Source organism: Talpa occidentalis, unplaced genomic scaffold (genome assembly GCF_014898055.3).
Source record: "Talpa occidentalis isolate TD23 unplaced genomic scaffold, MPIMG_talOcc4v2.1 talOcc4.14, whole genome shotgun sequence".
Lineage (NCBI taxonomy): Eukaryota > Metazoa > Chordata > Mammalia > Eulipotyphla > Talpidae > Talpa > Talpa occidentalis.
The window spans coordinates 73252267-73323719 of record NW_023601433.1 but is presented as its reverse complement, the minus strand read 5'-3'; the positions used below and the strand labels follow the sequence as shown (position 1 = coordinate 73323719).

The window sequence follows — 71453 nt, the reverse complement described above, 5'->3', positions numbered from 1 at the left end:
AAGAAAGTAAATGTTATAGAGGATGGTTTCACTTACAGGAGGAATGTAGAGGATCCAAATAAGGGATCAGGGAAAGAGAAAAAATGTTATTATAATAAATAAAAATCAAAATCAACAGGCAACTATAAACCAGAGACATTCTGCAGGGGGGAGAAGGGAGTAGGGTCAGAACAGGGGAGGGAGGAGCCCAGGGACTGTGGTGATGGTGCTCGGGTGAATGGGGGGTGGGAATTTCACGGGGACTGTAACCGAGATGAGAAAGCACACATTGTAAAAAAAAAAAAAAGAATGATGTAAAAAATACATAAAATTTTAAAAAGATAATAGAAAGAGAGTACATGTTACAGAAAAGTATATCACATTCACTGTGGGCTTCATGGGGATGAGGACAACGTTGATGGTCTCTTTTGTGCTTCATGCCCAGGGCATGGAAGATGCTCAGTGATTGATTGAATGAGTGTGTGGATGAATGGATGACCCATGCAGAGGGTCTTGAGGTTGAGAGATAGAGTTCATCTAGTAGAATCCTGACTTGCAGCCTGTACGTATGGGGAGACTGATTATTTCTGCTTGTTTGCCTCCAGGGAAGGGAAACTCTTGGCCACATGCCCATATACCCAATTTCACCTTCAAAGAACTCTGTTTGCTAAAGGCTTCCTTCACCCTGCCCCTTCCTCCCTTCCCTCAAGTTCATGGGCTGGACTTCTGTCTACTCTCTGGGGCCACACAAAACAGTGCAAGGCCCAGGAAAGAGATCAATAGGCTTGCTATTTCATAAAATACTTGCTATCCTAGTTCATCAACTGGATGGCAGGATAATATGATGGTGGTTGTAATGTGACCTAGGGACTAGGTCGTTACAGTTCAAACCCAGGCCCTGGCACTTATGAGCTGTGAGACTGGTACTGACTGTGAGACTTCGGTGGGCTATCTGGCCTTTCTGATCCTTAGTCTCATCATTAACTGGGTGGTCAAGGGAGACTCAACCACATACTCCAGCACAACCAAATCCCACAGACTATGGTAAGAGGCTGGTGATGTGCTTCTGTGATAGTAACCTAGAGAGGGGAGCAATCAAATAAGTTGGCCCTGTGTCTCCACTTCTTGTAAATGAAAAGACCAGTCTTCCTGATGTAGGGTGTTCCGAACCCTTCACTCTCCCAGCCACCTGCTCTGCATGCCCTAGTCCTACAAGATTCTAGGAGGAGAGGGTGTCCCCAACAACAATTCCTCTGAACTGAATTCAATAGAAACATATTCCATTTAGTTAAAGTGTTGTTTTATTAGTGGGGAGTGGGCTGCTTCTTGATATGACTCTAGTTTGAGTCATGCTCTTCTCTTGCCTGGACTGTTGCAGTAGCCACTTGCTCCCATGCCACTGCCTGTCCACACAGCAGAGTTACCATGGGCCCTCCACATGCTCCTTCAGTGGTGAATGACCCCTCTAGGGCATTTTAGCCCTCCAGAGTCCTACATTCTTTGGGGCCCCTTAATCTTCACATCCTAGCTCCTTACGTTTTCTCATGGCCAGTGGCCCCCAACTACACTGATGTCTTTCTTGTTTCTAGTTTGTGCCAAGCTCCCACCCTGCGTCAGGACCTTTGCACTTGTGTCCATGCCTGGAACACTCTCTGGAGTTCACCATGTGGTTTGTTTCTTCACTCAGTTCTTGGCTAAAATGTCACACCCCTGAACTCATCCTATCTAAACAATTCCCCCCACACATGTTCTCTCTGGTCTCTTTCTACTTGGTTTTTACTACACAGAACTTTCCACTGCCAGACACTACATCACCTTTTTATTATTCTTGTTTGCCCTCTTGCTCTGATCGACTGTGGTTGCATACATAACCCCTTGGGGGGATCAGGTGTCAGAGAGGGAAGGTGACCTTGTGGGTGTGACCTCTGGCTCTTGTTCTGCTATATCTTCGCTGGGTGTCCCTGGGCAAGCTACCTAGCCTCTCTGAGCTTCAGTTTCCTCATCTGTAAAATGCAGACAGTGCTTATGTCATAGGACTAGATGGAGGTTAGTCTCTAGGATGCATGTGGAGCCCCTGGTATGAAGACTCCATGGAAGTTAGCCACTCTCCTGGCCCTCTGCATGGGTGATAGGGGTGGCAGTCCAGATAGCCCAGGCCGGACATCTAACAAAATCAATGCCCTTCCATAGCACTCCCTTGGCAGCCACTGGCCTGCTCCTCTCCCAGTAGGTGCTCAATGAATATTGTTCCATGAGTGATAGGACTGTTCAGAAGATGGTGGACCTGCTCCTTCTGAGTTTCTCCATCAAACGTGCCCCAAGGAGGATACGGGTTTAGAAAGAGCGACATCAAGGTGAGAATATTTTGGAACTGATTGTCATGGTTACCTACTGACATCATCATTATTTTTTCTAGAGAATTCTCTGTTTCCTTGAAATTGGTAAAGCAGGCATGGCTTTTCTTTGCCTGATAAAGCACTCCATCACCATTGTGGAAGGTTTAATTAATGCAGAGTATGTAACAAAGCAGAAAACAAAAGTATCCTGCCATTTAGGGAAAGCCACAATAAATGCCTTGAGGTAATTTTTTTTTTTTTTTTTATAGAGGCATGTTTTATTTATTTATTTATTCATTTGTTTGTTTTTGTTTATACATGCACTGGGTACAGTCAGAAGCGCGGGAGGGTGAGAGAATTCACCAGAGCCAGAGCGGGGAGCAGAGCAGGCAGAAGGACCGAAGTACACTGCTGAGGGGAGCAGCGGGCGGCAGGAGAGGTCTGCGCGCCATGTGGGACCCTCCTCCGTGGCCGGGGAGCAGCCGGGGATCGAACCGGCGCTGCAGAGGCTGCTGGCAGCTTCGCAACCCAGCGCTCAACCGCTGCGCCACCGGGGAGGCCCCGCCTTGAGGTAATTTTTTAAGTCCATTAAACACACACACACACACACACACACACACACACACACATGCACACACATTGGTGAGTTCACATTGTATACCTACTTTTCATCCTAAATCTTTTCTCATACCATTAGCAATACTTTCTCCCTGTCCTATTCAGAGCTACATAATGTTCCCATGTGGGAACAAGGTTTCCTGGTTTTACCTTTTGGGGGTTGTCCCCTAATCTTTGCCATTATAAATAAAGGCACAATGAGGGCTCTGTGCTGGGACTCACTCTGAATCCCTGGTTATTCTCCAGGCTGAATCTGAACAGGTAAATGATCAGACTAAAAGAATTTCAAAATGCTTAAGATCCATGCTTGACTTTCTTTTCTGTCAACTGTGATAGAGGTACGTGAACTCAGTAGATTCATTTATTTATTCACCCAACATGTAATTAAATACATACTATGCAAAGCAACTCTTACCTGCAAGGCAGAGATTAAAACCTCCATCCATCCCCCGACCCACGGCTCACCTTCCTCTATTTCTCACATACCACTCTTTCAGACGATTCTCTTTTCAATCTATTTCTGTTTTTATCCCATTCTGCACATCTGATACTCTTGGCAAATATTTCCCTCTCCTCTGATCTACCCCTCCCTTCTTTTGATCGCAGATCCTGTCGTTTGTTACAACGCCTGCCTGCAAGCACCTGTCTCCAGGCTTGGCTGTGAGTTCTTGCAGGGAAAAGGCCAGGACTCATTTGACTTTCAGCCCCAACATGAGCACAGGGCCCCTCACACACCAAGTGTCCATAAATATCTATTGAATGAATGTCTGTCCCTTGTCCAGTCGTCCATCCATCCATTTTCTGTCACACAACCTATTTAGGGTAGAATGATTGCACTATAAAACTTAATACAGGAGAGTGTATTCCCAAGTACAAGTCTCATTAGGAGACAATCTAATAGGCACTCACATAGCAGGGACCACCAGCTAGGATCAAGGCTGAGAATATTTCCAGTATCCCAGAAAGCACCCTCCTGCCCCCCAAGTGAATGTCCCCCAGAGCTAACCTCCTTTTGCCCTGCATTGTGTAGCTTGTCTGCGCTGGCTTGAGGCTCGAGCAAATTGAATAGTAGTTTCTCTTCTTTTGTGTCTGGCTTCTTCTGCCAGGAGAAATGTTTGCAACATCCACACATGAATGTAGCAGCGCAAGGTACTTCTTTATTATGTGTGAGATGTCACACCGCTTGTGCGTAGATCAAACTTCCCTCCTTCCCTCCCTTGCTTCTTCTCTCCTCCTCCCTCAGCTCCATGGGTCATCTCTTCCATGTCACACCCGGTGCTCAACCCCAGCCACGCGGAGCTTGGCAAGGCTCGGTCCTTAAGGAGACAGATGGGGACAGGGATCTTTGCTATCTGGGTTAGTGTGTGTGATGATGACGTAGGTGCAATGCAGCCCTGTGGCCCAGAGAGAAAGAGAGAAAGATGGGCCCTGGCCTCATCCTATCCAGATCGCCTGCTCAGGGCTTACTTGGTAATATCTGTCTGTCTGTCCATCCACCCCCAGCCTCATCCCTCATCAATGGCCTTTCCCAAGGTGGATAACCGGGGCCCTCTCTGCCTCCACTTCTCCCTCCAGGCTTCCCTCCCTGCTCCTGCCTATGTGAGCAGCCACTCTCACTCTTAAAAACAGCCAACTGCGCCCCAGCCAGGCGCAGGGAGTCCATGTTGGAGCCGGATTTGCTTTGGGGTAAGAAAAAAAATATGGCCAAATGTTGGGAATCGGGCGCTTGAAGTTCGCACTCCAGGACGCCGAGCTGGGGGAGATCACACCTCCCTTGGCTGGGAGCCCCTCAGTCTGCCCGTCCGGCTGCTGAGCCTGAGAGGCAACTGCGGTGCGACCCTCCCCCTCAGGGCCCCAGCCCCTCCACATCTTGCCTCCCCCAGTTGGAGGATGGGTTTGGCTGAGGCGTCTCAGCTGCCGGAGCTCACACCCCAGGTCTGGAAACCACGTGGGGACCTTCTGTCTGGGGAGTGTGGGCGTCACTCCCACTCCATGTGGGCTGGCTTGCCAGAGGTGCCAGGAGGGGAGGGGAGGGGAGGGCAGAGGTGGAGGAAGCAAGCTGGTCACTGTGTCAGCTCACCTCTGGCCAACATTATTCCCATCGCCCTGAGTAGACAGCCACATGCTGGTGCTCTGTGCCAAGACTCTACATTGTTCTGAGACTCAGTTTCCCATCCTTATGACAAAAATGCCAATCGCATTGCAGGGATAATCACAGGGATTAAGTGAGATGATGTAAGTAGAACCCCTGCAAGTTTCTAGCACATAGTAGGTGCTTGCTCATAAATCTTGATCTCCTCAGAGCCTCTGCCTGCCGATGCTGTTATTCTGAAAACTAGAAGCCTGCTTATTCCTCTGAGTGGACATAGCCCTCTGCAAAAGTGCATGACTGCCACAGAATAGGACCTGGGTTTCAGCCATTGTTCATGTCCTCAGTCAAGAGTTGTTGTGCAGTGCACAACCTGCACAGCTGTCTGCCTCCTCTGCATCCCTAGAGAAGCCTGAGCTCAGGCTTAGATCAAACTCTCTAGGTCAGAGGCCCAGGGTGGTTTTGACTATGATACAAAATTGTGATATAGTCACAATTTCAATCTGGTCACCAAACTACAAGTCTCTGCTCTGACGATGTTCCCATCTCCCCGATATTCCTGTTGTCTTTCCAGTGAAATCCAAATCCCCCTCAGGGTACTTAAACTCCTCTTAGATATTCAGCTTTGCCTCTTGCCCTGCCCTTGATGCCCAGATTTTAATATGACTTTCAGTTCTAGAACCTGCCATGTCTTTCCTGCCTCTAAGCCATTGACTGTTTTTTGGTACTTATCCTTCAAGGCTAAATTTAAATATCACCCCCTCAAGGAAGCCTTCCTGGTGTTCTTCTTATGGTCTCCACACCCTTTTGACTTATCTCTACTGTAACTTATTGGCTTATTTCTTTGAATAATGTTGACTTATTTCTTTGCCTTTTCTCCTCCAAATGTGAGCTCCTTGAAGATACTGTGTTTCCCCACAGTCCACCAGGATTCATGTGTGTACTCAATTAATATTTTGACCCCAGACCAGTACAGAGCACTGTACATACCAAGTGTCCATAAGCAGCCACTGAATGGATGACTCAGTGAAGAGACAGCCATGAGCTAGAGTATTGTTATTATGTTCTAAAGTTCCAGGGACATCATTTTATTTTGTTATTATAACTTTTTTCAGTCTTTCTTAACAGTATCTTCTGTAAAGCAAAATTGTTTAATTTTGATGCAATCCAATATATTGATTTTTTTTTTTTTGCTTTTATAGTCCATGATGTTTTTTTCCCCTTTCATGCCTTATTTAAGAAATCTTTACCAAATTCTAAGTTCACTGAGAATTTTCTTCTATGTTTCCTTCTAGGAATATTGTATTTGTTGAGGTCATGAAATATAAAGCATCTATTACAGTCATTTGTGTGACTCTAGCTCTTGGCATAGTACCTAGCACAAAAGTCTAAATAGATGAGAGGATCACCAGTGAATGAATAATTCACCCTACTCTCTACCAACTAAATCCACAAGCACAGGGTTGCAGAGAGCAAAGAAATGGACAGAAGCAGAAACAAAACTGCTCAACCAATTTGTTCTCCTAGAAGTTTAACTAAGACTCATCTTAAACAAATTCCCCTTTTCCAATTTGATCAAAATTCTGTATTGCACAGAAAAAAGCACTAACTGTTAAAGCCACGATTTGTAAATTGGACTGTATTAAAATTTAAAAATATCTCTTCATCAAAAGACAATAAGAGAAAAAGAGAGTGAAAAGCAAACTGCAGAGGGGGAGAAGACATTTGCAATGCATATGACTGACGAAAATTTGTCTCCAGAGTAGAAAGAGACAAACAGCCCGATGGCAAAACATGTAAACTGACCCTTCACCAAAGAGGATATACAAATGGCCAATGAACATAAAAAAAGCCATTCAACCTCATTGGTTATTAGGAAAATGCAAATAAAGACACACGGAGATCCATCACATATCCACCAAGAGGATGAAAATAAGCAAGGTGGATACTATCAAGTGATGGGGAAGATGTGGAGCCACTGAACTCTTGTGGCCTGCTGGTGGCAATGCCAAATGGTCCATACCTTTGCAGATCTATTTGGCAGGTTCTATCAAAGCTGAGCATGCATGTGCCCTTGTTACATAGAGATTCTACTCCTAGCTACACACCCAAGAGAAAAGTGTATATATGTTCATCAAAAATATGCACAAGAATGTCCACAGCAGCTCTATTTATAAGAGTCCTAAACTGAAAACTACCCAAACATCCACCAATTATAAAATGGATAAATAAATTGTGCTGTACTCACACGGTTGAATATTAACTAGAAAAAAATTAATGCACTGCTTCTCTATGCATAGACATAGATGAATCTCACAAAATAATATCGAGCTAAAGAAACCAGTCTATGTGAATTTAAAAAATAAGCAAAAGTGATCCACGGAGGTGGAAATCAGGATAATGGTTATTTTGGTGGTGCCAGGAGCAGGTAATGCTGGGTAGGGGGTTTGAAAGGGTTTCTGGGGTACTGATCATTTACCAGGGTGCTTAACCTGTGGTGTGTCCACCTTATAGAATGTCATCAAGCTGTCCACTCATGATCTGTTCACTTTTGAGTATACTTGTCACACATCCAAAAATGTTCATTAAAAAAATAGTACTGACCTCAGTCTCAAGTTGAGGACAATTTCACCAGTTCCTCTGCTGGAACTTGGTGCCCGCTGGACCACGGGCTTTGCCTCCACTTGCCATTCCTCAGAGGCTGTACCAGGGAAAAGAAATCTTTCTTTCCCTTCTTATTTTTTCCTCTGCCTGGGCCTGGAGCTATTGTGCATATGCAAATAGAGCGATGTCAGCTATTGAGGCAAGCTCGGCTATTTATAGCTGGAGTCTTGCAATACTTATCACAGCCTTTGCAGACTTTAGAAAGCTGAAACACACACACACACGCACACACGCACGCACGCACATGCACACGCTACATGGAGTATATTTTTTTTTCCCCAGGATATAAATTTCCCATCCCATTGCAGTCTGGGCCGTCGCATGCAACATTGATTGTCTGTTATATTACATTTATTAAGAAGTGATAACTTGTAATAATTGGATGTTAAATTAAAGAACTCTCTCCTAGTTATTGCCGTCTCAATTATAACTGTCGTTGGCTGGCAGTTATAATGATATATGAGGGTTGTATTTTACGCAGCCGACCATGACCTGGTGAGTAATATTCCCCCAGCTATGGGGGCACTCATGCACTCCTTGGCTTCTAATGCCTTGCTTGGGTGCTGATTGGAATATTAAGTTTCTGCAAGACTGCGGCGCCGATATCCACACAGTGAGCCGGGGCTCCGCAGCTGAGAGCCCCCTCCGGCAATTTGCACCCCCCTCCTGCTTCTCCTCGCTGGTACATGTCCAACTCGTTTCGGCTTTGTTTTATGGTTATAGGAATCAGGTTTATTTGGTGAGTTATAAAGTCGTAAAACGTGGGCGAAAGCGTGTTTGTGGTTTCCTTTTAGATGAAGCCGCTGCAATTAGCTCTTGGGTCCAAATGTCAGTGCACTGGGGCAGCTGGAGAGGGGATGCAGGGGGGTGGATCCACTGGATTTATTTGGAAGAATCTTATGGAGAATTTGGCTGTGTTTCTGCTCAGATGTCAGGGAGAAGAAACTGGCTTCTAAGATCCAGAGCAGAGGCTCAAGTGGAGTTTTGAGGGCTCCAAATCATCACTGTGCCTCAGGACGCCTGCCCCCCTGCAATGGGGAGGGGCTGACTTCCAGACCCTTGACCAGACGCCGAGACAGCCCATGCCTGATGGTCAGGATAATGATGGTCAGAGAGGAGGCTCAGCCAGTCACTCAAAGGCACCATCTCTCTCCTCTACTTCTTCTTCTTCTTCTTTTTTAAGATTTGTTTATTTATGCATTGTAAGAGCTGGGTGCAGGCAAAAGATGTTGGGGGGAGGTGAGAGGGTTCACCAGGGACAGAGTGAGGAATAGAACAAGCAGATCTACTGAAGTACACCGGTGAGGGGAGCAGTGGGTGAGACAGGAGAGGTCTGCTGCGCCATGTGGGTTATCTCCCAGGCCAGGGATTGAACTTGCTCACTGCAGTGACTGCGGATAACCCCATAGTGTGGCATCTCAACCCTCTGCACCACCAGGGAGGCCCCTCATCTACTTCTTCAGCGAGGGTCTTTTATGACCAGGGTTCTTGGGAGCCCATGTGTATCACACAGTCCTCAGCAAACAGGGTTCCTCATCCTGCGTGGAGTCGCAGGACTGCCATAAATAACTAGCACAAACTGGGGGACTTAAACAACAGAAATCTATTTGCTTTGCTCTCAGTTCTGCAGACCAATCCCAAATCAAAGTGTCTGTGGGCCCATGCTGCCTCCAGAGCTTCTAGGGGATGATCCCCCTTCCCTCTTCCAGCTTCAGGTTGCCCAGGTGATCCTTGGCGCATGGCAGCACCGCAATCTCTGCTTCTATCTTCCCAAGCCCTCTTTTCTTTGTGTCTGTGTGTTTCTGAGAAATTTTGCTCTTATGATGACATTAGCCATTAGTGTTAGGGCTCACCCTAACAGAGTATGACCTCAGCTTAGATAATTAGATCTGCAAAAGACCTGAATTCCAAATAATACCACATTTCCAGGTGTTAGGACCCCAACATGTCTTTTTGGGGGTGAACACAATTCCAATCATAAATGTTCTGATTTGGGGTGAGAAAACTGAGTATCAGATTCTAGGAGTGAGCTGGCCCAACCAACATGTGGCAGAACTGGGTCTGGTCTGGAGCACGATTCTTTGCCACCTCTTTTCTTCTGGCCATTTTCTAGACTTCTTGGCCAAGGTGTGGGTCTCCAGCTCAAGGGAAGTCCGTCCCCTCATAGGTGGGAGGCTATGATCTCACCAGAAGGTGCCCCTTGATGTCTCTTTCAAAGAGGAAGGTCGAGTGGATTAATTATTGCTTGAGTCACAGATGTGGCTCATCAACAACTATTTACTAAGTCCCTCCTCTCTCCAAACAGACTTCAAGAAGCCAGTCTTCTAGCATAGAGAGGGAAAGAGACAATGAGTAAATGAAAAGATAAAGAATCTAGAAGACCAGAAGGACCCAGTGCCTTAGGAAACATAAGGCAGGAGCTGAGACTAGGGAGTGTTGTCCTGACGTGACAACCAACAGAGCCCTGGAAGAGATGCAGGAGCAGCCATGATGGGATGAGACATTCCAGGCCAAGAAATCTGCAAGTACAAAGGACCTGTGGCCAACCATGCTGGCAAGGCTAGGTGTATGAAGGTGGACAGTGAGCACATCAGCTTTTATTTGAGGGAGCCAGGATGGATTTGGGGGTTCTTGAGCAGAAGAGTTATGTGACCTGACTTGTATTTTAGCTTTTAGAATAAGCTATGGGGAATTATAGAAAAGCATGAAGCCATTTGGAGTTGCTGCAATAATCCTGGTAAGAAACGGTGGTGTGGGTTTTGGGGGTAGCCATGGAAGTTGTGAGATGTGTTTGGATTTCAGATAAAACCACAAAGTTGGAACCACCACCATTACTGTACATGGAGGGTAAGCAACAGAGAGGAGGAAGATGCCAAGGTTGGCACTGTCCTTCACTGAAATGGGCACAACTGTGATCTGGGAACTAGTTGGTGGGTCCTGTGGGGATCAGGGCTTTGGCTTGATCACCTTAAGTTTGGTAGCCATTTAGACATCCACAGTCAAGGTGAAGGTGAGGAGGAGGCAGCTGGAGTTGAGAGGGCAGCCCCAGGCTGGATATAAATGGGCCAGGGCTGCTTAGCATGTAGGAGAACTTGATGAATAACAACTCTGTGAATTGAATGTTTCTTTCCCAAAACAGGGAGCAGAACCCTTCATTTTATAAGGGGGAGGGGGACAAAAACAGGCTCAGAAGAACTCAAGGTGACAGGACAGGGACTACATGCTGGGAGTCTCAACCGCTGCTCCAAGCCCATCCCATCCCCATCTGACAAGTCTTCAAGAAACCAACCCTGGTTTAGGATTTCACTTTTAAATACTTCCCTTATTCGGGTCCTCGTGACAAGCTGGTGAATCTCAGTGAGTCTACTTTCAACTGAGAACCTTGAGGCTTAAAGACCCTAAGTTCTCTACCCAAGGTCACACAGCAAGGAGGTGGTGGGGCAGGAATTTGGACCTGGGTCCATCTGAATACAAAGCCCCTGTGTTTCGCTGTTGGTCTGGCCCACACACATGCTGTTCCTTTTGCCAGGAATGCTCTTCCTGTTTTCACCCTCCATTCACCACCCTGCCTCCTACTCACCTTCAGGGCTCAGTGCCATTGTTATTTCCTGGAAGAACCCTGCCTTTCCCCCAGTTCCAGCTCCATCGGACTTCTGTTACTCATCTGGTAGTCACTGCTTCTTCCTTGGTGCTCCTGCTAGAATTTGTGATGAACTAATCACAGTGTCTGAGTTAGCTCACGTTCTGAAGTCACTCTCTGTCCCTGAAAAACTCAAAGTGCCAGGAAGCAGGGGCCACATCAGATTTCTTCCTGGCTGCAGCCCCACTATGTAGTATTCTGGCACACAGTAGGTGCTCAGAATCTATTTTTTCCAAGAAACTATTCACAGTGTCCTAACTTTTGTTTTAACAATTCTCATAAAATGTCCAAGTCCCCTTATGCAGGGCCAGCTAACCTTCAAGGACAGGGTCAGAGCTTGTGAAATATATTTTTAGGGAAGATAAAAGGCAGGGAGAAAGGTATCGGAATCAATGAAGCAGATTCACTCCACTTGATCTCTGCCTGTCTCCTCCCTGTCACCCCCCTGCCCTCTGCCACCAAAGCTCCCAACACAGCCCACCAGAACATTCCCTATCCTGTTACCTTGTAGTTTTCCTCAAACACTGATAACCACAGGACACTCCTGGATGCTCAATTTGTGCCCCACCCTCAAATCTTCAGCTCTCCATGACCTGACACAGAGAAAATGTCCCATGAATGAATAAGAAACCAGGTCATGCTTGCATACCTACTGTGTGTCAGGTAGCAGGCTAAGTCCTTGAAATGCAATCCTGACAGTCACTCTTGGGGGTTCGTGATTCCATTTTGCAGAAGAGAAAACTGAGGCTCAGAGGCAGTTAATAGGTGACTTCCCTAGAGCTGGGATTCAGTCCCGGCCAGAATGTCCATCTCGCCCACTCTGGCCTCCTCTAGTGGCCACTGCAGAGCTGGGCATGTAATAAATGCGCCACACCACCTTCGGATGACATTTACCACAGACACTGGCGCTTCAACATTTCCCAGTAGTCCATAGGAGACACCACCGTCCTGTGAGGACACCTCTTAGAAAGATCTGTTTTCTTGCTTGCCTCTCTGTAAACAGAGCATCCATTCTCTCCCACTCTCTTGCATTTTTTTTTTTTTAAGAATTAATTGCCCTTTTTATGGCTTTGGTGTGTTTGTACTTGCAAGAACCCTGGCACCCTTAATCACAACAACAACATTCTCTATGAACAGAGAAAATTTGAACAGTCATTAGGCACCAGTGAATGTGGAGCGTATTAATGGGCAAACAGTAAGTCGGGGAAGAGGAAAATGTTTTTCTCTCGCAAAGTACATACGAAAAGTTGATCCAAACCAATGCACTGCCATAAATCTGTTAATTTTGGCAAATTATTGGGAGGTAGCAGGGGCAGCTAGAGAGAGAGCAAGGCGAAGGGTGGTCCAGAAGCTGCCCACCCACTTTAAAAGGGAGGTTTTGCACCCAGCGGGAAGCTGCAGCAGGCTCCGGCCAGGAGACCGGGGAGCAGTGGACTTCCTCTAGTCCCGGAGCTGGTTCAGGTAGCTCGGCATGCAGCGGGGACCATGGCTGGGTAAGATGCTGGCATGAAGGGAGGCCCAGGTTCAGAGGGGGCTGCAGCCCCCAGCAGAGCCCCAAGATTCCTTCCCATTCCAGTTGCTTTTTGGGTCCTCTCCGGGCCCCTGACCTAGCTGCCTCCCCGCTCCTCCCCCACGCCCAGCCCCTGTCTGGTTTTGGCATGTTTCCTTTGGCGAGGACCCCGCATTGCCCTGTCTGTTCTGGGACTGGGGGGGAGGGGATGGGCTTCAGGCTGCGTGTGAGTGTGTGTGTGTGTGTGCTGGCGTGTGTGTGCGTGGGCTGGTGTGGGTGCTGGTGTGATGGAGCAGGGCACGAGGGTCTGCTGGTGTCTCTCAAGGCTTTGGGTAACAAAGGACATTTTCCTTCTCAGTGGAAACAAAACCCAGCCCTGCAGAGGCAGGCTCAAGCCCTCCCGGCACCCCCGCCTCCCCCAGCCCGCCAGCCTCCCCCCCCCTGTCTCCTTCAGAGTGTTTTCTTTCTGCATTGTTCTTTTTTCTCTCATCGGAGATTGTTCTCTCTTCGGGTCTTCAAATCATCCTGTCCATTTTTTTTTCTGCTTCTCATTCATATTTCTGTCTCTCCCTATCACTCTTCTTCCTGCTCCTCTTCCCTCCCCAAGCACACTGTCCTGCCGAGTTCAGAGTTGCCAGGCGTAGATTCGACAAGAGCAGAAAGAAACACAGATGCCTCCTTTCTGCATCCAGACTTAACCCACAGGGTCTGGGGGACACGGGGCAATAGTGGGGTGCACAAGGCCACACCCCCTTCCGGCCGCATCTCCTAGAGCCTGGGGGGCTGAGGCTGTCACAGGACTGCAGGCTCCCCTGTCCTGGGCTCACCTCCTCCCTTTCCGGGCTGGCGGAACCCTCTTCCTCAGTGTCGGCTCTGCCCAGCTCGCTGCTCCGCTGCCTGCAAAGCAGGCCCCAGGCCATGTGCTGCAGCCCGAGTAGGTTAATGTATTTACAGTAAATACGGTCTCGGGGATGCTGGAGGAAGGGGCTGCTTTGGTTATTACAGAGGCGGCTATTTTCAATGTGTTCCACATGATTATTCGGCAAAGCTGCAATTTGGCACTTGTTCTGGGCTTGAAGGAATCGCTTCCCCAGAGGTGACCCTCGGCGGGAGATTGCATGTCACCGCGTGAGGAATGGCCGCGGCGGGCGTGATGGGTAGGCTGTCTGCCTCCCCTGACCTCAATCGCTTTCCCGTGGTGCGGCTGCCAGCGACGGGCTGCGTTTGACACAAAGTGCTTATAATTTCCGTTGGAGGGCGGTGGAATGATAATAGGGTGCTGGGCCCTCCTGGTTGGCCAAGAACCCGGCCTGTGCAGGGTTGCAACTCCTGTCGGGAGTGGCCATCCTAATAGGGATGGGGTGAGACTGTGGTTTAAATGAAGAGATGCCCGGGAGGAAGGGAGGGGCTGTGGACCAGACACCAGCGCCTCAGGAACTGAAAGCACAGGCCAGCCAAGGAGTGAGCGTGTAGGAAGCACCTACTGTGTGCTCAGCACCATGCTAGGCTCTCACACAAATGCTCTGCCATCCCCCTCTGTCATGCTCTGCTGACAGTCCCATTAGAGAGCAGAGGCAGTGCAGCCTTGTGGTTTCAAGCCATCTTGTGCTCACCTTCTAGCGCGGCTGCTCTTAGCCCTGTGGCGTGGCTTGACCACCTGGGTGTCTCAGGTGCCCCATCCAGGATCATGTATGGCCCTGTCATGGGTTACTCTGGCCATCCAGTGAGCTGAGGTCCTGAAGGACTTAGAACAGGATCAGCCATGGAACAAGGCTACAGAAGTGATGTTACTGCCGTTGTGGACGTGGCTGCTCTTGTCCATGGTCAAGAATGCAACGCATCATGGATCAAGCAGACTTCCATGGGACGAATAAGAAAACCAGGCCCAGAAACACTGAGAACTCTGTTGTCAGAAGCAAAGGTCTGGAATTGGTAACCCTCAGAGAAATCACTTTTCTCATGGTAGTTCACCTAGGGGCATGGCCCTTCTGAGCCTCCTCCCTCCCGCCCTCCCTGCCTCCTTTTTTCCCCTTCCTTCTTCCTTTCCATTAGCTGTCAGTTTTTCCTTTCAGATCATGAGACACTCAGGGACTTGGCTGTGTGAAGGGCCCTTGAGAGGAACTTGTTGAGCACTTCGGAGGACACAGCACACGCGTCCCTGTCTCCCCTGACTTCATGACGCGACAGCACGGGAGCTCTGGGGTGGCTGTGAGCTCAGTCGTCTTGTGTCCAGATGTCTCCGTCAGCACATCACTTCCCTCTCTCTGGGCCTCAGTTGCGTGCTCAAAATATGTCAGGCCACGTGCCTGAGCTGGGTCCTCCTGGCCCCAATCCTGCCTCTATTCTGTGATGGCAGCATGACTGTGGCCAAGTCCTGAATCTCAGGGTTTCCATCTGCAGCGCCTCCCTCATGGGGGTTCAGGGAGGAGGGAGTGTTTTCTGGACAGGGGGTGCTAAAGTGTGCTGACCTTGCCCTGGTTTGCGGAGGTGGGCCTGGCTGGATCCAGCACCTGCAAGAATCTGGCTGCTCTAGGCTAAACTCGAGCTTTAAAAAACCATGGGTGCAACTCTGGTTACATGAAGTAGAGAGTTTACAAATATTTGGACTCTGGAGGGGGCACTAGGCAAGGGGCCTGAAAGGAAGGTTACCCTGACTTGCAAGATTTAATCACTGCCATTACTTTGCAAGTCACCTTATGTTAGGACACTTTCCAAACATAACTTGTAGGGTCCTCTTCAGCTATTTTCCCATTGAGGACAAGCGTGAGTGCAAGGACTGGGTGTGCTGTGTGGGCTTCAGTAGGGTTCAGTCTCCCTGCACGTGTTTCTTTATTTGTGTGTGATCTGAAGTTACTTTCATGCTGATCAGGGCTGCGGTCGTGGAATGTTGTTCTTGTTTCCAGGTCTGAAGGATGGGCTGCTTCCTGGCTTTCCCTTCTCAGGGCCCCAGACCTGATCACATCACTGCCCTCCTTGCCAATTGTCTTAGTTTAGATGTCCCCAGAAGCAGACTTGGAGATAAGGATTCCAGGGCAAGTAGTATTTTGGGTAGGGGATCCTAGGGTGCCCCAAGAGGGAGTGGGAGAGTGAGGCAGCCATAATGGGCATGGTAAAACCAGTTATCCTTGAAGATGAGTTGTGCTTAAGCCCACAGAGATTTCTAGAAAAACACCATAAAATACACAAGGTTCAATATCATCCTACCTGCGAAGAGAGGGAGCTGGGGTAATGATACACCGCCTTTGTGAGAGTCATGGGTGTGGCTCTGTTCTGGGGCCAGTGAATTCCCTGGCACTTCTACCCTTTGGTGGATCTTTACAACAGTCCCAGACTCAGACTCCAAGATAGCTGTAGCTAAGCACATACATTGATAGTCTGCAGGATGCAGGCAGGGTCTGGCAGAGATTCCACATAAACCTCCCTCAGTCTGGATCTCCTTTGTTCATGGAAACTACCCTGATTCTCCAGGCTGTGTTTATGCCTCTCCACAAGTTTTAAGCACCCCTGCCCCTGGTCCCACCCTCCTATACTATGTTTAACTGCCTGTTTATTTGCCCACGTGCCCCCAGCCTGTGTTCCAACTGTGCACTCCACGAGACAGGGCTGTCTCGTCCAACTTGCATTCCCAGAATAAATGTTCAATGTCAAAAAAAAAAAAAAAAAGAAAAGAAAGAAGAAAGAAAGAAAGAAATGAATCTGTGGAGATGGGGCAGGCAGAGACCCACAGGAAAGAGCTAATTGTGTAGAGCGGAGTTGCAAGGAGAAATGCCAAAACCCTTGTAGGTAGCAGACACCGCCAGTTGCCAAAATGAGGACACTTTTCTCTGGATTCGCCTCAGTTCTGACCATCAATGTCCCCACCCAGTCCAATTTCAGAAACAGGAGAAGAGGAAAGAGAGCCGCACCCTTATTCAAATCAAGGCCTTTGCTCACTGTGAATGGGAACAGATGAATCTGAGATCATCCTTGGCAAGAAACGCTGAGAAGCAGAATGCTCCTTTTTGGATCTTGATGGCCGAATCTCATCACAGCTTCTGGCTCTGTTTCCATCCTGTTGACACCTGTAATAATTGCAAAAAGTTTGAGCTCATCTGTTGGGCCCTGATGCTCATAGGGGGTCTTGGCCATCAGGTACGAGTCAGTGATGGGTAGCCATGTCCAGCACTCACCTGAGGTAATCGTTTTCAGGTAGAGTACCTTGGCAAAGGTGCCCAGAAGACAAGAGGTGACCACTTCCTGTGAGACAGGAAGTGGAGAGGAATACACAGGAAGTGGGGGGAAGCCATTTTTCAGAGCAGAGTGGCTTTGGATTCATAGAGGTTCTTAATATTTTCCATAATTAGATGTTAAGAAGGCAGGACATATTATCCTTATTAGTTCTCTGTTAAAACAACTTCTCTCCCATTGTTGTTATAACTTTCAGGGCAAAAGAAGGGAAGAAGACAGACTGGCAAGAAGGCAAAAATCAGGGAGTTTGAGAGACTTCCGGATACTTCAGGATGGATGTTTCACAATAATGTTGCCACACGTCTGAGCAAATCTCCCTTCCTGCCACTATCAGAAGCTGGCAACATGCTTACTTCACTTTAAGCAACTTCAACATATGGATATCCAAGTTATTCCCTTTATAAAATGAATTCCCTATGGTAATCATCGAACAAGCAAAGTCCCTTGTACATCTGAAAAGCAATCTGGTTTTAAAGTGGATTGTATTTTGGGGCAACTTTCTCAAAAGCAATGTTTGTGACTTAGCTAACAAAAACTTAATAGTAGCTGTGTGCCAGATATTATTCTAGATACTTTGCCAGCTCTCATTTAATTCTTGTAACAATCCAATGAAACACATATTGTTTCTCCCCCCATTTTACAGATCAAGAAACCGAGACGTACAGCAATAAGGTAACTTGCTCAAAGCCTTCCAGTTAGTCTAAAAGTCAGATGGAAAGCCAGCCTACTGAGGGCAGAGTCTTGACTGACACACTTTTCTGCCTCTTTGAGTGGGAAGGAAACTCAGGGAAGCCCTGAGTCGGACAGGGCTGGGGCAAACCACGCTGCCGTTTTTCATGGAGCAAAATTCCACAAGAACAGTCCACTCGAGACCCTTCTCCCTCATCCTGTTTACCTTTGGAGTTTATCACTTGGGAGATGTAGGCCTTCCTGTATCTCTAGTCTGGAGGCCCATACCCCTTCATTGCTTAATGAAGTATTTACTGAAGGAATTCTAGGTGAGAACGTTGGTAAGAGAAAGCTCACATGGGCTTCTTAGCAGTGATGCTGACTGCTCAAACTGAATGCGCATGAGCAGAGAAAAGAGGAAAACTGAGTAGTTATTGGCAAGCTTAAGTCGAACATTTGTGTAACTTTGATGACATTCACTGTTACCTCTATTAGCTGGGAAAGTGCAGATGTGTAGATGGAGAAATTTCAGATGGCTCCTTGGGAAGAAAATTCACACCTGACTGGGATGTCCAATGTCTGGTACAGAGCTTGGGCCCTAGTAAGGACACTCTTGCTTGCTGAAGACACTGGGAAGATGAATGAGTGAATGAACAAATGAATGAATGAATGAATGACCAAGAGAATGAACATATATTCCCTAGCCTTGTTAGGTCCAGCTTCCAAAGTCATACAGAGACGGGGGTCTCTTGGAGAACAATACAGATTGCTGGAACTGCCCTGGGAGTGTTTGATTCAACTGGTCTGGGGCGGGAGCTAGGTTTTGTTTTTTTAAAAAGGTCCTGAGTGCTGCTGCTACTCCTGCTGCTGCTGCTGTTGCTGCTGCTGCTGCTCTCAGGACCCTACTTTGAGACTCTAGCGCCTTAGTTCACTGGTTCTCAATTGGAATCACCTACAGCCGGAATTTTAAAGAACAGTTTTCCCAAATTCTTCCCCAGAGATGCTGATGTCATGGATCTGGGGTGTGGCTGGTATGGGCATCAGGATTTTTCAAAGCTCCTAGAGGGGTACGCTTCCAAGGCATAGCAAGGTGGGAAAAACAGGGCTAGGGTTTTTCATCTTTTGACTCCTCAGCTTGAAGTTCTTTGTGGTTTCATTATAGCTGGAGGGCTCCCAAGGGGCTTAGTTCACCAGAGGACCCCCATGTCTGTGCCTTGGTGACCCCCACCCCCAAAGCCATCTCCCCTGCTGTGTGTCCTGTGGTTGCTCAGACAGCAGTTTCTTGAGCTGCCACTCGCCTGAATTTGATGTTAGGTCCCTGATGGCAGGTCCCTGTCCCAGTGGCCGCTGGCCCTGTATGCTGCGGTGTCTATTAAGAGCAGATGCTAAACCATTTCCAACAGGCCTTGAAGCTAATGCACTGCAGAATGGATTCGGAAGGGCCTATTTCTTTGCGCGCCGAGAAGGAGAGTGAATTAATGCCCGATGAAAACCTCCAGAGAACCAGAGTCAGGGCTGGGGGGAACTTGGTGGCTAAATCAACAGTTATAAACTAGCCCAGTCATTTTTCATTATTTGGTACATTGGGAAGATATTTTCCTTTTCAAACACGGTTGGAAATCCGTTTGGTCAAAAGTCAGTCGCAAACCTCATCACCATTGCCCCTGAAAACTCGCAGCCTCTGTCAGGGGGTGGAAGAAAAATGTCCAGGTCCCTAGCACAAGTCGAGGCAGTGGGGCTGTGACAGGGCATCCCGGGTGCTGCCCTGGGCAGAGGCTGCACAATTTTTCAAAAATGTTGCCTGGAGGTTCAGGCTTTTACAAGGACCTGGATATATGTTGTTTGGGCTGTGGATTTGGCAAGTGAAGTCATCCTCTGGCTTGTGGAAGAGAACTAATCCAGGTCCCAATGGTCTGACCTAGTCTCTGGGGACTTTTCCTTAGCCCAGGTGTGAGCAGAACACGCTCTAAGTCACGTACTCCAAGAGCAAAGAGAAACAGGGGGTAAGGCCCTACTTTCCTTTCATGGCTAAAGGGGACAGATGGTCCAATGATGCACTGGCGGTGGTGGTGTTTGAATTGACGCTTGGTTCTCTTCCCGACAGCCTTGGTGTGAAGGGAACCCAGACAGAGTCATGGCTCTGCCTGTTTCAGGCTGTGTGACCCCAGGTAAGTCACTGAGCCTCTCTGAGTCTCATTTCTCTCTTTTCTGAAAGGGCAAGAAGTCTTTGGGAAGGTGGGTGTGTGCCTGGCACCCTGGCATCTGCTCCAGTATGGGAGAGGTGTCAGCTGCTCTGTGGGAATCTCCCCAAACCCAATTCAGGGACGTTTATATTGCTTGGGGGCAGGGTCGGAAAGTGGGGAAAGAGAAGGGATGATGTGTGCGAGAGAGAAACAAAGAGAGAGAGGCATGTGCCAGAGACAGTAAGTTGCACAGTTAGAGAGAGGAACTGATGGCTCTCAGGACGGGCACAGCTGTCCGTGGTGAGTCTGAGATGCTCGGGGGCAAAGCTCCAAGTCATCATAAAGCTGGCTTCGGAGGAGAGACCCAAAGTGGTTGCCTCTGCTGTCACTGGGCTGGGGTCGGCTTCCCCATTCTGGGGTGGAGCTACGTGCTAACATCAGTTATGATGGGGAGAAGGGAAACGTCTCAGACCCAGGCTCCAGTGGCACAATTTATCTGTTGTAATCAGTTACCACATTATGCTCAGGAGGCAGACAGGGAATGTGGGGTCTGGCTTCTTCCTGTTAAGGCAGACAGCCCATGCAGCACTGTGGAGAAAGAAAACCTTACTTCTGGTGGAATCTAGCCCTGACCCGGGACCTGTGGCTTTCCCATATCCTTCTGCAGTCCACAACAGGAATAGCTGTGCTTGGCATTCCTTTCCCGCCATCCTTTTATTAAGTGCTATGAAATGGCCCAGAAATAGCATTTTTTTTTCTTTTGTTCTCAGTACAATCCTCTTTAATCCTTTCCCTACATTAATTTGCACAGGTAGCCCTACCTCCAAATTAAACTTGCTGTCACTGTTGAGATGAAGACCCAACTGCTCTCCAGGGGATCCAGTCACACTGGGTTTTTATTGAATTCTCTCTACCCCAGGACCTTTGCATGTGTCACCCCTGCTTCCTAGAGCATTCTTTCCTATAACCCCTAGCCTAATCATACTCCTTTAGGTTTCAGTCCCAGCATCACCCCCTCAGGTTGGCGTTTCCTGTCAAGTCACCATATTCCTATTACTTCACCTCTTATCACAGGTACAATTTAACAACTACCTGGCAATTAACAGAATAGTGTATATCTCCCCACCAGACTATGAACCTCAAGGCAGAGACTATGTCCATTCAGCTCACCTGTATCTAACACAAAACAGTTCAATAAACATTTGTTTAATTAATTTATGGACAAGTTGGTGGCTTTCTGCCATCCTTAATGCATCAAACAAGGTGCTGGGAGTGGCTGACAAATCCCTATTTGGCATCTACTCTCTTTATTTAATCTTTATAATACTAGGATTCATAATTTATGTTCATTACCTTTATACATCAGGACCAGAGAAGGAAGGGGCTTCCCTGAAGTACAGCAGTGGTCAGAAACCGAGCCAGGACTAGAATCCAGTACTTCTTCCATGCTTTACCTGGACTAGCTCCAGCTTGGAGAAAGAGCTCACAGTTCAGCTACTGGAGCCTAGAGACTGCTGGGCGATAGTCTGGGTATGGGATTAGGTACAGAAATCACTACATTGAGCCCTGGGAAGGCCTTGGGGTGACTGATGAAACTGGGCAGCATTGAGAGCAGATTGAAAGGCACAGTGGGGCACTGGGCTGACTCAGGCAGTGTGGTCTCTTACTGAGGAGCTGAGAAAACCTTCGGCAACTCCCTTCACCAATCTGAGCCTCAGCTTCCTCATCTAGAGCATGGGAACTACTGTATGCTCCTTACGGGCTGGAGACTTGGAATCTGTCTTAAGTCAGTTCTAGTTGGGGTGTTTAGGAGCACACGTAAGGTGGAGGGAGAGAGGGGTAATAAAATGGAGAAGTCAGGACACCCGGCCAAGCTGCTAGTGTTCCAGACCCCAGAGAGGAGCTAGATCTCTAAGAAGGACAATACTTATATCAGAGTCACATTAGCAGCTTCCCTTAGCTGTATCACCTTGCTCCATGCTGTGCACTTGATGTGCTCATCTCATTCCCTGCCAAATATTAGGAGATGCAAGCCATTTTACCCATTTTACATATGTATAAACTGAGACTTCAGAACTATGAGTCAACTTGCTGGCCTCAGGCTCAGTAAGCACTTCGAGGCCCTGGGCCCTGTTGTTCTGCAAGAGGAACACCACGGCTCCTGGGTCAAAACCCAAACCCAGCTGCAAGTGAAAACCAGCCCTGCACGAGGCTTGGTCACCTCAGACATGCTGGAGGTGCAGTAGAGCCACAGATGTTTGGCTGTACCCTGACCCAGGAGTTGGGGAGCTTCTCTTTCCTTCCTAGGTGATGCCTTCTGAGCAATGAAGATATGACTAAAGCCCATGTACTCAGCAAGATCTTCCTGAGACTCCAGCCTGGTAGGGCTCTCCTCTAGGCTCCACGGTCCACACACTCACCAGTGAAAGACAGTGAAAGACAGAACATTGCCTGTGAGGCCTGTCATCTTGCCCCATCACCCTAGAACTCTGGCAAGTAGGATAGGCCCCAGCCAGACTGACACCAGATCAGCAAGTTTCCCTGGTGAGCGGTGAAGTTTCTTTGTAAATATCCTACACAGGCTCACCATTGAATATTTGCTTGACAAGTATTAATCATGCACAAGATATGCTATGTCAGGCTGAGTGCTGAGTTCCTGCCCTCAAGGAGCTGGACTTTCTGTTACAGGCTGGGCCTTGGTGCAGTCAACAACCTGAATAGCTGCACTTGGCATCGGCTCCAGACTCTTCCTCCACCCAAATCCCGGACAATGCCAAATCTCAGAAAAGAGCACTTTTATCCTCCCAGGCATTCAGGACCTTTTCTTGACATCATCCTCAACTGGTTCCCTTCTCCAGCAGAGGCGCCTCAATCGCCTCTTTCAGCTTCTGGTGGCCTGGATGCTCCCTGGCATATGGCTGCATCATGCCAGTCTCTGCCTCTGTCTTCGTGCAGGTTTCTACTTCTCTGTGTTGTCTCTTCTTATAAGGCTACCGATCATTGGGTTTAGGGGCCACATGGATCAAGCACGACTTTATCTTAGCTTACTTACAAATGCAAGAAACTATTTTTGGGAAAGACCACATTCTGAGGTTCCAGGTAAACTTGACTTTCAGGGGACACTGTTCAACCCACTAGAGCAGGAGCACCTTTGATGGCTAAGTCAGTTTTCATCTGCTAATGCCCTGGCGTAATAATGACCATAACAATATGGATAAAGCCCCTACTACATTACTACGTGCCAGGTACTGTTTTATATATATAGATATCTTAATTTTTTATTTATTTATGCATACAAGAACTGGGGTGTAGACCAGAGGTGCGGGGAGTGAGAGGATTCGCCAGAGAGTATGGAATAAAACAGGTGGATTGACTGAAATACACTGCTGAGGCGGGCAGCAGGCAAGACAGAAGTTTAGCTCCCTGGGTGGGGATCAAACCCATGCTGTAGTGGCTGGGAATAGCTTGATAGCATTGTGTCTTTAACCCCTATGCCACTGGGGAGGCCCTATCACTTAATTTTTTAAAACCACTCCGCTAGTTGACACATTGACCCCATTTTACAGTCCACAACACTGATAGTGACACAGCAATCCACCTGCCATCACTCAGCTCGTAAGAGCTTCCTAACACAGTGACCCTGACCGTAGGCCCAGTGCTCACGAAAAGTCAGTCTTACAGTGCCAAGTCTGCTGGAGGCGGAGAAGCTGTCCCATGACCCATGGGAACCTGGCACTGTCTTGATAAAGAGAACAGGATCCTGTGTCCTGGGTGCGGGGCCCTGGGGAGGGGCCTCGCCACCCATGGGCTCACTGCCCCGGTCAGGCCACCCTCCCAGGCACACACATCTCTCCTGTCGCTGCTGCCTTGGCCAGGCGTAGGCAGCCCACAAGTAAACAGTGTCTGAAACCTATTCTCATTAGGCTAATTTACGAATAAATTACCATATTCAATGGCCTTATTTTTACTGCTCGTTAACAGGCCCATGATAGGATGATAATTACGGGATTTTAAGTGGCTAATGGCAGCTGGGGCGTCAAAAGCAGTTTTTACGAATCTGTTTATGGCAGCGAAGGTGACAGGAGGGGAGGGACATTGAAATGTTGAAATCACACTTTGGGAAAAAAAGCTTTAATTGTTGAGTATTTATTAGAGAGGAGGGAAGGCTGTAATTTAAAAAATGAAACTCTGAAAAACAAAGGAAATTAATTAGTCTTCCCCCTCACTGTGACCTTCAGGGAGTGGGCCAGGGGCACAGGAGCGCAGGAGGGGGTGCCAAGTTCAGGGGCGAATATGGGCATGTCCTGTCTGCTAGCCTGAGGAGAAGGAATCCCAGGTCCATGAACTTCCTGGGAAGTCTGTCCTCCCTGCCGGGGCTGGGGCCAGGGGGAGACCCCTGGGAGGGTGAGGGGCTGGCATCCTTAAAACAATGACTGTCGGGCTGCACAGGACTCCTGCCTCCAGGTGAGCTCCCATTATCATCAGCTCTCATCTGCTCCAGTTCCTTTGCTGAATTTCACCTCCATCATTTCACACCAATCCTTGCAATAATGTTAAGAGCTAGTGGTTACACCTAACGTATATTGAGCGCTCCCTGTGTGCTTTCTGAATAACCTGCTTAAATGTCACAACAAGCAAGCCTCTGGGACCGGTGCTAGACTATAGAGGAGGAAACTGCGCCACAGACAGGTTAAGGAACATGTGCCAAGTCACACAGCTTCGAATTAGACCTGCCTTTACCTGGTATGCCCAGATCCTGCTATTTTAACGGCTCCCTTTCAAGGGTTCACAGCAAACTGGCGGTGTGGGTTTTAGAGCCCTGTATGACAGAGGTGGGAACAGAATTGCAAACAGAGAAAGCTACCTGTCAGGGGTCACAAGCCCGAGCTTATTCTCTGTGAGTCCAAACTGGCAGCCAACCTGTGCTGGCATGAGATTCCCGAGAGTGGAGATGGAGCAAAGGTGGCGTAGAAAAGGATTCGGGCTTGTTCCTCTGTGTCTAGTAGGGGGCTATTTCGGGGCCATTTCGCAGCTCTGTGGGTGCCTCTCCTGGACCCTTCTTTCTCCTGCCCACCTGTCTGTCTGCCTCCTGACCACCCCTGGCTCCACATCCCCTTGCCACTGGCCAATCCATCTTGTTCCTCTGCTTTAGTATGCAGCCCTCGGAAAACAAACACGCAGCAGCCTGACAGTGGGAATAAATATCGTGGCGATGCTGATTAGCATTTGATCCCAGCTGGGTCTCTGGAAGCTGAAGTACTGGAATGTCTTGGCAGTTTTTTAATGCTGAATAATTTGATTAGATCAGTGACTGAGCCGGCTGCTCCTGGTGAGATAAACCCTCCCCACATTACAGGGAGAAAGGCAGGGGGGCCTGAGGGAGCGCATCTGAGCGCCCCCCCTGCACCTCCCCCAGTCCCCGGGCGTCTTGCTCTGTCTCTCTCCTTGCTGGGCCCCACTCTCTCCAGACCTTCTCCCTCTGCCCTCATCTCTTCTTGAAACGTTCTTTCTCTTCCCACTTCCTTCCTCCTCCTCTTCCTGCTTCTCCTTTGAGATTCCCAGTTCTTGATATTCCCCCTATCTCTTTCTCATTCCCTCGCTTTTCCCTTCTCACCCTCTCCCCATCTCCCCCCTTCACTACCATCCCCACCTCTTCCTTTGACGAAGCCTTAAATACATCGTTTAATCAACTCCACAATTTCAATTTCACACAGTTGTCAGCTCGAATGTCTGATGAGATGGTGAAGACCCCACAGAGCGCGGGCAGGGGCGACAGGGGCACCGGGCCTCCCCTCCCCCCTTGGAGCAGCTCCCAGCCCCGCCTGAGCCCCACCTCCACCTCCTGGCCCCTCCCCCCAGGCAACCTGGGAGGGATTCCGGAGGCTTCTGTTTTCTCCTGGCAACTGTCAGTCAGTCAGGTAGCTGCTTCTCCTGTCATCAGTGTGAAATTACCAGCGTGGCCTCATTATCTGCTTACTTCAAATTTGGAGGCAATATTTCTGTTTGAAGGATAATAATCTCCATTTAAAACAAAAATAACATCTCAGGTAGAGGGTTCGGGGGAAAGGAAGATGACAGTTGGGTACAGCCCAAGATGAAATGAATAATCTGGGTTTTTCGACAGAGACGCACATGCAAAGTCCTTTGCTGACCTGGCAGAGACAGCGCCTGCCTTTCCTGAAAACTATTGAATGTTTTTTCCACTGGGGAGCTAGATCTCAGGAGGGAGGCTCCGCGTGACTTTAAAATATGCGTCTCTTCCATTCCCATCATCTTCATCTTATGGGAGCCACACCAGAGGCCCGGGCTGCTGGGACAAAACAGTAATCAGGTCAGATGGACAGGAAGGATGGCCAAGGTTCAGGTTCTTATGCAGATTCAATTACCAGCACTTCCCCCGCTGGCGTGGGGGTACTGAAGGCGCCCCATTAGCATTGGGGAATGTTGTCTGTTCTCACCAGTGGCATTGCCGAGCTATCTGACCTCCCTCTCCATCTGCCCCTGTCATCTCATCACCAGAGAGTCAGGCTCAGCTTTATTTATTTTTCTCAAATGGATCCAGAAAGGGCTAGGGGAGGTGCTTCCCAATAATTGAGTGCTGGCTTTGTCGGGAAAAGCCACACTCAGGATTCCAAGTGTCCTCAGGCTGCTGTGGGTGGAATGAGGCCCAGCTGAGAGAAAGTGCGCTTGCACGTGTGTATGTGTGTGTGTACACGCGCACACAGGCCCACCAGAGAAAGGGAGAGATTAGTTTCCTTACGGCTGTGTGACCTTAACTAAATCTATAGCTTCTCTGAGCCTAGATCTCCTCCATTTACAAAATAGGAATAGTAAGAAAACCTACTCCATCCTTCTTCTGGGGACTGTATTATTACATCCTTACAAGTAAAATGAGAGGAAGCTGGGGACCTCCACAGTATCCCCCTACCCTGCTGTGAGATGAATGTGATATTGTAGTCCTGGGACTTTTGACCCCACGGGACCCATGGCCCTCCTCCCTGTGTGTGAGCTTGGCCCAGTCTCTGCATTTCTCTGAGCCTGTTCTCACATCAGCAAATGCTGCAAAATGGGGACAGCCATGCATTCGTACAGGACCCTGGTAGGGACCGAGTGAAAATTGTCTGGAACTCCTGACTCTGCTCCCCCCCACCCCTGTCTCCAATTTTTATCTATATGCTTTGAAGTCTTCCCTTTGGATGGTCTTCTCTGATTTAGCTTTCCACTTGCTAAAAATCCACAAGCTGAAGTGTGATCTCTCTGAAGCCAGCTTCGTTGAAACTTGCAAATGTGTCCTTGGCCAGCATAATGCCAGGAACATTGAAGGAAGTCAGTGAATGAATGAATGAATGAATGAAGACAGTTCCTGGCACTGGGTGAATGTTCCTTGCCTGCTGTGGGAATGAATGAATGAGTGAATGAATGAAAACCCCCTCATCGGCAAGCCAGTGCCTCTCTCTTGTCTTCCCTAGGGCCCAGCCTTGCCTTCCCCGCTGTGGCATTCTTAAGTTCCAGAACACAGGAACCGACAAGAAACTGGGAATAAAGGGGTTTGATCTGCACACTGCAAACACCTCTTGCAAAAAGAAGAATGAAAAAAAAAATGCCAGCTCCTTCTATGGGGGAAGAGAAGGCGTCAAGACATGTTAAATGGTTAGGAGGAAGGCGGCTGCTTGTTTTCCTTCTGCCTTTTGCAGGCTGGAGGGAGGTGCGGGGGGAGGTTCATTATTTTTCGGCGCTCTGAAGGCAGGTGAACGGGGAAAGGCAAACTGCAGCCTGGCACCACGTTCAGCGGCTTTGAAAAATGTAGAGCTCTCAAGGCAAGGGAAGGGTTTGATGCAATTTAAAAAAAGACAGACTCCCACACCTCTCAGATCCATATGTTTCCATTCAGATCCGGTTCCCCTCCGAGGCGGCGCTACTGCGGACTCTGCAGCGTAGCCCGGCTGTTCTGCTGACGCTGAGGACCCGCAGCTCAGGAGGAGGCAGACGGGCTGAGAGCAAACGCTCTGGTGGGTTTGAGGTGCCAATGGCAGACTCTGGGCCAGGCTGGGGTGCAGAACGGTGACAGGGCCCCGTGAGGTGTCCCGCGCGAATGTGCAATCAGGGTGTCAACCTCTAGGGGCAGGTAAGAAGCTGAAAAAATAAAAACAAGGAAATGAATAAATGGACCAGAGCTAAAGCTGGGGGGGTGGGGGGTGGGCTGTGGCTGCCTGTCCCCCTGCAAACACCTCCCTTTGGAACAGGACCAGTCCTCCACGGTTTGCTCATCTTCCCCAACTTGCACTCCTTGTGTTAAAACAGCTCTGTGAGGCAAAGGAAAAAAAAAAGTTATGTGACCAAGTGAGTTTGAGAATACTCAGTTCCTCTGATCTCCCTCCTTGCATGGCTCCCTCCTCCCTCCTTTCTTTCCCACCCCCTCCATTTCTTCATTCAGCAAATAATTGGTAAGAGCCAGAAATCACGCAGTGGGCAGGTAGTCCATGTCCCCTGTCTGTGAGGAGCCTATCGGCTATAGGAAACAAATGAACAAGTAAGATAGGTCACCAAGTGCCACATACTAGCAAGAAGAAAACTCCAGGGGTGATGGTCCAGGGTATGAGGGATGCAAGGTAAGGAAACCAGTTAGGGAAGGTCCTTGCGGCCTCTGGGTTACAGGACATACCCTTAGCTGCCGCTGCACCGGGAGGGGGGGCCAACCTCGCTTTAGCAAGTTTGCACAGATTCAATGAGGTTTTCTCACCTCCCTGCAGGACTTGTCAGTGCCTTCAGTGTCCCACTGCGCTTTGAACACCGAGAAAGTGGTGATGTCTTTGGATCCCTGCAGAAGGGAGCCTCTAGAGGGGCATTTGCTTCCATTCGTTTCCTCTGGGGCAGATCTCAGAGATTCTGTAAGGCACCCAGGTCGGACACTTACCAGCCCTGTTTTACTAACAAGACAACTGAGGTCCCCTGGTCTTGGGGACAGCCTGAAAATGAAATCCCATCTCTCCTTCAGCTTCCTTGTTCACCTGGCCTCACACTGAGCCCTTCTCCCTGGCCTCATGAGCATCAGCCCTGCCACTGTCCTTCCTCTTCCCAAACAGGACAAAGTCGTTCTCATTCCCTTAGCTCTCATCTTGGCATCTGCTTCTTCCCTTGTCTGAAATGTCCTCGAACTGAAACCCCTGGATGCACATTAGAACCTTCTGGAGAGCATTTTATTTATTTATTTATTTTAAAAGATTTATTTATTTATACAAGCACTGTGTACAGTCAGAAGCGCGGGAGGGTGAGAAAACTCACCAGAGCCAGAGCAGGGAGCAGAGCAGGCAGAAGGACCGAAGTACACTGCTGAGGGGAGCAGTGGGTGTGGCAGGAGAGGTCTGCGCGACATGTGGGACCCTCCTCCGGTGGCTGGGGAGCAGCCAGGAATCGAACCTGTGCTGCAGAGGCTGCAGGCAACTTCGCAACCCAGCGCTCAACCGCTGCGCCACTGGGGAGGCCCTGGAGAACATTTTAAAATGCTGATGATACCTAGGGCCTGTCCCAGACCAATTACATCAGATGTCCCCTGTTGGACCTGTGTGAGCTGGTGCAAGCTCCCAGGTTGATTCCATTGTGTCTCCAGGAGGGGGATCTGTGGCGGGCCATCCCCTTGGGATGCCCTGCCGTGGATCAGAGTTCCAGCTCAAACACCGTGACCTCAGGGAAACCACTCTCCAAAGCTATGCTCACCGCCCCCAGTCATTTCCCATCACCTGCTGGGTGTTGGTTCTTCTGAGTACTTCTTCTGTTGACAGTGACCTTGCCTTGTCGTTTGTGCAGTGGCTGGCTGTTTATTGTCCTTCTCCATAACTGGGGCGGGAGCTCCTGGGGAGCAGGGATCTGTGCTGTTGAAGGCACCTCTGCACCCCCAGCAGCAGGAGCAGTGTTCATCTGGGATGGGGGTGGGGGGTGGTACTCAAGTCTCTGCTGATGTGCAAGAGGCTCAGACAGGTTAAGCTGCTTTCCTGAGATTTCCCAGTTGGGGCTAGGACTCATCCCTAAGAGCCAGACCTCTAGACTTCCGGGGCACTGCGCACCACACTTAGCTTCCGTTCCTTGTTCCACAGATGAGAAAACTGAAGTCTAGGATGGGAGTGTGGCCCCACTGCCTCAGGTGTTGTTGGAGACTGAGCCTTCTGCCGTCAGCTGCCTCCTCCCAGCTCCCATCTGCAGAGGCCTGGTGAGCAGTGCTCTGTCTGATCGCCTGAGCAGAGCAGCTTTTGAGTCTGACAAGGGGCCCAATGGTGACAACCCTGCAATCGCCAGGAGACTCCAGGTGCGGTGGGGGGAAGGGGCTGCTCAGTGGACAACTTGCCTCCATTTGGACAAATGAGGCTTTCTCTACCTCCTCTGGCCCTTAAACAGACTCAGAATGGAAAGGAAACTATCACTCCTCATCAATTCAGGTGTCCTTTTCTCTCTGCCCAATCCTCCCTCTCTGCTCGTGTGTATTTTGTTTATAGTGTGCATGCTTTACTTTTTAAATAAAATAAAAAATAAGATAATAAAATAAATAAAATTACAGGCCATTCTCATCTGACCATATTGTTTTGAGAATCAATAGGATACCTGGGGAGATAGGGTTGGTTTTCCTCTGAAGATAGAACACCTGGGAGGCGCAGGTGGACCTGAGGAGGGTCAAAGTTTGTGAGTGATGGGCAGAAGGCTTCACTAAGCTCTTGAGGCTTAGACTAGTTTTTTCTCTTGTAAAATGGGGACCACACCTCCTGCCTTCAGAGTCTTACCATTTGTCTGTCCTTTTCTCCACTGACATTACTTGGTGGGGTGGACCAGTGGGAGAGAGCAAACAGGAACATACTCAGCAAAGATGTGGCCATGAGCATTTTCAACACAGCACTGATTATATTAGGAAACAAACTGGCTGCCCAATACTAGGGGACTGATTAGATAAAACATAGACATAAATAGTGAAGCAGAAAGCCATTTAAAACCTTGTGGTTGAAAACTGTCAAAAGACATGGACAGATATTCTCTCTGGGTTGTATCATATTTTCTAAAGAGCTGGTTGCAAATCATGAAGCCGCAAAATATTTTTTTTTCCCAAGCAAACAAAAGGAAATTCTCAAAAGACATAGATAGGTTGAGCTATTAACTTTGGATATGTTGGCAGTGGGAATGACAGATCATAATGATTGATGTATTGCTTGTGTGTATTTTTTGTAGTATGCATGCTTTAATTTTAAATAAAATAAAAATAAGCTAATAATAAAATAAATAAAATACAGATCATTCTCATCTGACCATATTGTTTTGAGAATCAATAGAAAATATCTGACATATTTGCAAAAGACCATATTGTTTTGAGAATCAATAGAAAATATCTGACATATTTGCAAAAGTTCCAGGTGTGTCATGAATATGAAATATAACCACACTTGCCTAGAAATGCTACTACTTGTGGAATTTGATTAATATTAAATATCTATCTATTTAGTATTTTAATCTTGAAAATTTTTCAAAATGGGAGAATTTCTAAGTGGTGAACTCCTATTCATCTCACAAGACCCAGGTCATAAGGCCCTTCTTCAGGAAAGTCTCTTCTTACCCAGCATACCTGGAGAGGAGAGAGTGAGCTCCTTTCTTTGTTTTCTCTAAGCATCATTCCATTCCTAAATATGAAAATCCATCTGTTTATTTCTTTGACTAGCCTACCAGAATAGGCCTCTCTGGACTTGGTGTCCCCAGAAGACTAGGGCCATAGTGTTTGCCTCTGAGTCCCCACCTCCTTAACACAGTACCTGGTGTTCAGCAGGTGCTCAATAATTGCTTATTGAAAACCTAGATGAATGAATGACGTTCATACTGGCTTCCTTTACTCAAGTGAGGGCTTCTGAAAGCATGTGTGTAATCCCGAGCTATAAATTGAATCGTATTTTTAAATGCACTGGGGGACTTGCTATTTAAAGGAACTCTGATGTAAATCCTTTTTATAAAATGAAGACATCTTGAGTAATGTGAATAATTGCTCCCTGACATATCTGTTTATAAGTTGAGATTTTTAAGGATCAAGAGACTGGTGCATTTTCTAAAAGTTCCTTTGACAAATATTTGTGAAGTACGTGCTCTCTACCAGGCGTGTGCTGGATGCAGGTGTGATGGCAGAGCAGCTCCCACCTTTGACGAGTTACGGCTCTGGCTACACTCGCTGCTAATGTTGTCTCAGGAGCACAGGGACCAGATTCAGTCTGCTAGTTTGAATCCTGCTTCCTCACTTTCCTATTGTGTGTCCTTTTGTTACTTAATTAATATCTCTGAACCTCAGCTGCCACTTGCACTAACTAAAGGGAATGAAAGTACCCACCTCCTAGGAGTCTAAAGATAAAATAAGACAGTACCTATAAACTGCTTGGGAGTTTGCCTGGCATAGTATGTATCAGGAAGGAGGTAGAAAGAGTCCAGGTGGGTGCACGGTCATGGGCCGTTAGTCTTGCAGGATCTGGGTGGCTTTGCTTTTTCTTAACCTGGGAGGGACCTTGTGCCTCAGTTTCTCTGTCTATAAAATGAGGGCAATCATAACCAAGAAATGAGGAGAGTTGAATGGCAAGGGAAAAAGAAAGCATGCTAAGTATTTCAGAGGTGATTTAATTAATAATAATCTTTCTTTATATTTTTGTAGGACAAAAGATGGTCAGTTTATGCCTGTTCCTATCTTCCCCTGGATGCTCCAGCCCTTGCTCCTGGAAGGAGTCGATCTTGATGTTTCTCCCCTCCCCGCGATGCCTTTGGATAGATCTTCTCCAGAGGTGCTCGGCTCTGAGACAGAGCCCTGTGGGTGTTTACGTTCCCTCAATGGAGTGTCAGGCACGCCTACCATGTGTGCAGGCTGTGCGTGTGGGAAAGATGGCTGCTCAGCAGCACAGCGCTTGCAGGAGACAAATGGGCCCTAGTTTTATCCATAGGAGAAGAATGCTAGATACCAATATGTATTTCCCCCATTTCGTGAATGGGGAGACTGAGGCTCAAGGTCCTATAACTGTCCAAAGGATGCAGAACAACATCATTTGGAGATACAGGAAAATTTCAGTTTGGAAAATAGCTGGTTGTCCACAAAACCACAGCTGTCTTTTGGAAAGTTTCATTACAGGCCATGATTAAGTCTTTGTTTCTTCAGTGCTGTCTCCCCAAGAGCAGAGCATTGAGCTAGAGTTTGCAGGTACAACGGGGGAGTTAAAAAGCTGGAGGTGGGATGTGAGTCGGCAACTCCCTGCGAGTCCTATTCTAGGAAGTTTCCTGAACAGTCCTACTGTGCACTGTAAGTGGAAGGGTGTCACCATCCGGCCTCTGGCCGTAGGCTTCTGGCAGACCCTAAACATAGAGGTTCCTTGAGATCATCTAGACTCTTTCTTCTGAGTCCTCCTTCCAGATGATGGAAGAGACTGGCCAGGGTCATCCCCATTCAATGAGATTACACAGGCAAGGCTGAAGCCTCCCTGGCTCTTCTTGCTTCCTCATCAGGCTTGACACAGGACTCCGGATGAATTTAAGTTCCCATTGTTATACTGGTTCAACAAACACAGAGAGGACAATTATCATCTGCCAGTTCTGGTGCTTTCCAGACATTAGCTCATTTCATCTGGTGGGAACAAATCTTCAAAGAAGGTACTGCTATGCTCCCCATTTCACAGATGTAGTAACTGAGGCACAGAGAGTTAAGTCCTTAGTCAAGGTCATACATAGCTGGTGAACCACAAGTAGCTGTCCCGGGGTCTCCATCCTACCCACTATGCTGTGCGTGCAGCCTATCATGAACAGAAAAAATCTCCTACCATTTGATTTTGCTTTCATTTTCTCCTGACTTCATCAAGGAGAAAGTCTCAACTTGCCGTTACTTTGTCTTTAAAACCTCCCCAAGGCTTATTAATATTTTTTAACAAAGGGAGAACAGGATTCAGACTCAGTACTTTCCTGACAATGGTGTTTATCGGAAGTGTCTTCAAGGTGATTATGCCTGTGACTAAATCTGCAGACGGCTACCCTTTGTAGAAGCAGATTCCTAGGGATCCAGAACTTGCTCAAGGCACCCAAAGAGTCAGGTCACTCAACTCATCAAAAGAAAAAAAAAATTGGTCTTTTGACCACCTGCCATCTTTAGCTTTTTCAATTCAATTCAGCTCAAAACCGATTCTACGAACAGCTTTAGAATGGTTGGCGAGAGACATCATGGTACGTGGACATGGGGGAGAATCATGAACTTTCTATAAGCGCCTTGTATCATGATTGTATGATCTTTATGGGGGGTGACCCCTTTAGCCATTCTTTTTTTCCCTTAGACACTTTATCCTGAAAGGGTTACAATCCCAAGAAAAGCATTTTCGTAAGCACAAAGAACTAATATTAGCAGATTGGGGTTTCTGTAAATATTCATTGTAATCTGTGACTTGGTGAGCATCGAATTCCACCCTCCCGAAAGCTGCACATTTATAACTTGTGAATTCATAAATATTTACGAATTCACACAATCATCACTGACAAATTATTTCATCTGACAGCTCCACACAAGCCCTGCCTGGTTTCGTGAAATTCTGATCAAATCTCGCGTAAACTTCCTGGGTGACAAGCAGAGACCAGCACAGCTAAAATCACAACCAGATCCTACAGATTCGAATGGGTCACTAACTGATATTTACAACAACAACAACCTGAGAGAGAGAGATTTTGTTGTATGATGGGCTGCCAGATGTTCTCAACAACTGTACATATATTTATAGCAATGCATCTTTGAAGGTGTCAAAAGCTGGGGGCCTTGTCAGGAGGAGGGACGTGAGCAAGCATCATGGAAAGAAAGGAGGTTGGGAGCCGGGAGGCTGTGTTTGCACCCCGAGTCCACTGTTGGGGGCCTGTGTGATCTTTAACCGGTTCCCAACCTTGCTGAACTCCGTTTATGAGCTTTGAATTCAGGATAATAAAAACAGCAACGCAAGAAGGCTGTTGTAATAATTATAGATGCTGTCAGTAGAGCCCTGGTTCAGGGCCTGCCACAAAGCAGGGGCTTCAATAAATCTTGGTTTTATTATTACTGTTGCAAATAATAGTTGGAATAATCACGATTTCTGGCATGACCATGTTTTTAGTGATTTTTGAATGCTTCCAGAGGAGGTCCTGCTTGAAAGTCCTTCTGCTTTCTGAAAGACACTTGCAAGGGATATTTCCATATCTGGTTTTAATTGTTGGGCCCCTTGAAAGAAATCACATGCCTGCAACATGGAGCCTGCAGGTAACCCTCAGTCTCTACCTACCCACTGGAGTTTTTCTTCCATGTGTACTCATTTGCAAGGACAAGAAGTAACTTGCCTTTTCCAGCTCCCTCCCTCTCCTATTCAGTGATTGAATGTCATCTTGGTAAATATGAGTTTACCTTCAGAAGAGTGGAATAAACCCTGCCATCATTCCACAGCGCTGAATTGGGTGCCTTGGGCCAGACACAGAAGAGAAAATTCAACTTTGGTGATGGGAGCTGGGTCTGCCACACTCTGATATTACTCAGAACAATCTATTACACTGATTATGGGTACCATTTGACTCAATGCCTGGTGCAAGTCTCCTGCAGGGGCAGATTATAAAGTCCAAATCAGATCCTTCTATTCCTTGGCTTGAAACTCTCTAGTGGCTTCCATAGCACCCCACCACCTTGTCCCCTGGAGTGTCCTGGACTCTATTTCTTTTTTTTTTAAGGTTTAATTATTTATGCATACAAGAGCTGGGGTACAGGCCAGAGGTGCGGGGGTGAGAGGAGACAGAGTGGGGAGCGGAACAAGCAGACTGACTGAAATACACTGCTGAGGGGAGCAGCGGACAAAGGTAGGAGAAGTCTGCTGCACTATGTGTGTAGCTCCCTGGCTGGAGATCAAACTTGTGCTGTAGTAGCTGTGGACAGCTTCATAGTGCTGACGCCTTACCCCTTGCACCACCAGGGAGGCCCCTGCACTCTATTTCTTGAAGAAACTGAGCCTATCCCCACCTCAGGGCTCTTGCTCTTTCCTTTACCCTAATGCCCTTCCTGCCCAGGGATCTGCACCTGCCTTTCTGGTCATTAAGTCTCCTGGGAACACCCACCTCCATGGAGATCCCTTCCTAACCCCTTCTCTAGAGCCATCATCCTTCACCTAATCATACTTACAAGTATCTCCAATTTGCTTTCCTTCGTAGCATTTATTAATTGGAACTCTATCATATCTTTTGTCTTTTCTTATTTTCCTCTGCTCACTCTGAGGTCTGCAAGGGCAGGATGTTGTCTGTTCCCCACACTGTCTTGCTACCACCTAGAGTGGCATCTGGCATAAACTAGGTGCTCGATATTTGCTTGACTAAATAAATAAATAAATAAATGTGGTTACAAATAAGACAGGGGTGAAGGATGAATTTAAAGTCTTCTACACACGTGCCTCAGTGTCTCCATCTGTGAAACGGGCACGAAATTGGAGTTCTCTCACAGTGCTTTGGGCTTCCCAGGCCTCAGGCATGTCAGTGGCCCAGCCCAGTGCTCAGCCTGGGAAAGAGCCACATATGGCTGATGACTCTATTTTGTGGTGGCGCCGGGATTTCGGGAGCCATTGTGTGGAGGCCTCAAGGCGGTGTTTGCTTTAGTCTCTCTGACCTCCTCCTCTATATCAGGCTTCCAGCGCTTTCCAAGTATGTTTCTGTGGAAACCCTGGCATATTTTGAGAAAACAAGCTTGCAAGTTAACTGCAGTAGCAGGACTCCCATAGGTACGGGGGTGAGGGCAGAAGGACGTCACCAGGGAGAGGCTGACAACAGACTGAAGACGAGCCAACATTCCTCAGGAAAACCGACTGCTGAAGTTTGCAACATGAACTTTTCCAGCTGTAGACAGTCTCTTCCGGTCAAGGGTGCCTGTGTGTTCAGCGCCTTCTTTAAGCGCATGAGCATGTAGGTGTGCCTACATGCTTGCACACACACGCACACACATTTTCCATAGTTGCTTTCAATAAAAATTAAGGAGAAAAAAAAGATGTTTCTTCCAAAACTTTCACAATTTAGGCACCTGCCTGTTTGGTAAATTGGACAAGGATTATCTCTTTTGTCTTCTCTCTCTTTTATTATTTTTTTTTTCCTCCCAAACCCAGAAATTCCACAAGAAGTGTTTTTAAGAGTGCTCACTGACAAGTGTACACACGCCGTCCGCAGCCAGGGAGCAAGCCTCGCAGTTGCTAACTTGTTAGACAGGAGCTAGATTACAATCATAAATAAATGATTTGCTGTCTCCTCGCATTCAGACTTGTAGCTTTTAAAGTGTGCCTGTCATCGCGGAATCAGATTTAGTCAAATGCTGTGTAACTGCAAAATTATCCTATCCTTACCTTTTTATTCTCCTTATAATGGACAGTTAAATTGGATTTTCAAATTTGAAGTGCATATGTTTTTCAAATCCCCAGAGGCTGTCTATTTTTTCATTTCTAAAGCAACTCACTAATGTTTATCATTACCACACAGAAATATTACAATTCTTAAGGGGCGCCTTACAAAATCAGCGCAGGAGAAATGTGCTTTATCGTCTCAAAATGAAACCAATTTCTCAGCTGATTTGCAATTTATTTACATGTTAGCATTTGATTTCCGGCTGATTTATAACCCCACACGGCTCCGTCTCAGGGTTTATTTAGAAAGCAGACAACGGTGGTTGGGCAGGGCTGCGGAGCGCTGCGTGGCGTGGGGCGCCGGCTTCCCCGGGTGGGAGTCAGCAATGCCAGGCCCGACTCCCTTGCTTCAGTTCCACCTTCAGGGAATCCAGCGCTCCAGTGTATGCAAACACCCAGTGTGCTAGGCCCAGCCACTGCCTGGAGGGGAGCTGCTAGGACAACTTTTCCAAAGCTGTGTGTTCCTTCCTCTGCCGTGAGCAGGGGTGCAGGTGGAGCAAGGGGAGAAGCCAGCTCGGCCAGAGTGGCGCTGCAGTCCCTGGATTATTCCCATAAGTGAATAATGAAGCACCTGGATCAAGGAAATATTGGAATTGACTATGGAGTTTACTGGGGTTTGTTGTTTTACCTTTCTGACCATTTACCTGCTTATCCATTCTTCGAACCACCCATCCAATGATCCCGCCATGCTTTGAACCATTCGCACACCCTTTCTTCCATGCTCCCCACTGCCCATCCCTTCATTCATCTACCCAGCTACCTACCCAGCTACCTACCCATCCACCTAATGACGCATCCATCCATCCACTCATCACTCCATCTATCCACCTGCCCATCCATCCACCCACCCATCCATCCCTCCATCCAATGTATGCTTATCAGTACACGCTTTCAAACTGAGTTCTAGGCTTATAAAGATGACTAACACACTGAAATGGGCCTCACAAAATCCTTGATTAGATGAAGTTGACAAACAAGTACTTCTTAAATCGATCATTTGTGTAGTATACATGAGGAGTGGTGGAATAGATTGGGGCATGGGATTTGGTTGGCCTGCTTTCTCTAGTTGAGAAACCATGAGCAGGGCCTCCCCAGTGGCGCAGCGGTTGAGCACTGGGTTGCGAAGCTGCCCGCGGACTCTGCAGCGCTGGTTCGATCTCCGGCTGCTCCCCGGCCACCGGAGGAGGGTCCCACATGGCACCAGACCTCTCCTGCCGCCCGCTGCTCCCCTCAGCAGTGTACTTCGGTCCTTCTGCCTGCTCTGTTCCCTGCTCTGGCTCTGGTGAATTCTCTCACCCTCCCACGCTTCTGACTGTACCCAGTGCTAGTATAAATAAATAAAAATAAATCTTTGAAAAAAAAAAAAAGAAAGAAACCATGAGCAAACAAGTCTTGGTTTTCTTGTCAATGAAGTGGGAGGAGGGAGTAGTAATAGCAATGACACCTGTCTGACAGAGATGTTGGGAGAGTTTTAAGAGGTAGCCAAATGAGGTGCTTAGCATAGGGCTGGGCCACAGTGAGTACTTTATAAATGCTCTTACTATTATTGTGATTATTGCATTAATAAAAGGGACAATGGAAGAAAGAGCAATTATACAGAAGACACAAATTCTGACCTGGGTTTACAGGAGAGGGAAGTTTTTTTGGGTGCCAGAGGGAAACAGAATGTGCAGTGGTGGCAGCAGTGTACCCAAAGTCCTGTAGCCTGAGGATGCAATCAGAGATTCGACAAAAGAGGAGGGTGTGCAGCTGGAGTAGGAGAGCTAGGGGACTGGCAGAGTGGAGGTGTTAAATCTGTTCAAGTAGACCTCAAAGCCCTCATGTATTAGGCTGTAGAAAATGGGTTTCACTCTGGGAATGACAGGCAATCATTGGAAGGGCTTAATAAAAAACCTGGCCCAAGAGCCTCCCTGGTGGCACAAGGGGTTAAGTTTCAGCACTACAAAGCTATCAGCAGCCACTGCAGCATGAGTTCAATCCCTGGCCAGGGAGCTACCCACATGGTGCAGCAGACCTCTCCTGTCTCACCCACTACTCCCCTCAGCAGTGTATTTCAGTAGATCCGCCTGTTCTACTCCCCACTCTGTCTCTGGTGAGTCCTCTCACCCCTCATCCCCATACCTCTGGCCTATACCCCAGTTCTTGTATGCATAAATAATTAAATCTTAAAAAAATAAAAATTAAAAATCTGGCACATTCAGTTGGCACCTTAGGAAGCTCTGCCATGCAGAGAGCACATTTGGAGACAGGGAGCCTGGGCCAGGGTAGAGTTACAACTCCCTGGAGAGCAAATGAGCTAGAACCTAGGTTCTGGTGCAGGGTGGAGAGAAAGGGGCTGATTCTAGATATGGGATGGATTTTTAAGTATTATCAGCTGGAACTTAAGGACCAATTGGAGGGAAAAAAGGATAGTGAGAGTTTCACAGACATCTTGAAGAGCACCCTATCAGAGGCAAAATGATAGGACTAAGATGAATTTTCCTCCTCACTTTGTTTATAGCTGCCCATACCATGCAGAGTTACTCTAAATAAATTTACACGAATTTATGCTACAGACAACCAGTACTTCCTCCTGAAAAAGGGGCTGCTCTCTCTTTCTCTCAGAACATGTGTGCAGATCCAGCAACCAACCTGGTTCCCTTCTGGGTAGAGAGTCAGGAGTCAGGAACTTCTAGGGGTTTTTTGGGTGAACTTGAACATATCTCTCACCTTTCCAGGCCTCACACAGGATCACCTCATGGCTCTGGAGTCTTAAACTTTAGGATACTAGGGGACAGGGGATTGACAGAAGGTCTAATGCCCTGATTTCTATGTGGTATGCCAGTTAGGAACATTTATACTGTGAGCTTAAAAATGAAGGGTCCTGAGTTCATGTAACACAAAAGTTAGAGGTTTCAGCTAACAGGTAAAGCTTGATCCAGCAGCTCAATGAAGTCACTCCCTAGGACAGCACTATTTTCTCCCATCTGTATCTCACCAGCGTCAGCTTAATTATAAATCTGATTGCTGCCAGTTCTTTGCAGGTCTCCTAATAGCATGTTTTTTTCTTCCTACCCAGCAAGGAGAACAGGGAGTATCTGGCATTGTCCCGAAAGCACTGAGACTCACTCTGTTGGATAGCTCAGTTCCCGTGTCTACCTCTGAACCAATCTCCCCTCGGAGGGAGGGGGCCAGGCTGATAGGCTTCTCCTAAGTCACATGAACCTGTCCCTACTCATGAAAGCCTATGCATCCCCACACAGAAATCAGGGCCTTCTGGGACAGGGGGAATGCTGGGACAGAACCACCACATAACCCAGACACTTTGCCAAGGAGAAAACTTTCAACTCCCTTCATTCCCTAGGAGTGGGGAGATAGCTTCAAAAATAGACATGGTCTCTGGGAAACATCTTGACTATCCACATAAAGTATTGATACATGGAAAAATGTCAAACAACAGTGCTTGTCTCAGGAACTTTCGATGTGCAAGGGCTTACCTTAAAGCAGCTGCCTCTAAGGAGATCAAGAGAACCAGTATCCTTCCCAGTGAGCTAGGCTGTGTAGGAGTCACTAACTGGCCCAGCCCAGACCACCTGCGGCCTCCATCTGCCACAACCATCAGCCACTCCACACCAGAGATGCGGTGTGTTGGGCAGGAGCACCGTGGGCTTCTTGAAGGATGGGTGAGACTTAAAGTTGGTTATTTTAGATAGGATTGGTCAGGTTATGGTGTAGTAACAAAATAACCCCCCTCACTTAGTGACCTAACAAAGGAAATGCTTATTTCTTGTGCGCACAAAGTTCATGGTGAGTTTGAATGACCCTCTGGGGCAACTATCTTTTGCACAGCAAGGCACCAGCCCAGAAAGCTTCAATATTATAGCACCTCCCAACACACATTCCTGCACTGGGCAAAGAAAGCAGAGAATAACGTGCCGGCTCTTAATTTCTCCTGCCAGAAGTGACACTCTTTCCATCTGCCTGTGTGACCATGCCCAACTTCAAGAAATCTCCCCATGTTCCCTGAGGAAGAAACGAATTGGAAATACTGGGAAGTAAAGATGTCTGTGTTGGGAGGAGAATGTTGACACCTCCCTCAGACTCACCTTCAGTGTGTCTCACTTTCACCCCAAAGGTGAGAAGAAGAAACTGTCTGGTGTTATCTGCTCTCTACCAGGTGCTCTGGATTAAGGGATGAGCTGCCTTCTAGCAGCTCGCATTCAACTTGGGGAGACAGGGCCAATCATTCAAAACAAGGACGGGGGGTGGGGAGAGAGACACAGAGAAAAGTAATTTTAGAACCTGCTTCCTGAGCTCATTGTGCGGATAAAAAGGAGATAAAGCATATGACATCCTTGGCAAGTCACCCAGGAAGAATAAAAGTTCTATAAATATAAGCTATTCTTGCCATTTTATAGATGAGGCAATTGAGGTGCACGGTAGTGGAGTGATTCTCTTGAGGCCACTAGTGATTGGGTAGCTGCAGGCACCTCTTTTAATGAACTTGCCCTTGCCCTCATTCATGTTCCACTTGTGTGAGAAACTTCTCTTCCTCCTGAATTGCTCATCCAAAGCTTGTGTAAGGCATCCTGACCAGCTCTAAGCACTATGATCTTGGATGGCCACATATGTTGGCCCTGGTGGACCCAAAGGTGAGATACTTGGTTACTTGCTTCCCTCTTTATCCAGGTTTGGATTTTCCTGTGATGCCCAAGTCCCTCCTGTAGGTGACCTTGGTTTGACAGTGGTATTTGTCCCTTCAAGCTGATAGGAGAAGCGCTGTTTGTTGCACTGTTCCATTTCATGGCCAAGAAGATCTTGGGGGTCCATACAGCAAAGATGCCAGCATCTGAAGATGATGTATCCTTTCTTTCTAAGAGTCTATTGTTCCTTGGCACAGGGTTTCTTGGTTCAGTTTCTAAGATGCTAGACCAGTGCTCTCCAAGAGAACTTTTCTGCAGCAATGGAAATTTTCCACATTACTGGTGTCCAATATGGTAGCATGAAAAGTACTAACTTCATGTGACCACTGAGAACTGAATAGTGATTAGTGTAAAGTAGAAGGGGAATTTTTATTTTTTAAAATTGTAATCAATTTTAAACTTAAATTGTCAGGTGTATTTAGCAGTTATTGGCATTGGGAATCAGAACTTTAGGCCCTCTTTTTCCAATTTCCCATGGTGGTTTGGTTCCTACTTGTTCACAAGAAGCACAGCTGAAGAAGTTCTCAATAGCACAGCACACCCAGTATTGGTCACTTCATCTGGAATTCAGGGGAAGCATGAATCTTGTATGTATCAGTCAGGATAGAAGATGTTACATTACAGTAACAGCAGTCCCCAAATTTCAAAGTCTTGATACAGCAGAAACTTGTTTCTTGCTCATGCAGCATGTTCATCTCAATTTGGAAAGAAATTCTACTCAATGCAGTAATTTTGCTAGCCTGGTCACCTTGGTCACCCATTGGGTAACCTTGGTCACCTTCTCAGAAGTTGCTGGTCAGAGTGCCAAAGGGACAAGTGAGTGATAAAGGGTCTTGTATTGGTTATTAAATCCACCCAGAATCAATGCTGCTCCCAATTCATTGACCGGGATTCTTCACAAGTCTCTACCCCAACACAGGGATAGAAATACAACTCTACATGCTCTGGAAGGGAAGAAAACCAGAAATAGTTGGTCATCTGCTCAAATGATCACCTAGTACACAAGATCAAAAGCAGGATACAAGAGGAAAGAAAGTGCCAAATCTGGGGAAAAAAACAACCTGGGATACTTGAAAGAAACTGGTCTTGGAGTCTAAAGACAGAAACCCAAAACTAAGGTTGCATATATTTGCTCTGTGATCCTTAATATGCCCTAGTTTTATACTCTGAGTAACAATGCCTGATTTAACCTTGTTTATTATATTTATATATAGGACGATAGGAGTTATTGGGAATTATATGGTTACTATCCTTCTCTATGTCTGATTAAGGAAGGAATTTGGATCCCCAGGTTAGGGATTAGTCCAGCAATTCCAGCCCTGGATATATGAACCATAGAAAGGAATGCTTGTTACTTTCAAAGACACAAGATAGAATTTCATGGCATTTCTTAAACAATTCAAGTGTCCATCAATAGAGCAATGGCAAGTGGAATATTAGTCAGTGAGGAAAAAGGAAAACTCATAGTCCATGAAACAACATGAGAAGATGTAGCATTAAGTGAATTTTGATGCCATGGAATAAATGCTGGATAGATCTACTCACATGAGGCTCAGAAATGAGATAGATGAGATGGAAGTGAGGATTGTGGTTACATTGAGGCAGGTATTAACAAGAAGGGACACAATAGGTGGGAGGAGCTACCCAGGCCTTGGATGTAGGCTCCATCTAGACCTGAGTGGTAGGTAGGCACACACAAAACTTAACTGAGTTGTTCTTTTCATATAGATGCACTTTACTATAATTAAATTATATGTCTATTTTTTAAATCTATTACATTAATTTTTTTTAAAGGATCAGTTTAATTACAGGGATACCTGGAATTACCCCATGGTGTCCCAATCAGGGCTGGTCATATGTGATGCCAGTAAATGCCAATTGAATGTGAATTGTGTGACACCCAGGACTAATACCCTGGGTGAGAACCGGTCACTTCTGTGCTTCACCCCTCATCATCTCAGGCCCTTCCAGGTTCCACGGGGAAGACTGTGCTCACCATCTGTTGAGTCCTGTCTGTGCCAAGCCTCTGCCAGTTATATCCAAGCTCTTGAACCCCAGCTGCTGGATCTTAGTTCTTTTCTCATCATGCTGGTTCCTGCTTGGTCTGCCTCATCCTCCTTCTGCTGAGGGCATTTGTTTTGGCCACATGTGAAGCCTGAGCAGACCTTGGGGCTGCAGGGACAGTCTCTCCTTAACTGAGTCTGGTGGCTGGAAGGACAGAGGGAAAAAGGGGAGATGGTGGGGAAGTAAGATGACTGCACCTATGTGCCACTTTAAGGAGCATCTGTATGGGAGGAGTGGCCTGGGAGATGAGGAAGCTGTGGGGAAGGGATGTGTCAGGGTGGGAGGCTCTGTGCATCTTGGGGAGAAAGGAGTTATTCTCCAGACGAGCAAGGTTCCCTTCCCATTTCCTCTGTCATCACCCTATTTTCATCCTATTTTCAAAAATTTTCCTGTGGCTACTATACAAAATGACCACAAACTCGGAGGACTAAAATAACATAAATGTTTTAATTTACAATTCTGGAGGCCAGAAATCTGAAATTAGTATCACTGAACCAAAATCAAGGTGTTGGCAGTCGGCATTGCCTGAAGAGGCTGTCAGGGAGGATTGTTCTTGCCTCTTTCAGTTCTTGGTGGCTGCTGGAATCCCTTGGTTTGTGGCTGCATCACTCCAGCCTCTGCCTCCATGGTCCCTCTGCTTCTGTGCATGTAGTCTCCCCTGACTCTTGCATAAAGGTCACCCAACTAATACAGAGCCATCTCCCCATCACAAGACCCTTAATTCAATCACAGCTGCAAAAATCTTTTTATTTAAACAAAATAACATTTACACATTTGCATACAAGGTAACAGTTATGGGTTCCAGAGGATTGGACTTCATATTTTGGGGGGATATAGTTCAGCCTATATAAAACCAGAGGGTTTTTACCTGGGATCATCAGTAGCAGCTGTTGTATTTCCAGCCCACCTGGTTTCCCCTCCTGCTACAGGCCCTAGACCTCACTGGTCTGTAATTCTCCTGTGTCATATTGTCTCCATTTTCTTCCCCAGCAGCACCTTTGTGAGGTCAAGAGCTGGTGATAGAGCCAAAGAGGAGGCTGATGGGGTGGTATGCCCTAATCATGTCCCCAGGGTTCTAGAACCCCATTACACACATGCTTGTCACCTCTAAGTCTAAGCTTGGGTTGAATGTCAAACATCGAGCCTAGAGAGGGTCCAGATTTGTTCATAGACACGGATAAAATCAATCTTTCCTACATTCAACAAACCTTCCATGTGTCAATCTCTATGCTGACTACTGGGGACCAAGAGGTGATAAAATCTCCCAACCCATCCCCTGACCTCCAATCTAGTAAAAAAGAGGAAGAGAGCAAATTAAATTGACCATTCACTTCTGAAATTAGGCAGCAAATATAAAAATCTGGTAGAGGGAAGAAGTGAGTGGGTAGGAAGTAATTTATCCAACCGGGACTTGAGAGGGCTTTGGAAGGCTCCAGAGGGGAAGTGAATTCAGACAACGAAGGTGTTTGCAAGGGAGAAGGGATTTTCCAGGCTAAAAGGAACAACATGTGCAAAAGAAGTCTAGAGTTTGAAAGTGTGAGGCAGGTTGAAGGAGCTCGCATGTGACAGAGCTCTGTGTGAAGTGTGCTGCATCTTGTTGGATCTCCCTGCTGTTGAACGAATTAGCATTTATACTCATTTCCTAGATGTCAAAACTGAGGTCCCAGCCCTGGAGAGACTTACTTGAGATCACATAGCTACCAATTGTATTGATGGGGTTGAGACTTTTATCTCCCTAATCTAGAACTCATGACTTTTTAGAGCCATGTTTTGACTTCATAAATTTTGGCATTTGGTCTTTTCCTCTTAAAGATCTACCCCTCTCCCATATCTAGGAGTGCTGGTAAGAGTCCTGATGGCTCCATTCCCAGTAGCAACTCTGACTGCATGACAGTGGCTGCCTTAGTGCATGACTTTGATGACTGCACTAGGTTGTGTGTTCTGGGATTAATTAACAATGTCTGCCCTGGGCACTGGGTTAGGCAGCAGTGGTATGCAGGCCATGGACTTGCCAAGCTAGGGCTAGTGGCTGCATAAAAAGAATTCCATTTATCTCTGGGATTCCAGGACAAAATTTTCCATCCCTAAGTGATCCTCATTATGCAGTGAAGGACACTGGAGATTATTATGAAGAAGGGTGACCTGTTTCTACCAGTTGAGAGTCCTCCCCGGACTACCTTGCCTTCCCATCAGGGTCTGATTTTGGAAAGTCCTGGAAGGTCATCTATATCCTTTCTCAAGCCCTACTTCCTCCCACAACCTTTTTTTCTGACTCTTCTTATACAAAGCATGTTTCCCATTTCATTGTGTTGAATTTCAAAACAGAACTGCAGAAAACAACTATTCTACCCAAAGGTAACCTGCTCATTGCTAGTGGGAAACAGAGGCATGAATCAAACCAGCGAATAGTCTCAACCCTACCCCCACCACCATTTTTGTTATTTTTCCAAGGGAAAAGGGAGGGATGCCTTTGAGAAAACTGGCCTCATCATCGGCACATCTCAGACCCTCACACGTCTGGCTCAACACCCCAAGTGGCAAACCCGCACACACCACCAAAAAAAAAAAAAAATCTAACAAGACATTAATAGATAAATAAAAATAGCTTCCACAAGAAACGGTGAGGAGTCACGCAACAAAATGATTTCTTTCTGTGCGCAAAAACTCATGAATAATCAAATCGCACAGGCCCCAAATGAGCCGCGCAGCTCTTGTCAACCTCATCCCAGCTTCCTCCTGGAAGGTCACCTCAAACCTTCGCAGGCCTGGGTGGCTCTGCCCCTCATGTCTCCTCCCCGCACCCCCCTCCCAGCACCCCTCCTCCTCCTTAGAGGGGAGAAATTAATTCCCAGTGCTGTGGAAACGTGCAGAAAATCTGAATGGAAGGCTGGGGCAGAGCTCATGAATCATCAAGCAGGAAGGGGAGTTCAATAAAATATTGGGGGGGTCCTCAGGCCATGGCTTTTGTGAGCGGAACCAGAGCTCTTGCTTCAAGCTTCTTTGGTGTCACATTTTAACCTACCAGCTGCCTTGAGAAGCAAGATGATCTTCCCTGCCTTTTTTCTTCTTCCTTTAAAAAAAATTATTTTTTTATTTTTTTATTTTCCCTCATGTGTTAAGGGAGGAAACAGTGACAGGGACAAGTGACAGCTCGCTAATTATTCCCTTACTGCCACTGCTGTTCTGGCTTTGGACGCATTGCTCATTTCTCCCCGTCTTCGCACTGAATAATGCATGGGTCCCTATCTGTATTCAAGCGGCACCTCCGGGGACCGCCAGCCTAACTAGCTGATAACTGATTCAGTTTGTAAGCAGGGCCTCTGGGAGTTGCAAGGAAAAGTAGCCAAGAACAAATTTAACACTTCTTTCTCATTTCTTCAGAACATCAAGGAGAGGCAGGTTGGGAAGTGGGTGGGGGAATGTACTGGGCCCCTGGAGAGCACTTGACCTCAAGTTAGGAGGGGAGCGCCTGCGAAGGGGTCCAGCTGTGGGGGAAGTGGAGATCATGACGATTGATGATGATGATGATGATGATGATGGTGATGGTGATGATGTTGACGGTGATGATGATGATGGTGATAAAAAATATAGCTGAGGTCAGTTGAAGGCTTACTGTGTGTCTATCTTCGTACTAAACACTCTGCATATGTCATCTCTTTTAATCATCACAAGAACCCTTTGATGGCAATGCATTGGCAGATATATCAGTTAGCTATTTCTGCGATAATGCTGAGTAACAAATTTCTTCCACATTTCAATAGTTGTCAATAAAACATATTTATTTTTCTCGCTAGAGGTCTGCAGGAAGGTCACATTCCCGCTGAGCCTCGCTGTGCTCAGCTGAACTGGGCTGCAGGGCGTGGGTCTGGGTGAGATCTGCTCCCACCTGTCTCACTCCAGGCAGGAGGGGAAGGTCACTTGCTGGCAGAGGAGCAAGCACAACCTCTGCCAGCATCCTGTCTGCTAATAAAGCATAGCCTACTGGCCACAGCAAATCACATGGACAAGTCCAATGTCAAGGGCTGGGGAAGCAAGCACTGTCTACCATGGCCAGTGTGTGGATGTCTAATACTGCTCCAGGGAAGAGAAGACTTAGGTATCCAGAGAGAGTCTCAGAACTTATTCCCTTTTGGGGCTAAGGTTCCTTTATCCTACTTCCCCAAACCAGTGCAACTTTTGCAAAAAGATATATCCTCGTTGGTTTAATGGCTGGTTTTTCATTAAGTGATGCCACAAGTAAACAACTCAAACAGTAATGATATTAAGATGGGCAAATCTTTCCCAGTATCTGTAGTACCAAGTACTAATCCAAGCATCTTATATATATATCAACTCATTTTCTCTCCCTAAATACCCAAGGAGATAGGTATGATTATTATCCTTGTTTTACAGATGAAGCAACATGCACAAAGAGGTTGGATAAAATTACCTGAATTCACACAACTGGTAAGGACAGAGCCAGGACGTGAGCCCAGGCTGCCTGCAGAAAGCCCACTCCAATCCATCACAGGGGAAAATGAACTGTCATCAAGAAGTTTGAATTTCTGGTGCAGATGCTATTTTGAAATGTCAGAGTGTACTTGATTCCGAGGAATATAATTGGGCAGGGCCAGGGTGGCACCTGGTCAGAACTAAGCAGGCACCGAGAGTGTGGGCTTGCCTAGAAGAGCCCCCTCACTCACCCCACCCTGTGGGCTGAGCTTCCTGGTCTTCCTCTCTAGTCAGCCTGAGATGTCACACTCTGACCCCAGACAATGCGTGACATGTTCTGGAACCTGCTGGTGGCATTGCCGGCCTTACCCAACTGGCCAGGTGGGAGTTTCCCTGGCAATTACAGGCCACTGGGACAACAGCTCGCTTTCCACCGTGGATTGCTCCTCTGCTCTGCTTGGCCATAATCCTGGGTCCTCCTTTTCCTCCCTGACTAGATCTGGCACTGGCAAGCTGGACATGAAATCTGGCTCTTGCTTTATGAACAACGATGAGACTGGGTTAGGTTCTACCTGTTCTGAAATCAGATTTGGTCCCCTGTTAGAAGTTGGAATTTAATCGTGACCCACATGGGAGCAGAACGGGCCTTGACAGCATGCTCCAATCATGGTCAAGCAGGCCTGCACAGCTCTGTTTCACTGAGCCTCAGTGCTCTGTGCACAGTACCACCTCGGTGACTCATGGCGAATGAATGAGTGAAGGTTCATCCATTTGAATGGATGCTTTATAGAGAGCAAGTGGAGCCCGAGAGAAATAGTCACTTACCAAAGACCATTCCTCCTGTTTTTAATTTATTGAGCACTTACTCTGCCAGGTGGTGAGGACTGAGGCAGGATAAGGAGAGGGAGAGGGAGCATGGTTTATAGAGATTCTCTCCCACCAGGTCCCAGGCACTGTACTAGGTGCCTTACACATGTAAGGAGCTTCCAACCACCCTGTGAAGGAGGTTCTGTTATTTCATCATTGTACCCATTTTACAGAGCAAGTGTTGAGGCTCCAGCCAGAGAGGTATTTAACCTTCCCATAGTCGCACTGTAAGGATCTGCAAGGCTAGACACCTGCACTCAGGTCTGCCTGCCTGGTGTCTGAGTTAGACAGGATGCTGGGTTCTCCTCCGCCCCCGCCAAAGCTGGCAGGTCAAGGAGGCTGGGTGGGAAGGGTGGGAAGGGTGGGAAGGGGTCCCCACAGCTGTCACCTGCTGGGGTGCGTGTCTGCATCCAGCCGCCCAGCGCTGTCTGCTAGGGCGACACCAGGCTCGCTGTCAGGAGCCGCATGTCAAGGCAGCAGCGGGGGAGGCAGGCAGGCTGTTGGCAGGTGGCTTAAAATAGCAGCGCATCCTCACGGCTGCAGGAACTTGGTTCTCTTGGCCCAGAACACTCAAGGAGAAGATTCCTCAGCCCTGCAGCCACTCCTCGCTGGGGGTCCCTTGCAAGGAGCCAGGGAAATTCAGCTCAAGTTCAAGGTCCCCTCTTGCTCCCAGAGCCTGCAAGTTGAAAGCCAAAGCCACAGCCCCAGAATCTTCATGAGCTGTCACTCCCTGATGCTGTTCTCCTTACACTGCTTTCCCTGGCCCTTAACCACACTACATTCAAGATGGCCCTTCTACCTCTGCTTTGGCTGATCCAGCTGCCTTTAAAGCCCTCTCTGCTCTCATCCCTGCCTGAGAAACATGGGAAGTGCAGTAGATGCTCAAATATACCTCTGGGATCCACAAGTAGATGTTGAAATCTTACTGATCCTTCAAGCTCAGCTCGCTTGTCAATACCTCTGGGAAGCCTTTTTGATTCTCCTAGATGTAGGAATCCCTCCTTCTTTCAAGACATATAGTCCATGCTCAGATTGAGATTGGAGAAATCTTCACTTTTTATGCTTCTCTCCAATTCTGTGATCGAGTAGGCCACCATACCTCTTAAGAGTGGTAATTGTTACCCCTGGCCAGTTCCATTGTTTCTCTGGGGCCTGTTTTCCCATATCTATAATGAGACCACAAAGTGATGATGTAACGACATTCCATCATCTGATATGTCCCTTCCATCCTCCTGCCAGGGGACTCCCGCCCTTTTCTTCTATAGGTCCCTTTCTTCTTGGCCTTCTTAGCAGATAGTTGGCACACAGGCCAGAAATATCATAGCTGTGCACATGGCAGACATTGCTAATCAATCATAGCAACATTTCTTCCTGATTCCTGGATGCTTCAGGCAGCCATGAGCAACTGACTGCAAATGATGATGAAATGAGTTCTCACAAGTGTTGTTCACCACAAGCTTGTCTTACTGGCTGCCTAGCCATTGGATTGGGAGGCCTTTGAGGGCACAACAATGCCATTTTGCCATTTATTTCTGCATCTCCTCCTCTTGCTACAGAGCCTGGAAAATATCAGGCATTGAAGAAATGTCACGTTGGGAATCTTGGAAGTGCGGAGAACCTGTCAGACCTTGCTGGCTTAGACAGAAGCACCTCACTAAGGCTACTCCAAGTCCAGGGAACTGTCCTGGGTCTTGCTTCCATTAACTACTACCTGGTTCCCAGGGAACAGAGCCCAGAGTCCAGGAAACCCAAACCATGGGGTCATTGAGATCAGTTTCAAGTCCAAAATTGGTCTCCCCATGATCAACTGCACAGAGACACAATGTCTAAGGTTAAAAAGTTCAAAACAGAACAGTGAGAGCTAGAGAGAGTCCAGGAAATCCCCTCCTGGAATCTAGTGTTCTCCTTTTTAACACAGAACACTGGGAGGATTCACCTGATAGGACAATGAATAGAGAGTTCTACAGGCTCTCTGATAAGTGGGAGTTATTATTATGAATATGATGCTGATGGGGACCTCCTCAGGGAGGGAAAATAGTCATCAGAAAACCTTGAGCTCCAGTCTCTCCCTGATTCCCATCCTCTTGGGGTCTCCTATTTCTGACAGAGGTGCCAAGAAGGAAGCCAAGGAGCCAGGGACCTGCAGAAGAAGAGGGCAGGAATCTCCTGGCAGGAGGAAGGATGTGACATATGTGGTCCCATTTTCGAGATGGGAAAACAGATTCCTAAGAAACAATGGAATTAGCCAGGTCTCATGAAGTAACAACTGTTTGGATTTGAGCTCAGATCTTTTCATACCAATGTTCATGATATTTGCATATCACCATTGTACCTTGTTGGAAAGGTGGCCACACTAATCACTCATTCACTCGTATACTCATATAGTCCCTTCAATTTCATTGAGCATGCTCTCGGGGAGTTCATAGTCTTGTTTGGGGGCTGGTAGATTGTCAGACATGCTATTACATTATTTCAGTATCAGCGGAATTGGAGCTGAGTTTGGGGAAAACAGAAGGGCTATATTGCCTGGGTTTTGCAGTATGGGTAGGAGTTTGCTGGGTGTTTAAATGGAGGAAAGGCACATCAGGTGGAGAGATGGTAAGCACAAAGACAGTATGGTGTTGATGGTAACCACTGAACAGAACTGTGAACCCTGTCTTAGGGAGTATGGTAATAAAGCGGCAGGCAAATAGGCCACAAAGTAAATAAAACCAGAGCCTGGAGATCCATCCATGGCACATGGGCTTTTCCCTGTAGGCAGGAGTCATGAAATGTTCCAGTTCAGCTGTTCACACCAGTTTCCACTTTCCTGCACACTGAGCTTGGCACCAGGCTGCCCTCCTGAGGTCAAAGGGAAACCCAAAATGGGGGCCAAGATTAGCATGAAGCTCTTTGGGTCATCCAGGCTGCTCCCTGGGAGAGAATCAAGCCTAAATTCTGCTGCAGGAACTTAAGCCACATAGACTCAGGAGCACAGAATCCCAAACGCCAGATCTCTCCCACTCACAGGGCCAATGAGCTAGTGAGCTGCATCATTCATCTAATCATTTGGTCACTTGGTCAAGTGAGATGCCCCAGAAGCAATGCAGGAGTCAGTGACCCTCCAGATGAGTGAGTTACACCAACAATCACTTCTTGGTTGGGTATTTGCCCGGGGTCCATCTTGGCTGGGCTCCCCCATGCACCTGCCTGCCAGAGGGGGTTCTGCTCTGGACCTGGCTTGCCTCTGGCAGGGGTCCTGTGCCACGTTGCCAATCTTTTCCTTGGGACCGGCAAGTTAGCCAGTTAGCAGAGGGCTGAGTCATGAAAGTTGGGGGAAGAGGGAGTGGATGACCCTCTGCTGAACTTTGGCTGTGAAGACTCATAGACTTTATGAAGCAGAATCACGCAGTCAGCCTCTTGCATGGGTTGCTGAGAGGTGAGCCGAGGTTCGTGCCAGCGGGGTCCTCCGCCCTGGGGGTGGTGGGAAGGGCAGGAACAGCCATGCATGGTCTTATCTGCAGTGATAAAAGTCCTTTTTTGGATTGGCAGGTCCTGTACGCCAATTGATGACTGAGGCTAGGTCCACCTTACCACTGGTCAAGAGCCCACCCGGGTCTACCTTGCTCAGCATCACACCCCAGGGCTGTGCTACCAGCTTCAAGAGTGAAGGAGCTCCCCCGCTTTCCTCAGTGGCAACCCCCTTGGGGAGGAGGGAGCAGATAGCAGAACCGTGCTATTTACAAGCTTTCAAATGGGTTATTGAATCATAAACTGAAATCACAGGCTGTAACCAAATCAGCAAGGACCAGATTCAATAAAGTGAAAAGGGAGGGGGAATAAAAATCCCACCTAGAAGCTTGTTAAAGCTTCTCTGCTTCTCCTGGCCCTGCTTTCTTAACGTCTCATTGTTTCTGGTGAATAAACCCGGCCTGGTCTGGTTTGATGCTGGTGTGCTATTAATTCCATATGTGGTTTATGAGTGGAGGAAAAGGCCGTCATTACGTGCTGTTGCAACTTGCAGAGAACCCAACGGGCGATTCATCTCTGCCTTGCTGCAGCAGCGGCTCTGCTGTTGCCTTTGTTGCCTCGCGAGTGTCTCAAATTCTAACAAATGAAAACTTTTAGGGTGTGTACTGGGAGGGGGTGGGGTACACTGAACCATCTTTGACTGACCGAGGTCTCCCCCGTATGGGGTCTCTGTTCCTCAGGGCACCCCAGGGCCTCTGCTGGGGTCATGTGTATGTGCACCGACTTTGCAGTGTATAAAGCAGCTTTGTGTGCTTCCTCTGAATTATGACAGGGGCTCAGAACACATAATGTCAGCACAGGGCCTGGCCCAAAGGAGACTCCCCAGAAGAGTAGCTCTGGTGGGTGTTAAGAGCATTATTTCCAATTAACTGCCGCCCTACTATGTGCCTGATGCTTAATGCACACTACCTCTAATTCTTCAGTTAAATTCTGCATCATTGGATTTACTGTGCTTGGATTACACACGAGACCCTCAGATTCAGACTTACCAAAAGGGCAAGAGAAGGGAAGATCTGATAGTCAACCCCAACATGGGGGCTACTGGGCTCCAGAGCCAGGTACACTGCACACACACTGACTCTAGTCCGAATTATTTTAATTCTACCCATTTATCAGGTTAGTAAACTGAGTCTCAAAGGATTTAGGTGGCCACAAGTTTCAACAGCGCAGGGCGTGGGGAAACCTCATTTCCTTTTTCTGAACTATTTCACAGGCTTTCTTTACTTAATAGGTCACATCAGTCTAGAAGTTTCTTTCCTTTGACTTAGGTGACCCAGCCGTCTCATTTCACAGATGGGTAAAGTGAGGCTTAGAGATTTTAGTTCCTTGCCCAAGGTCACTCAGCCAGGAAGCTGACAGAGCTAGGGGCGAACTTCCAGCTGTCCGTCTCCAGGGTCACGATGCTGTTCCTGCCACAGTGATGCCCAATGATGCAGAAGCAATTGTGTTACTCAGACATGTAGCCCACCACCGGAGATGTGCCTGTGCAATAGCCAGTCCCACTTTGATGGAGGCCGACTATATGCTTTTCCAGCCTGGAACCACATTCCCTGGCCTAGAATATCCTGTGTATAGTCTTGACTTTAAGCTTTAGATTAGATGTGGAATAGCAAAGCAATTAATAATTCAGCACCTGAGTTCAAAATCCCAGCTCTATCAACTTCTGTTGGTCAAGCTATTTCCCCTTTAAAGCCTCAACTTCCTTATCTTTAAAATATCAAGTACCATCTTTCTTATAGGGTTGTTGTGACTCTGTAAGTACAGGTAAGTAAGTATCAGGCACTCTTTTAAGCACTGTGAATGTGTCGGGCCTCTTAATTCTAGATGTGTCCCCGTTGTAGAGGGGTTTAGGAAACTAAGAGAGCAAAGTGACTTGCTTAAGGTCATGAGGACAGGGGGTTATACCCAAGCAGTCTTGCTCCAGGGCACCATTGTTATTCATGACCCTAAGTTGCCTCTTGGTTAATTGAAGCAATATAATAGCTAGCACATCACAAAGCTAATGGGAATGATGTCTTTTTGTATTCTGGAGATGTTAATGATTTTCTTGTTAGCAACAAATATGGCAAAGGTCATCATTGCAGAGCTTCCCCTGACTCTAATCTTTGAGGAAGGTTGACCTGAGAACTGGGGTTCACCTCAAAAGCACATCTGTTATTAACTAGGCCCACACGCCAGACCTGCTTCCTGCAATTACTCTACATCCAACACTTCTTCAATTCCTGAATATGCTCAATGCACTTGTGCCCCTGGGCCTTTGCACATGCTGTGTCTGATGCCACACTATCCTTTCCTGCTTTGGATTACCAACAAACGCATGCTTAGAGATTAGCTTAAAAAGCATTCTTTACCTTTCAAGCTTTCCAAGCACAATTTATGCTTCTTTTCCCTGTGCTTCCTGTAGCTGTGGTGATCCCTCTTGGGTCCTCATCATGCAGATTTTTGTGTCCATTTCCCCCACCAAGAACTCCTTGAAGGCAGGAACTCGGGTATGTTCATCGGCTCCTATTTCTACAGATCAAAAAATGCTTATTAAATGAAGGTATGAACAAACAAATGAAGTTTTCTGCCTTCCTTGAATTAGAGCTGATGTCTTATCATCAGTCACATGGGAAATGAATTCTGGTCCCAGCTTGATCTCTCTGCATTCTCTTGAAAAAAGCACCTTGTGGGGGCTTCCCTGGTGGCTCAAGAGGTTAAGACGCAACCTATGAAGCTATCCACAGCCACTGCAGCACGAGTTCCATCCCCAGCCAGGGAGCTACCCACATGGCACAGCAGACCTCTCCTGACTCGCCCACTGCTCCCCTCAGCAGTGTATTTCCATTGATCTGCCTGTTCTGTTCCCCACTCTGTCTCTGGTGAATCCTCTCACCCACCACATTTCTGGCCTGTACTCCAGTTCTTGTATGCATAAATAAATAAATCTAAAAAAAATTAAAAAAGGAAAAAACACCTTGCTTTGAAACACCTCAGTTTCCCCATCTGTAAATGAACTGGTACACACTAATGACCTCCGAGAGGAATTTATGATTGCTGTATTCTTCATCTCCCTTCTCTAACCCAGGTGTCTTCTCCTAGGAAACTCATCACGGTGATCTGGCTGCTCTGTACCCCACCTCTACCTTGCCCCCTACTCCCCATTCAGGTAGTCCTGAAGATTTCCGCTGCCTAAATCTCTTTTGATTCTGTCTTCTCCCCCCACTTCCCCACAGTCCCCCCTACTCTGGCCACTATCATCTCTTGCCTGCACGCAGCAGCCTGTCAACACTTTTCCCTTCTGACTTGCAGCCCTAGGCACCTTCTATGCCTGCTCTTGCCCCTAAGCCTCAGACTACAGTCCTTCCGGCAGAGTCACGGCCATCCTTCTGCCCCACACCTCCTATCCCTCAGGCACCTTCTGGGTTTTCCATAACTCCAACCACGCAGACATTCTTTCTGTGATTTGGATTTACCTGGCTTGGTTCATCAGACCAGTCTTCACCTATAGTGTTCTCTCTATCTATATGGAAAGTTTTCTGTGCCCACCCTGTGATCTGATTTCAGCCTAGTTATCAGAAACATTAATTTGAAGAGGCTCAGAGATGCCTTCCAGTACCTCCCCAGACTATACTGAACATTCCTATTATATCAGCCCTCCCAGCTCCCTTTCCTGGTTCACAGTCCATATGCTGGTTACCAGTTTAAATTTACTTGGGAGACATTGCTGCACAATTTTTTCCTCCTGATAGTGAATCAGATAAAGGCAGATTCTGCCCCTTTGTCCCCTGACCATTTTATGGGGATGGCAGTATCCAGTCCCGTGCCTGGCACATGCTCACAAATATCTGAAAAAGAATGAATGTGATCTCCAGCTCTGGGAAACAGGCTGATGAAGGAGTGTGAACCAAGGTCCTGTACACCCTGCTCAAACCTCTGTTTTAGCAACTCTGAAATGGGCTTGGGGACTTCCATCCCTCAGTACCTGGCACAACTCTGCTAATTGTGCACAAACCATCCACAGGGGAGCCAGTTGCTCTCAGGTCTGGCAGGAATAAGAGGAAGAAAACTCAGTGTTGGGATAACTGGGCTACCTCTGGTTTCAGCAACCCTCAGCTTGGTTCCCTGAGAGGTGGGAAGCAGGGCCAGAGCCCCAAGCGCAGAGAAGGGCTGGAGAACAAATTCTAGGTGTCCGGATCACCCAAAGGAACAGTTAGGTCGTCATGCCCTGGAGAAGATGCCCAGGGGCTTAGAAGGAACTTGGGGTTATGTGCTTTACCTCCACTGAGCACCAGAGAACCCTCAAACTTGGTTTTCAGCATTGTGATTTGGCAAGCCAGACTTTTACAAGTTCCAGCACATACTCTCTTTTCTAATCAGACATGTGCAAGCTGACTGTGGTATTGTCTCTCTGCACCTAGGGTTATTCACTGAGAATTATGCCCCAGTGCCTGTTGAGTGCAGGAACTGGCCTGCCTCTGGGGGTGACTGCGGAGATGGAGGCAGCAAGGTGATGGCCTTTTCTGGGTCCCCAGAGGAGCCTCAAGCTAATGAAACTCCAGGTGGGTGCAGAGAGTGGGCAACGCAGAGACCTCTGTGGTAGCAGCCTTGTCTGGAAGGAGTGGGTGAGAGGTGGGGAGTCACAAACATCTCCCTAAAGAAGAGAATATTTTTCACTGTGGTAAAACACATGTAGCATAAAATTGATCATTTTACCCATTTTTTTTAAAGATTTATTTATTTATTTATACAAGCACTGGGTACAGTCAGAAGCGCCGGAGGGTGAGAGAATTCACCAGAGCCAGAGCGGGGAGCAGAGCAGGCAGAAGGACCTAAGTACACTGCTGAGGGGAGCAGCGGGCGGCAGGAGAGGTCTGCGCGCCATGTGGGACCTTCCTCTGGTGGCCGGGGAGCAGTAGGGGATCGAACCGGTGCTGCAGAGGCTGCGGGCAGCTTTGTAGCCCAGTGCTCAACCGCTGCACCACCTGGGAGGCACCATTTTACCCATTTTTAATAACATAGTTAAGCGTCATTAAATAGTTTCCTTTTGCTGGGCAACCATGACAGTTATCCAGATCTCTCGCATTGCTCCAAACTGAAACTCTGCAAGCAAAAGTTTTACCTCCCATTGCCCTTCAGCCCCAGGCAGCCCTCAGCCTGCTTCCTGCCCCTATAAATCTGATTATGTAGTCATATAAGTGGAATCATAGCAGGTTTCTCCTTTTGTAAATGGCCTATTTCACATACCATGACGCCTTTGAAATTCATCCATGCCTTGTCATGTGTCTTAATTTCCTTCCTTTTTGAGGCTGAATTATTTTCCATTGTTTGGAGAGACCACATTTGTTTATCTTTTTACCCATCGATGGATACTTGGATTGTTTCCACCTTTTGGCTGTTGTGCACAGAGTTGCTTGAACCTAAAAAGTGAAGTTTGAACTGAAACGTTACGCATCGGAAGGAAATATCAACCTCAGGGTGTGAAGGTGACACCTATGAGGTGTCATGCAAAAGGCATTAGGATCAGATCTGTGTTCAAATCCCGGCACTGTCATTTACCAGCTGTGTGACCCTGGATGAGTGACTTGATCTCTCTGAGTCTCAGTTTCCTCATCTCTAAGAAGGAAAGCACACCCATCTCCTAGTGTTGATACTAGGTTTACAAGGAAGATTTACAAGTTTACAGGCAGAGTACAGAAACTCAGTAACACACAAGACCTTCTTACTCATTTCACGATCCTGCCCAGGGCTGCCGGGTACAATTGATTATCCATGTGATTCACTGCCCAAGCGCAGGGCCCAGGTACTCAAGTCCAGGGAATGGCTTCTGCCTGGAGGAATGTCCCATGAAGGCACATATTGTGTTAGTCTGGCTCTGGGTTTCAATCAGACTTGTTCCTGCTTGGCAAGTGAAGGCTGCTGGTAACACAGAGAGGCTAATTAACCAGTCCAAGGCCACACAGTGACATTCAGATCCCTTAGGGTGTGAGGCCCTGGCTCCAGGTCTTAAGAACAGAGGAAGGTATGCAGCCAGGAGCCTGTGCAGGCCAGCAGAAGGGGGCCCGGTGCCCCTAGGCCTCCCTCCACCGCCCCTCTCCCATTAAGAAGCGGAAACGTCTCCTTCATGGTTAGGCTCCACCTGGGGGAGGCAGCGTGGGAGTGGCCGCTGATACAGGGCTCTATGTTGTTGCCTGCGCCCCCCCCCTCCCTGCCCCTCACGGCCCTGTTCCTTCCATCCAGGGATCGGTTTCCAGACAACCCAGAGCCCAGCCCGCCAGACTATTTAGTCTGGGTTTGGTGACCCCCGTCTGACTGCGGGCAGGACGTGCTCAGGTTTCCCGGTCTCCTCGGTACAATCACAGCAGCCCCCCTCTTGGCTCCCCCGCCCTGGCTTCTTACACAAACACCTTCAGGCCAAAGACTTCCTGCATGCTTGCTTTAGACACAGCTACTGGCTTCCAGGAGGGAGCTCCAATGCGATGCCCTACAACGCGTTTGTCACTCTCCAACACTCAACCAGATGACAGGCCCACCCTGCTACCTCTCCCCGCTCCCTCTGACCCAGGCTACCGGATATGCAAGTTCACGAAAGAAAAAAAAACAAAAAACAAAAAACGAGGTGAATTCAAAGTATTTTAGTGGGTGCTAGAGCAGCTATTTGCTCTTCCTCCACGGCTCATGTAGGGAAGCAGAGGCCCCGGGGAGAAAGGAACAGACCCAAGCCCATGAGGTGGAAGGTGGTAAAGCCAGGGATTGAACTCAGATCTTCTTCGGGCTCCGAGTGTTGCCTCAACTTTGATACTCTTCCTTCCTCCCCCACCGCCTCATCTCCATTTTGGGTTCTGTGCTGTCTTTAGCACCCCTTTCTGAGAATCCCCTGACACCTCCTGCAACACTAGGAAACTGACTACCTTGGGAATAGAACTCTCTTATTTTTGTCATCTTACTTGGGTGCAGTGGAGTAGGGGAGGGAGGTAGTGGTGGCCTCTGCATCCTGGGGTTTTGATGCAATAAGCTGAGTTCCTTGCATCTGGCCTCTTGCCAGAAAGGGTTGGCAATATTAATAATACCAATATTAATGGCACCCATTCATTAAGCACTCATGGTGTGCCAGGTACTATGGAAAGATCTTTAATATCGATTCTCTCAGTAAGTGGAGGTAGGTACTTTGGCTCTGTTTTTATAGAAAAAAAAAACAGAGGCTCAGAGAGGGCAAATGACTTGGAGAAATCACACAGTCGGCTCTTCTGCCTGAATTCCATGCCCAGAGCCACAGCCTACCCGCCAGGGCATTCTATTTCTGGGTCATCAGTCTTGGGGGGAATGGAAGCCTGGAGCTGAGGAGTTTTTTTGTTACATATTTCTGTATTTTTTTCCTTCTCCATGAACATACTTGATTTTATAAAACTACAAACAAAGCAGCATAATCCACAATAAGGACAAGATGCCACATGACCCATTTAGATGCCCACTGAATTCCCCCTAAATGTATTACATGTAACCCAACCTCCTTTAATTCCTCCTCCCACACACGATCCAGGCTAACTGCTCTTGACAGTTTGCTGTATACACGTGCAGATTTCTCTTGCTATCAAATGCTAATATATATGCAGGTGTATAATTTTAAAGGGTTTTCTACGCCACACATATTTGCAATATTTGATTTTAAAAAAATCAATAGGAAATGTATTGCTTTTGCTATTGGGAAGAGAATAAAGATATTAAAAATTAAGTCAAATTTTAAAACATCCTTGGGTTGGGTATTTCAAACTTATGAAATCAAAGTTCTATTTCAGAAAGTTCTGTGCCAGAGAAGCTGGATTCCCCACAGATGCCCAGATCCTAAAGGTGGGCTGTTGTACTTAGTGGGGGTGGGACATGGCTAATTCCCACCAGCTCGCCTGCCACCCCCTCCCTACCACCCCTGGTCGATAAGCATTGTGTTCGGTTTGTCGACTCAGCAAAACAGGCCTGCCCGCTCGCTCCCTGCTCGGATTGGAAGGTGATTGCCTAGTAGCCAATTAATTCTACTTTAATTGCTCAGGCTCTAAAACGCAGGCCTGAACAGCTAATCTGGCAGGGGGTAGCTCGTCTGGCAGATGCTGCTCCACCAGCTCAGGGGAGATGCTCAAAGAGTCTTAGAAAAAAACAAATTCTCCTTAAGGACCCTCTGGGTGTTCTGAAAGGGAAGGGCCCCTGGCCAGTGGAGATGTGACCCAGAAAATGGGCCCAAGACATGCTCAGGTGCCTGCGGCAACAGAGGAAGGGGGTGTGGTGGGTCCAGCCACTGTTCACCCCACTTCAGACATCTATCACTATTTGACTTGATCTCCTCCTGGGACTGGCTTTCAAACGTCAATGTCGGAAAGTGGGGGCCTTGTCTCCCTCACCCCTCTATCCACTGCTCACCCAGGGCCTGGCATCTAGTAGGTGTGAAATAAATAGGGGTTGGTTAAAGGAACTGGTCTGCCATTTGCAAATAATTTGCTTACAAACTGCTAGGGAAGTCCTGGGAGAAGGGCAAGAGGTGAATTCCAAGTATTTTAGAGGTCAATGGGAAACTGAGGTTTAGAGAAGGGGTTTGGTTAGTTTAGTCCAATGCCTGAGGCATGTGATCTTTCAGTGTTGGGGGTATGAATGCTCCTTTTCCAGATCACCCTCCTCTTTGAGAGAGTGGTGTGACCTGTCACCCACTGTAATGAGCAGGAGGTGGAGGAGGCCCGCGCGGCTCCTTCCCTTTGAAAGTGGCACCTGTACCAAGCTCCTCAGTGAGCTGGCAGCCGGCTCATTATGCACTGGGCACAGAGCTCTCTCCTGGGCCTGTTCCTGGGAGGCCACTCACAACAGGATCCCCTGGGGGCCAGCAGCAGGCCCTCAAGAAGAAAATGATTTGTATTTAATGCTGACCTTCAAACGAAGACAAGGATTCATCCAGATTTCAGATGGAGGGGCGGGGTAGCTGCCAAACAGGGCCTTCTAGCCATTCCTGGCTGCCCTGAACACCCTCTGGGTTGGTGGGGAAGGGCAGAAGAGTAGGGGAACTGGAAGAAGGAAGTGAGTTGGGATCACAGAGAGGAAGGGAGGCAGCAAGGCAGGTTGGGAAATGGAAGAAAGAGAACAGGAAGCAAAGGGGGTTGGGGGAAAGACAATAGATAAGGAAGTCAGCCAGTTCAGGGTGGAGGGAAGCAGAGGAGGAAATGTGCAAAGGACAAACAAAGAGAAAGAAATAAAGGGTAAGAAGAAACTCAATAGGGCTTGAAACAAAGCCTTGGAGAAAACAAAGGGGAAGAAAAATAGCAGGCAGAGAAAGAAACAGCACAAACAGGGAGAAAAGGCTGCTGCGGAGGCTCCAGATTGTCATATGCACATCCTGAGGGGCATCTGGGCCAACAGCCCGGCCCCGGCTCGCCCTGGTCCTTCACCTCACCCCACCTCCAGTACCCAGCACCTGTACCCACCACCGACTCCCAGGAGCCTTTGGGGCAGACAGAGGAGCCTCCTCTGCCGCTCCTGCCAGGCCTGCTCTGATTGGCTATTTCGTTAGGGTAGGGAGGCAGGCCATGCCCACCCATCTTGGCTCCATTGAGGCAGAAGCCCCAGAGACCCAGGGGCTTCCTGAAGTGTTCTGAGCCACCCCAAGTCCTCCCTCCCCCTCCTTCCCCACCACCTAGAAAGCTGTCCAAGTGGAACAGCCTGCAGCTATTACAATAAACACCTCAGCCGCAACCTGTCTCTCATTTGCATATTAGCAGCCTTAATTCTGATGAAATATGCAAATGTATGCAAAATGAAATTCATCTCATAATGACACAAGGCGATTAAACAATTTTTATGCTTAAATATTCTGTTTAATGAAATCAAACAGACCTGCGTGTGTGACAAATTCTCCACAGCATGGAAAAATTAGTGGGGATAAAAAAAAATAAAGAATACCAAGTCACTAGCACCCCCAGCATGGCCCAGATCTGCTTCACCTTTTCCATGAGAAGAAAAGGGGGGAATAGTGTGTTTTTGATAACCAAATGAACTGAAAATTATATTACTGAAAACTGCTAAAATAAGTTAGGAGCAATATGCTTTTGTTTCGGTTCTTCAAAGGAACCTCCAAGCCTTGCCCCTCGCAGCCACGATGTAGTGTGTTTAGTCCGTGGAGGAAAGGGAGGCAGTGGGGAGCCAGAAGGCCTATTCAGTTGCAACCTGGAACCCAGGAAATGGAGTGAGGAGCCCTCTGTCCTCCTACCTCCAGGAAGCTGGCCAGCAGTGCCCCTCAGCCAAACTCTTGTTTTTTTTTTTTTTTTTTTTTTTTTAACTTGGGCAGAAGGTGTTCTTGCTTTGGACATGGAGAGACAGTTTGAGTGCTAAGTCTTATCTCCTCTGTAAAATATATTCTGATATTTACCTGGAGGAGAAGAAGAAAAAAAAAAAGGAGTGACATGGAGGTATATCTGTAACACTATGGGGCACAAAGATAGAACAGAAGAATCCTAGAGAAGAGTTAAGAGCAATTTTCAGGTCAGTCTGCCTGTGTCCTCTCTCCTCCAGCCCACCCAGCCACCTCTCATTTAGGGACTCAGAAGGGGAAGTTTGGGGTAAGATAGCTTTTGCTTTTATCTATTTGGTTTTTTTTTTTTTTAACCTCCTGATATTGACATAGTCACCAAATTAAGCCTCAGTTTGCCCAACCAATGGGGAGCATACCTTCAAAATTTCCTAAGGTTTATTCTGGTCTCATGTTTCAGAATTTTAATTCCAGATACAAAACAAGTAAGTGACTTTTAAAAAAGACAATCACTCCCTATGTGTCTGCTGCTATATTAAGTGCGAGTTTATAGTTATTATATTTCATTTTCACAATATTCCTGTGAGGTAGGAAAAAATATTATTTCCTTTAGCAACATAGAAAACAGACTCAGGTTACTTGACTATGTGGCAAGGCCAGGATTGAAATCCTCGCATTAAGACTCTACCTGCCCACCTAATAACAAAAACAACAATTATTACTATCATTTCACACTGTGTGGAGCTCTCTCCTAGCAGCCCTATAAGGTAGATAGAGCATTTATTTCCACATGAGGAGATGAAAATTCAGAGGAGGGCGTTGATGTATCCAAGGTCATACAACAAGTTACTGGTTATGGAGTTATGGAGTTATGGAGTTATGGAGACAAATATCTAGGTATCCCAACTTGAAGCTGACATCTGTGGTGATAAGGAAGACACCTTGAATCCTCCAATTGATTTCTAGGTTTCTTGGCCACATATCATCTCCATCTCTTCCTGTTTCTAGGGTTGATGGACTTTGAGACAAGGATATTTTATTATAAAATTAGGAGAAATATTTATAACTAATATTTCAATTACAAAAGGTATCACTGAGGAGTTATCACCTCATCACACTGTTGGTGACAGCCCTAGGAAGAGAGGGCATGTCATTATTCTGGGAGTGGGAGAGTTGGGACATCCTATCAGCTTAATGGGGGAGGTGAAGAAGGGCATTATACTGTGATCCTGGAACAGAACAGTGTTATCTTTAAGTGAACACCATTATGAAAAGACTGGCATTGACACATCTCTGTTTCTGTACCTGGTTTTGAAGGAGACAGCTTAGCATGCCAATTGTCATTTTAGCATTGAGTTATGAGAATATTATTTACAAATTCAAACTCATTCATTTAATGAATACTTATCTATGTGATACTCTAGAGAAGCAGAGCCAATTAGGACAGTTACTGGTTTCAAGCATGTCAGTGTAGTTGCAGGAGTACACTAAAAGTTGACAACAATAAATGTAAATGGCACAAATACAGTGTAAGAAGAATAGAGAAGTGCCTTCACTGGGGGATATCAGGGAGGGCAGCCTGAGGATATTTGCACTATCTTAAATAAAATTGGGAATTTGTTGGAAAGAGAAAAAGACTTTTGAAGATGAAATAGGATGTGTAATATTGCTGAGCAACTACAGGTTGGGAGACAAGCATCCTTCAAGAGAATTGTGGGAAATCTAGCTGGAAAGACAAGAAAAAAAAAACTAGACCTAGGAGGCTTGAATATTTTTCCTTTTTCTGACACTGAGTAACTTTTTAACCTTGAGGAGTCACATCAACTCCAGAATCTCAGTTTGCTCAGTTGTGAGAATGAGGAATGAGGAAACTGTTTATATAAGTCTGCTGAGAGCATCAAGCATGCCTGGGAATGCTCTGCCATTGCTCGCACTCTGCACAATTGAACATCTCAGATTCTAATTAGGAGATTATCAGCAGAGACAAAAGCAACAAGGAGAAAATTATCTCTTATTTGGACAGCCAGATGCCACTTGTCTTTCCATGTACCAAGAACAAGTGGCACCAGCTTGCCCAGCGAATGAATGAGAACGAGAGTCCTGTGTTCTTACCTGCCCCTCTGCCCAGTTTCTTCTATGAATCCAAGAAACCACACTCTGCCTGTATCCTGCCTCCCTGGTCGCTATAGAAAGCTATTCAAAACTATAGAAAGTGGACTGAGGCAGATCCTACAGCACCTGTCACCCTTGGGGCACAGCCCAGGGTGAGGTAGAGTGTGGGTACACTGGGATACTGCCACTTCTCCATGCTGGGCTTGGTTTCCAATCAATAGCTGTGTATTGTCCTCCAAGGAGGAGCTCTGAACTCAGCATGTTTTTCTCTGCAAGAGTATCCTCCCCTCCTATTAGAGATCCTGAAGTTATAAGTAGGGAGAGACATAGCCCCCTACCCAAGGGACTTAGAGTCTAGAGGGACCAGTCCAGAGGCACTAAAGAATGACTTTTACTCCTTTTTTGCACTTCTTGATATCAGTCTTCTTCCTCCTCTTTATCCATCTTTCACCCCTTCTCTCCCTCCCTTTTGTTTCCTTACACAATTGGAAAGTATCAATTTTACAAAAACAAACTATTTCCAAAAAAAATATCAATCATCACCACTCTGAGACCTTTATGCCAAACTCCCCATCTCCCGCTTAGGACCATTGCCCTCTGGTTGGACAACAGCCCAGTGAATGTCCAGCCCTCCCTTCTCAATCTCAGTTCTTAGCAGTTATTCTCAACACCTCCCTTTTTCTTAGTCTCCTCTTTGAACTCACAGAGTTGCCTCTGAGGTAACCACACAATGGAACCAAATGTTCAGAACATCCATTGTCCCTCCTTCCTTCCTCCATCCTCGTGGGGAATAACCTGTTCTCCCCAAAAGACATGCAAGGAAATCTGGACTGATTCCCACTCTGATTTGGGCCCACCCTATCCTTCTATCAGGTCAACTGAAAGTCAGTGTTTCCTCTGGAACTGACCAAAAAAATTAAGGATAAAATCCCCAACAAATCTCAAACTCCCAACCACCACCACTTTTCCGCTTTTCCATGGCAAGGATGAATAGAGAAATCTGATCCCTACATTTGGTGGGGCCAAACTAACTCCCTGTGGATTTTCAGTGAGGAGGGCTGGACTCCGGGCTGAGTATCCTGCCTGGTGAGGGGGCTTAATGGTTTGTGCAGACCCTCAGCACTCCAGCCAGGGTCCAAAACACTATGTGTTGATTCTGGGGGATTGAAAGCCCCCACTTTTGTTCCCTCCAGGTGTTCTTGCATTCTTTGCTGTTGTGTAGTCCACCACTACCCCTTCCCCCAATGACATCCAAGAAGCATGGGAAAACCTGAGATGAAGTAATCACTTTTCCAGGCCTTAATTAATTTGATGTCATTGACTAATTAGCTAGAGGTATCATTCAGTCCAACTGAATCTTCAAGTTTGCTCAAACTGGAATGATCCTCAGGCCACCAGATTCAATCCCCTTTAGTCTATGGAGGGGAAGATCCGGTCAAGGAGTAGAGGGAAAGGCTCTGGCTTATGCTGCAAGTGAGGGGTTAGCTTGGGTTTAGAGGTCGGGTCTCCTGATTTCTAGTCCTATGGTTCTAGCTCTAACTCTCTCCCATTTCCTTTTATTGTGTTGCATTGTATGGCTTTAATTGTGTTATCACCCACCCCCATGATATAGTCAATCATACCTGATTTCAAAGTCTTCTGCAAACTAATAGCCATGTCAGGATCTTTGTACTTGCTATTCCCTCTGCTAAGAAAGCTGTTCCCTTCTCCATGTTTTTGCAAGTTCACTCCCCCATGTTTCCTTCTATTTTCTCAGGTTCTAGCTTAACTGTCATTATTTCTGAAAGGTCTTCTTCAACAAAATCACACAGATATAGGGTGGGCCCCCAAAATTTCTGCCTCCTGATGTGCATGCCTTTATATAAATGTCTCCCTTTGAGTGAGAAATGGAACCTGTGATTTGCTTCTAACCATAACAATGGTGAAGGTGATGAAAGGACACTCTTGGGATTAGTTTATACTGTGGAACAAAGGGAAGGGTATCTTGGTGGGCCTGATTTAATCAGGTAAAAGCACTTAAAAAGAGGGACTGGGCCTTTCCTAAGACAAATGATCCCCCTTGTTGCCTTGTGAAGTAAGGGCCAGCAAATGCTTGAGCTCTCAGTCAAACAGCCACAAAGAAATGAGTCCTGCCATCAAAACTTGGCCTCCCCATACCTCAGTTTTGATGAAACCAGACTTGGGTCTCTCTGGGGCTCCTTCCAGCTGGGACAACACTGTGGTAATCCAGAGAGCATTAGGCACTCCTGGCCCCTTGGTCTCAGACAGATGTAGGCAAGTTGGAGCACAGCCAGGACAGACTCTGCCATGATTGGGGGGGAAGGGGAGACTTGGCTCCAGGGAAGATTAAAGACACTGACACCTCTTGGCTTGGCCAGGCTGAAGAGATTGACAAAAGCCTGGGAGAGGGCAACAAGAGATGTGACTCTGATTGGGAAGTGGGGCAGCCACTACAGGCAGCATCAGCCTTCAGGGGGCCAGCTACTGGGAGGAAGAGCCTGGGTGAGCCAGCTATGTGCATGCATGTCTGAGATGGCTTGGTAAGCTCGGCAGTGATAATATTCACCCCTCCAAAGCTACCACAGCACCTCTGACCTGGACCATGACCTCCTAATGTGGTCCCCAGGTCCAAATTTTCTGTCTGCACTTAACATGTCTGTCCCAATGCTTTTTCACATAATTGCTGTGTTCAAAGTCTTCTCACGGTTACCATTTCACATAGAATAAAGTTCTTACAATGACAGTAAGGCCCTGCTTGGCCTGCCCCATCCACATTTCCACTCTCATGCTCTGCTTCTCTTCCACTCCTCAGTCCCCAGGACTTTTGCACTGGCCACGCCACTCCCTGGATCACTCTTTCCCCAGATAATTCCATGCCCCATTCCTTTATTGCTTCTGTCTTTTCCCTTCAAAGCCACCCTTCCTCTGAGGCCTTTGATTCCACCCCCCACCCCAGCACAGCACCCTCTATCTCTTCTGCCTACTTTTTTCCCACAAAACTTTTACCTTCACTTATTATATATAATTTATTTCATCTTATCTATGCCTATATCTCCCACTTGATTGCAAGTTCCATGAGAGCTGTTCTGTCTCAAGTGCCTAGAATGGTGACCAGCAGTTAGTAGGTGCTCAGGGGACACTGGCTGACTGTGCACCATGTGTAGACCTAGCAGGTAGAGAGCCCTTGTCCCTGCTGTGCATGGTGCTAAGTGGTTGTGAGCTTGTATTTCTTTCAACCCTCTCCACAGACCGAGGATGCAGGTAAGAATTCCATCACCCCCATTTTAATGATAAAGAAAAGTAGGCCCACTCTGGGACTGCGCCCAGTGCCTCATGGTAAGCATGGAAAAGCACCGACTTTTGAGCCAAGTCCAATACCAGCCTCAACTCTGGTTGTACCCCTTAATTACATGCCCTGCTGCCCTGGGCACTCAGGCTTCACAGTCCTTGCTCTTAACCACCCCCTCCCAATACTCCACTCGACCCACCTGAGCATCTTTACCTGGGGATGGGGACCCCAACACAGGGAGTCCCAGGACACAATCCCTCTGGCAGATCTTGCAGCGAGAACAGAATTTCCCAGCAGCAGCGCGAGCAGCAGAAAATAGAATATGGTTTTCCCAGGCTACCACATAGTCATTTTCTTTTCCATAAAGGCCATTTGAGAAATGAATAACTAAATGCGATGTCAGTTTTATATCTACGTAAGATGTTGCACATAAAGAAATTCACAAATCAGGGAAATAGCCTTCATCCTTATTTTTGCATCATAAAATGTGGTCTCAGTGGCCCTACCTCCTTCCCTCCAGGGCTATTATCTGCTGCTCACTGCAAGCAGGCAGGCCTGGCACTCAGGGGGACAGTGGCTTATAGGGTGACACATCCATGGAGGGCACTTTAGGTGTGCTGCACCTGCTAAGCCATCTTCAGTCCTCATAACTACACTTGTAAAGACACTCAACAAACTTTGGAACATCAATTCCGTGCCAGGTCCTGTGCTAAACAAATGATCAGTGCCCCAATCATTCTCCACATCAGAGACATAGAAACAGAACAAGGAGAAGCAAGTGACTTGCTGAGACGAACACACTGGCAGGTGGTTCAGCTATAGTCAAGCCCTAACCTGTTGGACTCCAAAATCCAGCTCATTTCCATTTTTCTAACCTGTGCCTGAGGTTGGAGCGGGGTGATTTTTTTCACTGTATCAAGCAGCTGTGAGTCCTGCAGTTGTGTGGGACAGTAAACGTCCTGGGCAAAAGAGGAGACTGCATTTCCCAGACACCTTGTAGCTAGTGGTGTCATGTGACTTGTTCTGACCAATGGAGTGTGAGAGGAAGTGAGGCAGTTAAGAGCTGGGGTGACTCTGCCAGCTCTCTCTCTCCCATCCCCCAATTATTAAAGATAATAGAGTTCCAGGAAGGAAGGGGGGTGTTTCCTTATGTCACCCCCTACAGGTGACTTGCATCAAACTGTGACATGGCTCAGAAATAGATGCTAATTATGTTCGGTTATTAGGATTTAGTATTTTTTAATTGCAAATGTGTTCTCCTCCCTTGACTAATAAGAATAACATTTATAAGGAGCCTCCTGATGTGAGAAGGAACAACTGCTTGTCACTGAGGCTTCTCTGCTGACTTAGCAACTTGCAGGCTCATCTGCTTATTTATTCTTCTCCCCATCATGGCTGGTCATTTTCCTTCAGGTCCCTCCTCTACCCAAGTCTGCTTTGCTCTACTCTGAGAGACTCACCTCTGTGGACTGCGTGACCTTGGCTCCCTTAGCCTTGACTTTCGAGTGAGTGGGGTCAATGGCAGGTGCCAGCAGGTGATCAGAGTGGCAAGGAGGGAGACCATATTATTTATCAGCATGTATAGCTCCCTCTCCCTCTGGGTTCCTGTTTGGAAGTAGTTGAGCTTTTCGACCTATTGTCATCCTCCTGAAGGCCACCGAACAATTCCGGACACTTCTCCATCCTCCTGTCCTTCAAGGCCAGGAGTGGCACCATCTTACTCTGCTGTTTGTCCCTGGGTGCCTCAACATTTCTTTCTCAGCATTTCTTGTTCTTTCACTAAACCCTGTCCACACCTCTGTGCATTGTCCCTTCATTAATATCTCTTCAGTTGAGCCATTTGAGGATACTTTTATTTCCCACTGGGTCTCTGAACGACATACCATCCATCTAAGCATCCATCCATGCATATCTTCATCCACCCACCCACCCCTCTGCCTATCCATCTCCACATCTACCACCCACCTACCCACCCATCCGCCATCAACCCATCAATGCCTCCAATCATCCATCTATCCACCCCACATGCCGGTGGGACCTCCAGGTGCCAGGTAGTGTGGTAAGAGTTTTATTTAATTACCTGATTAAAATCTGACTATTGTCCCTGATTTTCACAAGAGTCATCTCTGCAAAGAGTTTGTCCCTGACTCCCAAATCTGGAGCAGCTCCTCTTTCCCATCAATCCCTCGCCTGCTCGAACTTTCCTTAGCATCCTCTGTACTAGACACAGTGTTTAGCCATTTACTCATCTGCTTATCTGTTGTCTTGTTCACACACTTCTCCATCTTGTTTCCTACTGTATCATTCCTGGGACTGGTGCCAGGGCATAGTAGGTATTCAATAAAATATTGGATAAAATAAGAAATACATAAATGAAAGGGGAACCAGAGTCTCGGGAGGTGAAGTAATTTGCTTAGTTTCTCCCAGACAGGATTAAAACACAAGTCTGAGTGCAGCGCACAGGACACTAACCAGTCTGGAATACCCCCAGGTTCCTTTTAAGCACCTACTGACCCCCAAACAGCCACCTCTGGAAGGGGTGGAGAACACATCTTTTTCTTTGGGAAAACCAGGACCTTCCAGATACATTTTTGTCTCTGCGGCTCCTTGAGAAATTATGCTGGGGTGGCTTCCTCCCTCCAGGGAAGGGGCCATTTCAGGCAGCCTGTCCATATCCATAGACATGCAGCTACTCAGCATCAGATCAGGCCTTGGAGTTGAGTGCTGCCTCTTTCCAGAGTCTGTGTTCTTACCCATTATGCTGTGGCTTCACCTGTGGATTCAGAAACAAGGGGGTGAGAGATAACAGAAACAGAGAGGCTGCAAGGTATCCGTTGTGCCTCACGGACCGGGCAGAGCTGGCATCCTCCGAGCACTTGTCCACATCTTATAGGGGAGGAAACTG

The 71453-nt window shown here is 47.4% G+C and overlaps 2 long non-coding RNA genes across 7 annotated transcripts; one reads left to right on the top strand and one right to left on the bottom strand.

Annotated features, from left to right (window-relative positions):
• The first annotated feature begins 25821 nt into the window (after positions 1 to 25821).
• LOC119244798 (uncharacterized) lies at positions 25822 to 34965 on the top strand. Of its 3 annotated transcripts, none has more exons than XR_008551854.1 (6): positions 25822 to 25962; positions 27385 to 27565; positions 27807 to 27924; positions 30007 to 30215; positions 32577 to 32703; positions 34450 to 34965. It is a non-coding gene; the product is annotated as an uncharacterized LOC119244798 (long non-coding RNA). The 3 variants fall into 3 exon arrangements; XR_005125140.2 differs by adding an exon at positions 26040 to 26246 and having other exon boundaries at positions 32577 to 34965; XR_008551853.1 differs by having other exon boundaries at positions 32577 to 34965.
• Positions 27860 to 45091, bottom strand: LOC119244797 (uncharacterized). Of its 4 annotated transcripts, XR_008551855.1 has the most exons (4): positions 44950 to 45091; positions 44014 to 44225; positions 28656 to 28801; positions 27860 to 28218 (listed from the first exon to the last, which is right to left on the bottom strand). It is a non-coding gene; the product is annotated as an uncharacterized LOC119244797 (long non-coding RNA). The 4 variants fall into 4 exon arrangements; XR_005125138.2 differs by lacking the exon at positions 28656 to 28801 and having other exon boundaries at positions 44950 to 45087; XR_005125137.2 differs by lacking the exons at positions 27860 to 28218; positions 28656 to 28801 and adding an exon at positions 37501 to 37906 and having other exon boundaries at positions 44950 to 45087.
• Positions 45092 to 71453: the final 26362 nt, after the last annotated feature.